The following is a 55891-nucleotide window of genomic DNA, read 5'->3' as shown; positions in this document are numbered from 1 at the left end:
TTAGCAATGAGAATGCAGTATGAGTTTGTATTTACAGACATAAAGGGATGTGGGTGTGTGTCTAAGATCAGTTACTCAGGTAATGGTGCACAACCCACTCACCCCGGGAATCCTTGTGGAGTCATTCCCTGTTCTCCAATACAGCTTTAGTGAAGTTGGCTTTAAGAATGCTAAACCAAGCTGTACCTTTGTCTTTCTAAAGGACAAGTTAAGTGTCAATAAAATAAAATAAGGTTCATTTGCCATGTTACAGAATTATGATATTACAGTAGAGTCCCTCAAATACATAATCATCAGTGAAAATGGCCCCAAAAACCTTAATTAACATTTAAGTGCAAATCCCGGCCGTCATGGAAAGTGAATCCACTCTAAAATCCTTGAATTGCCTGCCAGACCTACATTTAAATGTATTATCCTAGAATAAACCTTGTGGAAAATTCATAATGAAAAACAAGCCAACCACCCAGAGCAGGTGTGACCTGCAGACTGCTGAATACTGTGATTGCTTCCCATAGATTGTAATTTTAGCAACACCTGGGCTGAATGTGCTGTGCTGATGCAGCAGCCTCATGGGTCCTAATGAAATAATTATGGGATAAGAGCACAAAGAAACATTCAGAGCTTGCAAGAAAACAAACAGCTGTAATGCAGGAACAAAGATACTAGATGAGCTGGGGGACAAAAAGCTTTTGTATGGGTTTATTTATATTGCCTGCATAAATGAAATCTCTTCACACCTTTATGCAATATGTTAGATATAAGTGCAATCAATTAAAAATGTTAACTGCCTGGTCTGGGGAAATCACATCAGTTTTACAGGACAAGGCCTTACATAAAATAGCCTGGTCTTACAGGAAAGATGGGAAGGCAGAAGATGAGGTTTCTGCCACCTACATCTGCAAGTAGGAGCAATCCCAGACAAACCTAAGAAGTCAATGAGTTTTTCTTTTGGTAGGTGATAGAGGTCAGGTTGAAGGAAGATTGGTGAAATGTACCAAGAAATAAGTATGTTGAAAATAAAAATGCATGACAGTGTCTAAAAAATATCTGAAGATTAAAAATTGACACTGAACAGGTCTGAATCCTGGCAAAATTCAGTTCTGAGATTGTTTTGAGTGATGCAGTAGAACACCAGTGAAATGGGGGGTGCATGAGCTCTGCCTCTCAGCCATGTGTGACTCACTCAGGATCTCCCTGGACACCCAGAACCATCCATGGACTTGCTCCCTCACCCACTGCTAATGGATGAAATTCAAGGAAGATTTCCACTCTAATACTCTGACAGCCCTAAAAGTTACTCACATGTATAATCCCTGACTTCAAGATGTGACTTTGCGGGACTGGATCTAAAATATCTTAGCAATAATTATAAATATTTAAGTTTCTTAAAAAAATAAAAAGCTTTCTGAACAGTTCTCTTTTGTGTAACTTTTAATTAGAATTTATATCTCTCTGAAATATCTATTCTAGAGGCAATGAAGAGACAAAAATTAAGTTTATCTCTTACATGAGATTGTTGAATTCTTTACACAGAAAAACATGATTTACAATCTAAAATGACTGAAACCCTTTGTTTCAACAAACCAGTCATAATCTCTTAGATGCCAGCATACACAACTGGAAATGCTACAGTAAATTTCTTCAGCCAAATTCCTTTTTTAAAAATCTTAATTGATTTTCTTCCACCAATAGTGCTTGCGGTTTTACACTGGTTTTCAACAGGAGATTTTTTTTTGTCCCTTGGACCATATGATCTTCATATGAGTCTAAACACACTTGGAAAAATAGGAAGCCTGGGAATATAAATTGCACTTCTGTGCTTAGTCACAAATGGCTGAGCACAATGAGATTTTACAATAAACCAGAAATGTCTGTGTTTTGTTGTGTCAATAAATGTTCCAGGGATGCTCTTAAAGACAATAAATTACTGGTAATGGAACACTATCCTCAGCATGTAGAAGTCATTTTCCACTTCCAGACATTCTCAGATTAGGTTTAAATTGCTATTAGAAAATCCTAAATGTGTTTGGTTGAAGAAAATCTTTTTAAAGCCTAGAAATAATCTGGCAGTGGCTGGTTAGAGCAGAGTTAGCAAGAGTATTCCTGGGGAGAACAGTTTACACATATGGAAGGGAACTTGGCTCCAACAGATCCCTACCACTTGCAGGGGGAACAATACACAGAGATTTCAGGGCCTGTAATTTTTTGCAGCTGCTCAGCTGAAGGGTAAACATGTCAGTGCTAAGGAAATCATCTTGAGGGACTGAGTTTGTAACAGGGGTGTAAGTCCTGGTCCGGGCTGCCCTTGGCAGAAATGTCTTCATAAAGCTTGTTCTCAAAAGCCTTTGAAGGGGCAGAAATAAATGATGGACATGGGAAGCAGGGCAGGATAGAAGGCAAAAAGGGAAGGGAAGAATCATAAGTGAAGGAAACAGCAGAAAACAGGACTCTGGTGTACAGCCATTCACATTTTTGCAAATATAGCTGTTCATCTCCCTGAGGATCCACTGAAATCTGTGGTGTATTTATCACCAGTGTTTGTGTGCTTGTGGTGTCTGCAGCCCGGGCCTGAAGGTGCAGATCCTGGGGTTCTTACACACCCTCTTTTCTTCAGCACTGCCTTTAGCAATAGAAAATCAAAGCAGGAGAACCCCTCCTTTTTTTTTTTTTTTTTCCTTATTAATGTCTGCAATACTAAAGTCCAGAAAAATGTGTGCACTTACAAGTGTAACAACTGTGAACAATCTTCAAGACTGCCACACTTGTCCTGCTCCTACACTGAAAAATAAAGAGTTAACTAGAGATGCATAGCATTGAGAGGAACTTCTGTATTGACTTTCTAGGTTTTTCAGAAAGAAATCCACAAGGGATTCAGAAGGAGTTTCAGAGGGACTAATTAGTTTCGTGCTCTGTGAGAAATATTGCTGCTAAACTTAGATTCTGCTGGAGTGCACTGCACTGTCTCCCACACTAATGACCCCAAAAACAAGGGGCAAATTATTCATTCATGATCAATGCATTCAAATTCAAAATTGCATTTCACTTAGCATAAAGTCTGCTTTATTTCATATTTTATTTAGCTTTATAGAACCCTGAAATGAAAGGAGAATGAACTGTTGCTGTTAATGGCTACATTTCCATTAGCTATAGCAGGGCTTGCCCATACAGGTGATGTTTGGCCTGTGCTACGTAAGTGAAAAATAAAGGTTACTATTTATTGTCAGAAGCCATCAAAGCTGGCTGTGCTCCCTTCTGTCTTCTGTCAGTGTTTCAAACTTTTGTGAGTCCTGTGTGATCTTAATGTGTCAGATAATTTTGCCTATTATGTGCAGGGGTCCATGAGCATGGACTCATAATGCCAAGTTGATGTATAAACACATGTATTTATATGTAGGTTTGGATAAATTATATATGTAAAGTGAGCTCTGCAGTTTTGTTTTCAACCCTACTTAAAAAATTATGTGTATTTTATGCATTGCAACTGCCCATTTATATTGCAGCATGTCTGACTGAGCTTTTCCTGATGTCTTTATGGACATTTTCCAAGGTAACATGAAGAGTAAAAGCATTAATAAACTCTGATTCTATGAAGCTGTGTTAAATGCATTCAGAAAAAGAGGAAGCAAGTATGAGCCAGCAGGCTCCAAGCAGTGAAGAGAGTTCTGGTGAACCTGCTGCACACTGTCATGTGAGATTCCACTTTTAAGGACCAAAACTTTCCTGCTGTGTTAGGCCTGCTGACAGCAACAGTTCCTCTGGGCCACAGCAGTCCTAGATGAGCCCTCAATGGTACATGGGCTAGAGGATTTCCATGGATCTTCCAGGGCAAAGCAGTTCAATAAAATACCTCTTTACACTTGTACTTTCTCAAATGCCTTGATTTTTGCCATGGTATCCAAGTAACACAGCAGAGGAGCAAAGCTGGGATGGTGTCGGATGGTTAAAAAAACCCAGGAATTAACAGATACAGTGGCAAAAAATCTCAGCTGGTTGTGTCTGGCATGTAGAAGGGGAGGTGTGTACGTGTGAAGCATGTGGTATCAGCGAGCAAAATGCCATCAGCTTCACACAGGTGAGAAAAGAGGTCAGCAGGGGCCCTCCTGGAGATGGGAATTTGGAGCAGCTCTCAGGTGAGACTCCACTCAGTCATTGAGAGCCACTCAATCTTCCTCACAGGGTCCAGGGAGGGGGTGGCTCAGGCCTTTGGTGTTGAAAAGTTAACTACAAATAACAGAGCCAGTGCTGAATCAAAAGATGCATTTGCTCAAACTGAGAAGCCATGAACTGTAAAACCTAAGTTGAAGGAAGAGCTTTCCCTGAAAGCATTACAAAGGCTTAGTTTGGCAACCAGAGATTTTTTTTTCTTTAATGTAGCAGAATGCAACACAATGGATAAGACTGCAGAAGCCATGAAATGGAAAATTATGATTTGCTGAACACTGCATTTAAAAACCTTCGGTACCTCCATCTCTATCCATGGACCAGCCTGTGAGCAGGAGAGTATTTCTGCACAGGGAGTGAAGGGATTCCTCTATTCATGACATCAAAGGTTAAATTTTCGCTAGATAACACTTTTGCCTTTCTGAAAAGGAAGGAGAACTTACGTAAAATCAGGATTCTGTGACATGGAGTATCTTCTTTGTCATACAATCTTGGCTTAATATAGCTTGTTTTAACCTATATAGTTTTATACCATTTTTCCTTTAATTTCCCTGTGTGAACAAAGCCAATCACATATGAAATATCTGGGGACAACTTTTCCACAGTCAGAAATCTTTCTAGTTCCTCTGCTTTCCATGGCAGCTCACCACAACTGGTGTTTTGATCCAGGACAGGTCAGTTAATCCTTGTGAAGTTTAAACACTTTAGGGGAGGGAAGTTCCACAGTTAGATATTCAGACCTGGCAAATGTTCAGCATCCTACATGTGAGATGTGAGTGGAGGTGACCATCCTGCAGGTGCTGGGACACAGGCACTGGGGCTGAGTGGGGCCAGAGGGCCGAGGGGCTCGACCTCCACCTGCTGTGTGACGCTGCCTGGGCTCTCTATTAGATTAAACATCCTCATTTTCCAGTCACCAGATTTTTCCCTGCAGGAAGAGTCAGTCATTGTCAATATTTATAAAGCCCAATGAGACCTCTTCACTGTAGGGCGAAAAGTGTTTCATCATTATGAGTTTCCAACTCTTCAGTGACATTTGATGAAATCATATTAAGGGTAATTATATTTGAGGGGAGCACGTCTGAGTTCTAATGAGGCTTTATAGTTATTCATTCATTATCTAATTTCTTCATTTTCATTTTCCGAAGGTTTCTTTGCTTCATTCAGCTAAATTAAGGGAGAGCCATGTTCATAGCCTCTTCCCTTCAACTTTCAGGTCCTTTACTGAGTTTTATGACTCCACACTGGTGAATATTTGCACACAGTTTCTTGTTTTTTAGCTTCTAGGGGGTCCCATTATATGTGAGAAGTTATGGAGAAGAATAGCTTTATGAATAATACACTCCCAGGTTTACAGGCTGCATTTTGGGGGGGTTTATTAAAGGAAATTGTTACATAAAAGAGCGGGCTTTGTATTTTCAGAAATGACTGCAGTTAGTGGGATGAAAGCCAGGCACTACAGATGCTTCACATAAGAAGTATATGCAGATTTGAAGCATAAATCCCATTTTGGCCACATATTCTGGTCTGAAAGGGAAATGGACTGAGATTCACACTGAGTTGCACTAAAGATGAATATCTTCTCTGCCAGTCTGGTTTAGTTCATTATTTAAGTCCCTGACATGGGAAAAAAGTCTCTGGATTTTAACAGGAGAGCATATCATCATTATTTTTTCCATCTCTTTCTGTGCCTTTTCCATGAGGAATCCAGGTAAGATACATCCACTGAAAGCTGCAAATTATATCCATAACCATAATTATAATTATAATTAACTATCTAGATTGCCTGCAGTAAAGAAGGCGAAGAAGTGATAAAGGTGCCAGTTGGCTTGTGTGTAAGGATGTGTTTCCCAAAAACTTTTCCTGATTTTTGGTTAAAAATTCTTTTTCAGGGGATATGAAGTAAGTTTTTGGAATTGCACACTGTGACCAATCACCATAAGGATCAGCTTCTGATAAGAAATATGAAGCACCAAAATATCACAGATTATCACATATTAACAGAGCACAGTTTTTCAATATTGTGTATCTGTAACTGATTAATTTTCTAAAATAAATATTCCTAATTTCCTAAATTAAATAATGATTTTTAAAATGCAAAACCTTTTTCCTGTTTTTTCTTAGATTGTCCTGTAAGTATATAGTAGCAGATCCCTCATACTTTGAGATACAAACAACCCAAACCAAGGATCTGAGAATCAAGATCCTGTAAACTTCAGGAATTCTGGGAATTCAAAATTCGAATCTAGATATTTCTAGATAGCCATTTTGTTTTTATTAGCTGTACATCTGAATTCTGGGCTGTTCCCAGTCTCACTTTGAATCCAGTTGTGTCTTGAACATCTCTCGAATTTCACCTGCAATTAAATACTATGTTTTTCTTTCCATACGATTTCTCTTTGTCAAAAATAATCAGGTACTCCTTCTTCTTTGCAAAAAAATTACCTCTGATTTAGCTCTGCTAGAGCCTGCATCGACATGAAAGGAACTTTCAATAGGCTACCTCCACTGCCTCTATTTTCAAATCACAATATTTGCATAGACTGTCTCTTCACAAGAATAAATAAAAGAGAGAAAGCAAAGCAATAAAAGGAAAATTCGAGGATAAAAGAAATAATTTGCAATGCTCGTGAAGGCAAAGCATCGTGCTACATCTTTGTTTTTCAAACAACCCAAACCAGCTTCAAAGTTAGACTCTAAAGGCAGGATCAATATCCATAGCAACTAATTGCATTTACTGCACCTGCTGGAAAGTGCAGTGGCCGTGTGCACGAATACCAGAGTAACCTGGCTGCTGCAAATGACACAGAGCCAGGCTGAAGGTCTGTCCTTGGGCTCCTCTGTGCCATCTTCAGGATATTCTGTTGCTGATGCTCAGACTCTGTTATGTTTTTGAGAAATATATTGTCCTTCCTCTTCTGCTGATCTTGACACCAAAACATTCCAAAGAATTAAAGAAACTCTGTCATCTTCCCTCAGACCATGATGATTACAAAAATCTTGGCACAGGTGGCACATAGAAATTGCTGCCTGCTTGATCATTAGGAAGTGCCACTTCCCCCCTTGTTCCTGCATGCAGCTCTCCCTCTTCTGTTTGGAGTAATTGGATGCTGCTCAGGGCAGGCATTGCCTTCACATTATTTATTTACACAGTGCATAACATAAAGGACTTCCAGTCCTGGGCTGGGACTACAGTCTCCTTCCATACAGGAACTAACACATCAATAGGGGTTTATCAATACTCCTTGCAACACCCCTCTATCAGACAGCACTGAGCTGAGCAGTTTGTTCCATTGCAGACTGAGCATGACCACCTAAGCCCAAACAGCATTTCTATCAACCATCCAGCAGTGCTGTGTCTGAAATGTTCACAAAAGCAGAACAATATCCTGTAGCTGGAACTTCTCCTTGTGGATATTCCACAAGCAGAACACTCTTTTTTGGTGTTTATCAAATATTGTAATTCAGCTGAATTTCTTTATGAAACAATAATCCATTCAGTGTAAAAGGCTGACAATATTAGAAACTCTTCTGTGTGTGGTTTAGTCCTATTTGATTGCACAGATAACATGCTTCTCTTTGTCAGTTTTATATACGCAACTTGTAGAGTGAGAAAGAGACCAGGGTCTGAAATATATAGAGAAGATCAATAAACAGCAACAAAGACATCTTTTAAATGTTAATATTTCCTTTCTGGGTCCTGTAAGCCTTGCCAAGAATTGCCTATGGATATATGATCTCATTTAAAGCACATTGCTTTTGTGATAGGTGTTCAAAAGGTACCTTTATGAAACAGATCTTGCTCTTTTTAAAATTTGTTTGTCCCAAAACAAATTAATTGACAAGTGTTGATTAATACTCACCAAAATAATTTGCTTGCTCTGATATAACCCTTGAACTCTTTGTTAGTGCTTTCCAGCCAGTCCTTTCTAAGAAGAGAAGCAACATTCACTGGCCAGATAGTGAAATGAATGCTTGGGCTCATTTTCTGTGCATGTGCAGTCCCCCTCTCCCTGTGTGTGTGAGCAGTCCTTCTGTTTTGTCTTGCTCTTATCTGACAATAACCACTGCCTGGGAAAGCAGGGGCTGTTGCAGCCCCAAGTCACAGAGTCACAGCCATGGCGTGCACAAACAAGGACATTGACGAAGCCCAGAGTAATAAATCTGTGTCAGGAAGCTGGATTTGGGTCAGTTTTCACCTCTCTGTGCAGCCCTGGATCTGCAGAGAGGCCCAAGGGCCTCAGTGCTGATGCTGCCCCGGTCCCTCTCGAAGCCCTCATTGTAAATCCGTGCTGCTCTATGCAACAGTAATTTCTGCCCGGATTTCTGCCTGAACTGATGTGAGAATTGCCCTGGAGGAGGCGGGGGGAGAGGGAAGAGGGCAGACGTGGAGGACAGGGGAAGGGTATGGCGGCTGCTGTGTCTGTTCTGCATGCTCAGCCCCTGCCCTCTCTCCTCCTTGAAACGCAAACACGGAGAAATCCCTGCAAGGTGCAGCACTGGGGAACTGCAGGGACAGCAAAAGGGGCAGCACGAGGCCACCAGCAGGGATCTGCACCCATTCTCCCTCCTCCTCTCAGGAAGGTACCCACCTGGTCTCCTCCATGGCCCGGGAATGACACTCAGGAGCATGTCACCACTGGTTAACATCTCCTTTTCCTTCACACTTTCATCAGTGATCCCATTTGTGCTGATTGCCATTGCTGGCAGCCATTCTCTTTCCCTGTGCATTTTATTTCCTCCTGCATTCAGGGCAGGGAAAGTTCAGCATTCGGAGCAGCTTTTAGAGGGGTGGTGAGGTCGGTGTTATTCTGGGATGGGGCTGTGGTGCAGGGACTGACATTTTGTGTGTTTACATCAGATCTGCCTTGTGCAGTTATAATCAGCCATGCTACTGGGACTATAAACTGGAATGATTCAAGTGCTGTGGCCTCTACCGTTGCAACATAAATTCCACTAAAAATAGCAATAATAAGAGAAACTGGAGACATTTAAGCAGGAGTCTGGGCCAAGTGTAAACAAGGATGGAAAAGAACAAATAAAAGATTATCTGTCCTTTGAAACACCCACATTCCTGCCAATTCAAATATTGACTAGCTGCAGAATAGGAAAAATCACTGCTTGCAGTGGGATGGAAATGGCAGAGTTTGCTTCAAAATAACCCAGAAAGCAAAAATGATGTTTGGAGGCTTCCAACAAGGACCAGAGCTCCAAAGCAACAGAAAAAAAGGCACTGTGTGCATTGAGGAGGATATCTCAGGGATGCTTTTTCAGTGTGAAGTCTGAGTGGAGACATAAATCTCACACCCAGGATGCATTGTGGCATTTAGTGTTCATAGATTAGAATATCCTTGGTTGGAAAGGACTCACAAGGATCATCAAGTCCAACTCCTGGCACTGCACAGTGGTGACACCAGCTTTATAGAGTGGTTGTGAAAACACCCTCCTTGCTGGTTGTTTCCATGGGCATGGTGGGAAACGGATGTGGAACTGATCTGGCTGAAGAGAAGACTTGTGCATTCAGGGTATCCTTCAACCAGATCCATTTTCTTTCTCTGTTTGTAATCCTGAAATGGTAACAACTTCCCATTGAGTTCCTGAAGTGATTATCCATCTCACACCACCATGGGGTGTGCTTGGTGACATGACTTCCATGAACTCCCCTGTGTTCCATCACACCCTGAAGTCAGTACTGTTCTTGTTGTGTTAGGGTTTGTTTTGACCATTATTTTAATTGTAGTGTGATGGATGATGGTTTGGTTTGACTTTTTAAAATTTGTTGTGTGTGTCCAGTGATTTTTTTTCAACACAATAAACTTCAAAATAAATCTTTCAGGCTGAGATGTTCATTTTTTTACTGCAAGAAAGGCCTGTAGAGATCAATTATAGGAACAAAGAATTAAAATCTGGCCCCTCCTCTAGTATGAATTAAATCTTATATCCTATGGTGAGCAAACAGCATATTAGACTTTGCCACAGTCCTCAAAGGCATTATTACCACACTACAGTGGATGAAGGCAAATAAAGCCAAGAGAGCTGTAATTTGCTTTAAGTCATTCATCCAAACTGATACAAAATAAAAAGCAGAGCGTAAAATGTCCTGTTCTAGATCAGTTTCTCTTGCCATCAGCCAGTGCTTCCCCTGCTGGCATGCAGAGCAATGTGGGCAGTGGTTTTACCCTTCTTGGCCCTCCCTGCACACGGATTGCAAAGGTCTCAGTTTTCACTGGCTGCCTCCCACATGGGTTTGGGTGGGCCTGGCTTAGGAACTGACACTTTGTCACCTCCTCTGTCCCTGCTTTGGGCAGTGATCTCCAGGTTCCACTGCAGGAAACTCTTTTTCACCTCCTGAGGAACAGAAGAGGAATTGGAGAGAGGCAGGAGGAACAGCAGCACTGTGGAGTCAGCAGACCCAGCTGCTGGTTCTGGCTCTGGCCCTGAGCTGCTGTATGGCTCTAAATCTTCTGTGCCTCAGTTTGCCCATTCATATGGCCATGATTAAGAAATTTCAGATTTTTCAATACTTCCTATAATATTTTTTGTCTAAAAGGAATGTTAAAATAAGAACTGATCGAGGATCATCTTAAAATCTATGCTCTCTCTATGCAGAAAAATGTAGGGCTTCACATAGAATTATTTTTATGGCCTTTTTTGGTTTAAAACCAATAACAGATTGACTATTCTGCGTATTTTGTTATTCTTTCCTTCCTAATAACTTCATTCGTATGCTCCTTCTTTTAAAGTCTCCAACTGGCAATCCTACTGTTCCTGTGTAAAAAACTTGTTCCTAATGTTGCATAGAATTTTCTAAGTCATTCTCTGGTTACCAAGGCAGACGAACCCTAATGAACAAATGGGAAGATTTGACGCCACCTCAGCCGTGCCATCTGGTGGCACTGGGCCTCCCGAAGGAAGGAGGTCTGCTTGCACCATCTAGTGGCTTCAGGTAACCGAGCCGAAGGGATTTTCTATTCCCAGCCCACATCCCCAGCAAGCCTGAATAGTAAAAATACAGACGAGGCATTTGCAATTTCAGGTAACTCTAAGTGAACACAGGAAATGCAAAAAGCAAACTTACCTCCAGGAAAAAAAAAGAGAATTTTCTACTAATCAGTTCTTTTCCCCCACACCCATTTTCATTTACCATTACCGCCGTTCAAAGCACAAGAAAGCAGAATCCTTAAGAAGTAAAATAAGGAGGAGAGTTCTTCCACAACAATACAAAAGAAGGCATCTGTCCAATCTCACCTCCCAGGGTCGATATTTTGTGAAGGTCAGACTGTGATCATTATCACACATCCTTCCTTTAGCAGTTGCTTAAGAACAGCTTTGCTTTCCTCCAAAGAGAAGTAGAGCTGTGGAAGCAAATCTACAGAGAGTATCTCATCACTCTTTTTAAGTGAATGTAAAGAAAGACGTCTCCAAAGACTTTAGAAGTACAACTGGAACAACAGGAGCTGCGTTATTCAGGGATAGAGTCACATTAAAACTCTTTGGTTTTCCACTGAAGAAAATAAGAGTTTTGCAGTTGTTGTCAATCACTCTGAGATTGGGAATTTACCTGAGCTAAGCAAACAGCACCTTGCTCTCTCACCATGGAGACCCATGGACATGTTAGAGGATGGAAAGCCTCCAGGAAGAGAGAATCCCAGGTTGTGTTTAATGGATGCCTATAGACTTCTTCAAACACAAATGATTCATCCCTCAAGACAGCATAATAAATGTAGGAAGTAGAACACTTCATTATGAAACACATGACCTGCTAAACGACCTGGACAGAATTCTTTGTAAATGGTATCCTTCACTCAGAGTAGCCTTTGAGTCATGTTTGAACATAAATACACAGTGCCTTGGAAAGCCTTTCTAGGAATTTAAGCCCTTGCTGTTTGCCATAAAGTGTTTTTTGGGTCCTTCTGAAGAGAGAGGGCCCTACATCTTGCAGAGGCAACAGGAGCCTATTTGGTTTAAAAGGTTCTGGGACTTTAAGAGAACTTGAGCTCAACTGAACAATTTTTTTGTGCATATTGCTTTCCACTCGTAAATACAAATTTAACTTCCCTTCACTCACTGTGTTCTCTGGGACTAAAAATTACATTTAAAAAGGCAAATAGTCCAGAGAGGTTATCCCTATGTTAACCTTGCAGAAAGGAGCAGGTGCGTATTCTCCAGACTGCAAGGACCCAGAGACCTCTCTGTGGAGCTAAAAGAATGAAAGGATGCATCTTGCTTTGCTGTCACCAGAGATCCACACAGGCCTGCAGAAGTGAGGGGAGTGCCATCCTTTGCCCAAGGGTTCATCTCTCTCCCAGGTGTGACCATTATAACCTGTCAGACCATGTGTGCATTGCCCATCTCACTCTCAGACATTATAATCTGCTTTGCTTTGATTTTTCTTTCTTTTTCATTAAATCAGGTTGCTTCAAGCCCTTCTTGCTATGAAGTTCTCTTTCAGCTAAACTTCTTTCTGTACAATTTTTGACAAATATTTCAGGGAGTGAGCCAGGAAGGCTCTGAAATGAAGCATCTCCTTTAAGGGTCTATCAGTGTCTCAGTCCCTTCTCAACAATAACAAGCATTCAAGTGTGGTTGCTTTTCTGACTGATCTCTTTCCTGCACCTGTTCCAGCTTAGTTCTAAGGCAGCTGTTGCCTGTGAACAAGTGATGCTTGTGGACTCCTGAGTACAGATTTTCTTACCATAAATCACTTAACCTTGGCAATATAGTAATATGACTATAAACACTCCTATGTAAGTACTTCTCTGGCACACAGGCCTTCTAGTTCAGTCTCATAAACTGTGCCGATGATTTGCAATTTTGCAAATTTCTCACATCTTTCTTTCCCCACTCTACAGAGAGAAAAAGTGTTTTCCTCAATCTGTGCTTGTCAAATTCTTGCTGTGCTGGATTACACCACTCTTCCAGCTTTCCAGGTGGCTTCAAGCACCTTGAACGAGAGCTATCTATCATCATGAAAGCTAAATTAATGTCCAAAGGCTGACAAACTCATGCTTTCCTCAGTATTATCCAAGAGATTAATGTAGAGATCAGTAAAGATATTTCTAAACACTGAAACCCAAAGCCAATGCATTGGTTGGGCATTCACTGACTGACTGGCCAGGTCAAGTGTCCATGAGCTGGAAGTGAACTTCACCATGGGATGAGGTGGCACAGCTGGAGCAGGACAGATGGGCAATGCAGACACTTTCCGTGTCATGAAATTTCATGGTGTTGTGGGAGCCTTCTGCATTCACAGCTCCTATTTCACCGTGTTTCTTCTTTTTTGAAATTCACCGCAGCTGCTTCACAGATCTCCTCAGTCACCCAGTGACACATATTTGTGCACATGCCATGAGGAGTTTCTCTTTCTTGCTCAGCCAGCACAGGCAGGAAGTGAGAAGGGCTGCGTTAGTCTCAGAGATGCAGCCAGCAGCAGGCAGGCAGCAAGAAACTCTCAGATAAACAGTGATTTAAAGTCCTTATCTAAGATGCTCCAAGGAACTGCCATAACAAAAATAATAAACTCCAGAAATAATAATTATTAACAGAATTCAAGGAGCCTGACCCCGATCCCATGCTGGGTTTATAATTTCATGATTTTTTCTGACTTCGACAGAGCTGCTTCCCTCTGAAACTGCTGAAAGTGTAATCAGAGTCAGGGACCAAATCTTTCGGCCTCCTTATTTATAATTGAGCTGCTCTGAAAGGTTGTATAGCCCCTTGCTGATGCCATTCAGACTAAAAAGCAGGTGAGATTTTTAGATCAAAGCAGAATTTGCCAAAGTCAGCCACTTCAAATCCTTCTGTGTGAAGTGGTAGGCTGCAGAATTTTACAGGAACAGGCTCCCTCATGGCTTTTTATGGCACCTTTTCCAAACAGTAGAAATGCTGAGAACAGTTTCTAGTGTGGTTTCCTGTTCCCATCAGTAAGAGCTTATAATTGAACAAATAAAATACCTGACTTTAAAAACACTGGACTTCAATTAAGCTCAAGTCAAAGTTTTTATTGGAACATCATCTCTAAAATCTGTTTTAAGGACACCTGGAGACTGAGTTTAATGACTACCTTAGTTGCTGTGTTTACAGGGCTGTTATTATTGATGCTGCTGCTTTCCTGTTCCCTTTTCATGGAAAACAAGACCAACAGAGGGAATATATCCATGCTTCTCCAAGGAAGAAGTTAATCTCTGACCCGTGGCAGGGTGAGCCTTGGTGTCCTGGGGAACATGTCACACTTCTCAGGCTCTGCCAGAGTATCCAGGGACATGCTGGATCCAGATGGGAACTGAGACAGGGAGTTCTGTTCAAAGCCAGTGACAATGGCAAACATAGCCACAGAAAAAAATAATTAATAACCACATGACTGCTTAATGTAGGTACAAGACACATCTTAATGTTTGTCTGGTTTTGACCAAGAAGAACTTGGATTTATTGAGAAATTTCCCTGTCTCCACAGTCTGGACTCATGTCCTGATTTCAGGTCAGTGTTGCTGGCCTGGAGAAAACCCTTTATCTAGCCCTTTCAAGAGAAAAAAAAAGACAAGTAATCAGTAATTTAGGCAGTTTTGTGTAGGAAAAAACCTTCCCATGCTAGGACAGTTTAGGCATGAAATGGCTCTTCCAAAACCAGAATCCAAGTGATTAATGGCTAAACGTATTCAATTTGTCACTTCTCTCCAAACCTGACTTTTCTAAAGCGCTGTGAGCTTTGCCATGGATCTCAAGAAGATCAGAATTCAGCCCTCTCCTTCCTAAATAGCATGTATAAGTGGCTTTCTTAGAAAGCAAACACATGTACACATGCCAGTCCTTAACCTCTTCGAGCACAAGAAGTGTTCATTTCCTTGGCAGAGAAAATTGCTGTAAAAACCCTTTGGCACTGTAACTTTTCTTGCAGGGGAGATATAAAAGAGGTGCTGTTGGCTGTCAAATGTTAGTCCAAGCATTCACTATTTACAGACCCGTTCAGAAAGTGAGACTTCTTAGTCTGATTAGACAGAAAATTATGTCCTGCTCTTAAACTCCAAGGAAAATTCATGAGCCTCCCTTTGCTCTCTTATTTCCTCTTCCCAGGGAGTACAAGGCTACCTTACAATAAGAGTATTTAAACTGTTTGAGAAACGTTTTTTTATCAAGAACACCACCTATTTCTTTGTCTGAAGCAGATCACACCAGTGTTTGGTGTTCTCCTGGGAGATATGGAAAAGCTTGGAATGAGCCTTGGAGAAGCCAGTCGTCTTTCACCAGCAGTGTGACCGGACATGTCTCTGTGTGAGAAGTTGGAGTGGCAGTGACAGCATGGGAGGATCACAAAGAGCTTTGTATTTCAGGTCTTTGCCTTCTTACTCACATGAATGGCTCATCTCACCGAGTCATTCACAGGTGGAATTGTTGAAGCCTTTCCAGAAGCTCTCTGTTGACCATCAACACTTTGCGGTTCAGCCAAAAATCCCACTGTACACTCAGATTTGCTTTGAAAACACAACTTTTAGCTGGCAAGTGTATTTGGAAGACTGTCCATTAAGCATCAGTGAAATCTAGGTAGTCAGTGCTCTCCTGAGAGTTTTGATGGTTGTGTGAGAGAAAAAAAGCCTAAAACCATGTGTATTATCAAGCTGGTGAGCAGAAGGTTTAATACATAACTGAATTCCCCAAACTCCCCAATTCCTTTAGGAGCAACATCTTCTATTACTTGCCAAGAAAAGTATAAAGTGAGGAAAATATTAGAAAGTGAGTGTCTTATACCCACAGTCAGAACCCCAGCCTCCAGCTCTGGTAATGTTTCTCAAATCTTTTTGCCACGTGTGACAAAAGGGAGCAAACGGGTGGCTCTTCCCCACAGGGCACAGATCAGAGAGCACGATGACAGTCTGCAGTGCACAGCAGATCAAGGAACTCTCTTCCAGCAGCACATCAAGTACACTGGCAATTTTATATGCTGGTTTTGTGGTGTTCTCTCAGTCAGTTTCCCTGTTCACACAGGACTTTGTGGAAGCAGATAACGTAATGAATCAATGTTGTTAGACAGCATCATTACCCTGATTTCTCATCAGTAGATGCTTAACACAGCACTTCATTTTTCACTGTCAAATTTCTACTCTTTTCTTCTTGTTTTGCTTTCCCTTCTTGCCCATTGCTTTCCATTTCTTCTGGACTTTGGTGCACCCTGAAAATGCACAGACATAAAGTTTTATGCACAAAACCAGTGTTGGAAGGATTCTGTCTCCAGCCAGACACTGAGAGCTTCATCACTTTGAAAAAGCCTGAACTAACCTCAAAAGAACTACATTTTATCTACTCAGACACTGAATTTTTAACTCAAAGGGAAATAAAAAAAAAGAAGAAAAAAGCTCAGATTCATACGCAAACTCATAAGCACACAAGACAACTAACATTTGTTCAAGCACTTCCTAAGACTCTCTAACAAAAACCATGTGCAGAAAATTGGTTATTGGCACGTACAAGCAATACATTCATGGACTTCATTGCTCATGAAGGTTTGCACTTAGACCTCAGGCTGCTATCCTAAAAATAGTGGCTTCATATATGAGAGACCTGCTGTCTTCACATAGCTGGGATTTGCTGTATGAGTGCTGGAGCAAATCCCTCATATTCCTGCCACTATCTGTGCCTGTGTACTTTAACAATAAATTGAAATTTATCCTGAGCAAGCTGATCTCCCTTGCTCTGTGTGTAAACGCAGGCTGCCATGTTGGATGGCTTGAAAAATATTTATTCTACCTTATATGTGGTGCAAAAGGTAAGGAAGAAAGGGAAATACAGCCCAGCTAAATACTTTAAGTTGGTCTTAGAACATAGCATGTCCTGGCAGAACATGCTGAATACAGCCTGTGGAGTTGCTTAATAACAGTAATAATAACAAAAAAATAATAATAAAATATTGCTGTTACTTATATATAAGAAAAATACATTTTCAAAAAGTGTTTAGTTTATGAAAGCCAGGTAAAATGATAAGACCCATCCTTCTGGGTTCACAAAACATTCACATTGCATGCAACAGCCACACATGCTGCATTTGATGCTCCCTGTGGTCTGGAAATTAGGATCACAAGGTATGCTGGGAACCTGGAAGCAAAGAGCACTGCAGGGACTGCTCTCAGCTGGAGTCCCAGCCTTTGCCTCTGCTGAGCCCACCACCCCACATGCAATTAGCATTCATTATATGGCAGTGTTTTTATGATGTGGGTGCATCTCCAACTGGAACAAGTTGAAAAAGCATGAAAACCATCAAAGTGTTATCAGATGTTATTAGCACTGAGCCCACTAAAATCTGGAGTACATCTGAACTACTGGCACACAGATGACAAGTCCTACATCTCATTAAGAATTTCCTGAGTCCTCAGATGTTCTGCTCATGCAAAAGATGCTTGTGAATGAAATGTCATTCTTTGAATGACAAAGCAGAGTCTAAGAGGAATATTTTGGAGGGTTTCATTAATGGCTTTTCAGTCCAGACCCTCTATCTTCTTTCTGCCACTGTTTTATCTCTCAGGAGGATTTCTTGCACAGACTTTCTGCCCTCCTGTGGCTGCTGGTGGTGAGACCTGTGCTGGAGCCCCTCATCCAGCTGTGCTGGTTTAAGAAGGGCTCTCCAACCAGGCTGGCTGCACAAACCTTCCCAAGCCAGAGGCACCAGCCCTCACTATACTTTCAGTCTCAAGCATCTCTTCACCATATTTATGTCTACGCAGAAAACGGCTTTTTCCTCTGCTGCTGCTGTCATTTTCTCCCTCTAACCCTTCTGCCCAAAGATTATTTTCCCCTCCTTCCACTCATTCCTCCATGGTTCTCCCTGTGAGTCACACACCAGGAATACCCTCCTCTCTGCTCCTAAGTGCTCGTGACAGCTGCCATCTTGGCCCAATCAAGGGTGATTGATCCAGCATCCTTCAGCGTCAAGTGCATTTGATCTGTAAAGCTCTCCAGCTGGGGCTGTAATAACTCATATCCGCTGTGGGTTACACATCAAGCAGCTCTTTCCCCATCAGTCACGTCTTTCCTGATAGAAGAGTTCTTCAATGAAGCCCTTCACATCTAATCCACCATCTCATGCAGATCGTGATGGGAAAAATTTATGAAAAGCAATATTTTGTGCTGCTTTGAAGCAAACAAAGCTGAGCTCCATGTCAATTTTGCTGAATAAAAACTTCTGTGGACAGAGACTGTGAATTCTTCCAGGATTTAGTCCATGATAAGAACAGTCAAATCATAAATATTTATGCCTGGGGCTCACTAAATGAGCCATTACTCACTACTTTGTTTCATTTTCATTAACTCTGTGGCTATATTTACTGCATTTACATTCAGATCCTGCTATGCAGTGTGAACTGCTGCTGTCACTGTCAGCCCAAGGCTCTGACATCTGGAAACAGGCTCCCAGCTCAGAGAGTAAGAGAATCAGGGCCAGATATTCCTGTTTGTGGGGGATCACTATTTCAGTGCACCTGAACAGAAGACATAAATACCTTTTCATACCTGACAATGCAATGTGTTCCCACCTCCCCACCCTCCTTTAGTTTCACCACACAAGCAAAATGACCACATTACTTTTACTGCAGGCTGGTTGTGTTGTGCTGCCTAAATCACAATTTTGGGTGATACGTTTTGCACAATCAGACTGGACTGGTTTGTCTAGCTGGCTCACAAATATGAAACTAAATATCTACTCAGGCATTAGATTTGCTGAGTGTTTTTTATCTCTATAGCAATATGTTCTACACATAACAGGCATGGAAATAAGGCCAGAATAGGGTGGACAGAACACTTTCTGAGAGACAGCAGGTTGCAAAGGAAGAAAACAGGGGCAGCAAAGTCTGTAGAGAGGCACCTCCTCATCTCTCAATTCAGAACTCAGTGATTATTGAGCCAGAATTGTTATCTTTGGATTTAGTTGTTTTTAAAGCTTTTCTTTCATGGTTTTGTCTCATCTCTCATTGATCTAATGGGAACTTTTAATTGCCACGTCCTCCCATGACAAGAAGTATCTACGGCTTAATTACATGTTGTGTGAAGCACCATTTTCTCTTCTTTCTGTTTCTTTTCTTAAGCCTGTCACATGGGGGATGCATTTGGCAGCCCAAGCTCTCATAATGAGAGAGGTCTGAAAATCATTCCATCACTCCTTGTTTCCCTTCTCTGTGTCCTTGTAACATTACACATCTCTCCATCAGTCTCTCACCTCTTTCCAGGCTAGAGAGCTACTGTACGTGTCTTGTATGGAAGTTGTTCCCTATTTTGCTCATCCTTTACCCTGGGCTATAAAATTTTTTACAAATTTACATATCCTTTGGGAGGTGAAGAACCAGTGCTGTGCATTACATTCAACGGTCAGGGGCATTATTGGTTTAGAGAGGGTAATGGTGATGTGATTTGTTCCCTCTCCTTCAACAAAATCCGTTTTTATCCCCCTTAATTGACAGGTTCTATAGGAAAAAAAGCTGTTTATTGCCATCACTTGGCCATAACTAGAATGATTTGGTGCAGAATCCTTATTGCAAAACCAGCCAAAATTCCCTAAATCCATAAAATAAATGGCAACGTATTAAGGTACTGCGCCAATGAGAAATCTATAGGGCATAAATTCAGGATTAACTGCTCTCCACAAATGACATCCCACTGATATGAGAGAAACAAATTAAATTATACAAAGACCAGTTGTTAAAAATGCTGACATGTTTAGGATATCACAAGGAAAACCTTGGGAGACAGGAAGTGCAGTTATCTGATCCAAAGCCCATCATATCATCCAAGACCTTTCACTGATTTCTGAAAACTTTGACATGGTACCAAAGTTCTGCACCGATTTTAATCTGAAGACATAAAATTAAGTAATATGAGAGTAGCAATGCGAATGGAGGGACTTTCTATGTAAAACCAAAATCACAGCAAACATGACAGAGTTAACTGAAGTTTCTTCCAGCTTCTGTAGTTTTTATTTTTATTCTTATAAAACACTTTTCTGCATACTATCAGTCATTATATGTCTTGCATATCATCAATGCTTAATTGCATCTAATTATTAAGGACTGAATACATAGTGCCACATACTTGGAGTGCAACAGACATAAGGTGGCATGTAAATACTCTGAAAATCTCAGCTCCAACAGGTAAACTTGTTAATGGAAGGTATTTTACATTCTGTCATAATCAAGCATTTTTTTTTTATTTAGAGATGTTTGCATTTATTGGGCATGCATATCATCTATGAGTTAAAAGGTGGTTAATCAAAGTCAGTGGTTTCTTTTATACTAATTATGTATTTTTATTCTTAATTATTGTTTTTAATGAAAAGCTATTATTGACAGTTCAAATTATTAATAATACAAGCAAAATCTTGAAGAAACAACAATATTCTCATCTTAACATGCTCCACAGTTATATAACTACAGGATCCTCTCCACATCCCAGTGAAACAGCTGGGCTTTTCCTTCTACAGGCGGGTCAAGGAGCTCCCAGAAGTCCAGCAGTCTGTGCAGAGTGAGATGTGGATGAGGAGTGGGGACTTCTGGGGTCGGTGTTCAACACATGCTCCTTTAGCAGCAAAGACATGGAGTGTCACTCCAGGGCTGTAACCACCCCAGGTTTGCTCTTGCCTTCCCCAGATGCCACCAAGGAGCAGAACTTGCCATGAGCGCCTCAGTAGCTGGACACCATGGGACACACATTGACTCCAGGCTGAGTACAGACATGATAAATCATGATGGAACAGGAGTGGTTTCAGCCCTGAACAGACGAGGAGTTCTCTGATTGGTTTCTGGACAGGTGACAGAGGGAGATGGAAAAATGTGGAGTCCTTCCTTTCCACTGAAGCTTTCCCTAGCCTGTGCAAGGTGTGATGTTTGCCTTACACAGCAGCTGGATCCATGCCTCTCCTCCCCAGCTCTCTCTGATGATGAGCAGACGGCAGCAGCAAGGTGTCACAGATCAGGACAGACAGCCACAACCCTGGCTGCAGAGAAGGTGGCAGGACAGGACCTGCCAGGTGAGCTGGGCCTTGCTTGGACAACTACTGAAGGCAAAACTCCTGAATTTGCTTTCTGTGGGAGCAGGGGACAGAAAGGCTGCAGAAAGTCAGAACTTTGCAAAACATGTCAGGGAGAACTGGCAGGGAGAGCCTTCATCTTCTTCATCATGCAGCATCTTTGCTTATTTAGGAGAAGGGACCCCTTTGGAAAGTAGTCCCTGGAGATGACTTCACCATGTGCCTCCAGAGGCATCCAGCCATTTCACAGTCATTTCTCAGAGAAAATCAGATGGCACCTGGCAGCCCAAGGCAGAAATACACAGAAACAGTTTCATCTCATTGCAGTGGCCAGTGCGGACAAGTGAAGGAGAAATGACTGCTCTTATTTTGGATATATCTTCTTTGATGGCATCTTTTTCTCTGCACAAAATGAAATCACCTTTTTATACAGAACAATTAAGCGGTCCTGGCCCAGCTTAAAAGCAATGAAGACAATTTCCATGCCAATCATAATGTAGAGGGAAAAAAACAAGAAAAACTTGGGATGTTCTAGTTTTGTATCTCCAAATCCAATAGTGGTCAAAGTGATAAAGCAGAAATAAAAGGCTTCCTGAAAATCCATATTTCTTTCCCAGTTTGGAAGAATAGCAGCTGCACAGGAGATGTACACAAAGATAACAAGCACCATCAATACAATGGGCACATCTAATTTTTCTAACTCTTTCCCTATCTTGTCAAAATTCTCAATTACTCTGGACACCGTCTTTCCCCTGGCTAGTTCAGGACATGAACTCCATCTCTCCATGGTTTTATTTCTTGCTTGGTGTGTGTTTTCATTCTCCCTGGCAATTAACATCTCAAAAAGTTCCACGTTGCGATATTTGACCGGCCTCCGTTTCATACCTGACTGACTTCTCAGCACTTCCATAATCGTCTGAGGCTCATTGATGACTATTTTAGACTGTGCCCTGGATTTCAGTTCACTCCTTTCGCTACACGTGGATCCAGAACAGAATTTAGAGGCCTGAATTTTGGACTGTACTTTCCTGAACTCGTTGTAAGACTTGGATAAGACAGTGGCAAGGATGTCTCCCATGTCTGTCAGGACCAAGAACATCAGAGGGATCCCAAAAAAAGCATACAACATGCAGAGATATTTCCCAATCCGTGTCACAGGATAGGTATTTCCATAACCTTGAACAAGAACAAGAAGAGGAAGAGAAGGGAAAGAGAGAGAGATGTGATACATAAAATGGTAGCGGAAGATTTCCCTTAATCCAATTTGGGTATTTATATTTCCTTCCTCTAACATGTTGGATGTGAAACTTCAATTCTAAGTCAGTGCTTTTCCTTTATAGTGGGAGAAAACACTGGTGTTATAGTAACTGTATTAAATGTTAATAGCTGTTTTTCTCCTCATCCTTCAGAAGACATTGAGTATTTCTTCTCTCCCTTCAAAACTACTGCTCTTTTCTAGATGAGCTTCTAGGCCAAGTACTTAGCCTGTAAGATTATCAGCTCATATGCTGAGGTATGTTCTCCTTCATTGTCTTCATCCATTCATGTTTTCCACTTGTGGCTGCCACAGGCTTTGGTCTGAACCCAAGCTCAGTCCCTGCTTTGCTGTGAGGCACTGAAATACTACTTATTCTTGGTCACTGTTCCCCACAGGCTAACTGAGAATGCTAATCTTTACTGTTGAAGCAATTGGGAAAGATTACTGTAGTTAGTGCACAGAGTAATTTTATTTACTCTTTTTTAAATTGATTTCAGTAAAAATAACTTTTGCGGTTTCAAGGCTTAAAACTTATGCTGAGCTTAAATTTAGCTATCTAGAAATCTATCCTAGCTGGGCCACTAGGGAGCTTCCCTGGAGAGGGAAGAGATGGCAGTTCTGACCATCAAACTTCAGAGTAGATGCCTTAGTTCTCCCAGACAACTCAAGGTAGATAATTTGATTCTATCCTGAGGTGATTTATCGGTTCCTAATACTGCAAATAACAAATCCACTGCAATGGATATAGCCACCTACTCCATCTACAAGCTGCAAATATTCCAGGCTTTCTATTGATCCCAAAACTCAGGTCAAAACTGAAGAAGATGCGTTAATACTCAGTGCTCTGAAGGCAAAAAGTACTGGCAGTTTAGAAATAAATAAGTTGGGTCAGTGTGTATGGGGATATTTATCAAGTCCCATGTTAAAGGAGGTGGGTAAATACACCCAGGGAAGACATTTCCAACAATATGCTTTTTCATCGGTTTGCTGAAGTCAAAGCTTTCTGATAAAACATCCCCTTTCAAAAGATCCTGGCTGCTGTGTTTGTCCCAGGAAATATTCATAAGGCTGAGGATTCTGGTCACATCCCCAGTGTGTCTCTGACCACCCAGACTTCTCTCTTCAAACTGCAAGAAGCTGAGTTTGAACAGTCATCTAAGACATGAGAGTCTGAGGTTCGAGCTGTGACACAGCACACAAGAGCTCTGAGTACATCAGCTCTCACACTGTTCCTTGTATAGGATAAGCTCTTGTTTAAGATTCAGTTTTTCTTTTACTGTAAGATGCAGACCCATGCTGGGATCTTGAGCATATCCTAATGCAGTGAAGAACTGTTTTTGCAATTTGATACAATGCTGTGGGAATATTTCCCATCCAGCTTTGATTATGACAAATTTGGATAGACAGTCCCTGTACTTGCCAGCATTTGAGAAAGATTAACAAAGGGATAAAAGTAGCTTTGGGAATGAGCATGAGGAGTTGTATTTAGCAATGCAGAGGGAGCCAAAATCAGAGCAGATGTTTCTATTTGATCTAGGTCCTCCTTTGAAATATGAAGTCAGAATGAAAGATTTCAGAGGTGTGACTTAAACACTATCACGTGCTGTTAACCCAGAGAAATGTGAACACCACCGTGGTTAATTACAGAGCCACAGATTAACAAAGCTAAATTAGACATAAGTAACTGAGAAGCAATTGAAAAAACAATATATGCATTATGAATTACTTTTTCCAGAGAAGAAAACATTACCCAAGAGGACACACAACAATGAGAAGGATAAGGTTTGACTGAGTAATTGAGCTCTCTTTTTGGTCCAATAATTGTGTGCACATCATATGTGAATACATATTACAGTATATATGTAATGATGCAGTTAATTAGTGTGTACCATCACTAGTTACCAAATTATCACTTGTTTCTGTGACTCAGCTATGTCTCTGCAGTCTGTGTTTGCAGAACCGCTTGGAGACTCATCATCAATACTCAGGAGAAAAATTCAACGGGATTTGAGCTTTGGGTTTAGAAGGGGTGTGTTTGTTTGTTTGTTTGTTTGTTTAGGGTGGTTTTAATTCCATGGAAGAAATGCATTAGAGAAAGCAGCAATCGGAATTGATTCTGAAGGGTGTTACTTTACCTCCGTACTTACCCACAGTGGTGAATACTGTGCAGCAAAAAAAGAGAGACCCAAAGAAATTCCACCTGTCTTCTGGACTGATAAACCAGACTGGGTCAGCTGTGTTGAAAAGCTCACGGATGTCATTCTTATATATTTTCTCATTTTCCGTCACGTTATCTGTCACAGTCACAGCAGGAGGCATAGTGAGTGTCTGCAGACCACCACTCGGAGCAGTCAGCCTGTTACTCTAGTGAAATTTACTCCAGCTGAAGACTTCTTCATATTCTCTCAAAAGATAAAAATGCTCACCTTCTCACCCTCCCCTTTCAAGCCCCTCACCCCCACCTCTGAAGAAATCAGGTGGGTTCTGTGGCTTCAGTGAATAAAGAAACAAGGAACAAATAAACAGAATTATAAATAAGTAGGGCAAGAAAATTGAACAATCAGCTTCCAGCTTGAATGTCCTGTTTCATTTTAGACTTCCCAGGAGATTAGTCTTTTTTTGACCCAGAGACATTAAGAAATGTGGGGTCAACAGCAGGGAACCCACATGAACCACTTGCATCTCACTGCCCAGTGCCCTGCTGTGAATCCCAGAGCTGCAACCGTTATTCCTCCTCCCCATGGCTGAACCTTGCTTGAAAGGATATTATTTACAGGGTTAATTTCCCAAAACTGGTCATTGTGTCAGCACAGCTACCTGAGTGAAGCCTATGTACAAGCCCCATCACAAATCCAGGAGGATTTCTAGCCGTTCTCTTCTCCTCTACCCCCTCCATCAGCATCACTGGGTCTGGGGTGCAGAATGGCTCCTGTCCCCCTTCTGAGCATCCCATCACCAGAGGGCTGGTAGGGAAGCTCAGAGCAGGGAAGAGGGAGCTGGAGAAACTTTCTGAGAGAGGATTCAGCCCCCAGCAAACTGAAGGAAATACCACAGGAATCTCAGCTCCTTGTTAAGAACCTGAGGTAACCTGGGCAAAAGGGAGAACACAGGAAAGTCATTCCAGGCAGAAGCACAGGGGCTGGGGAAGCTTGCAGCCAAAAAATCACAGCTAAGGAAGAAAACAGCAGTCATTAGCTAGGCAGAGAGAAAATCCTGTTTGCAGGGTCAGCTGTTAGTATTTTGAAGAATGTCTTCAAAAGCAAAAAAAATCTCCTTCAAAAAGCAAGATAATGAGTAGCTCCCTGTATGGTTAAGACATTTTGAAATTCCAGTACATACCTGATAACTTTCTGGCGAGGTAGGTCAGATTCTGCAGAAATGTTATATATTCTTCACTTAAAGTCACCTCCCGGTTACCTTCAATGTGGGAAAACATGAGAGCCCCAAGAAAAGCATAGATGACAAGAGATAGAATAAAGCAGGCATGAGGAAACACTGCCCAAAATATCTTTTTACATGTCATTTTATGTCGCAGAGGCTGTGATGTTGTTGCCATCCTAAGTTCACTTTTTTGTTTTAATATATAATTTTGTGGAGAAGACACAGCTTTTAGAAAGAAGGATAAGGATGTAAAAGCTTTTGCAGCCAAGAAAAGCTTCTCCTGTGAAAACAAGGGTTGTTCTGCCTCAGGCTTTCAGATCACATGTCTTTATAAGTGAAGATTGCACTACAGTCCCCACGGAAAAGGAGCACAACTAATCAAGCCCTGAAATACTTCTCAGTTGACGCCATGCCACTCTATCCCTGAATTATTATTGATCAGCCAGCACTGTAATGCACATGGATTACCAGCTCTTATCAGCTTCCACTGGAGCCAACTCGTGCTTAAAGTTTCTTTTCCTGAACAACAGTTTCCCATTCATAGAGCAGAAACACTTCCAGCTCCCAGGAGGGAAAATGTGTACTGTAAGGGATGGAGTTCTTTAAAGATTTCTCCCAGAAACAAACGGGGAAATTTAAAATTAATCAAAAGAAGGAGATGGCACTAATTGTAACCCCTGGGAAGACTATAGAACAATTAATTTCTCCTTCAGAGGGCTTAAAGAATCTCTGTGAAATCTTTGCAGAGAAGGTCTTTTGAATTTTAAATTCTTTTTCTCCCAAGCAAAAATAAAATAAAAAAAGAAGGTTTTGCCTAATTCTTACTTGAATAAAATAAACTCTTCCCATATTAATGGAGGTTTCAATAATGAAATTTCCACTGACCTTAATAAGTAAGAACTAAGAGATTCTGTTCGGGGTTTGTGATCTTTGCAAACTATATCCAACTTTAAAAATACAGCCTTTCTTTTCATCCATCCCTCTAAAACACTCAGAGCAACAAGCAGTTTCACTGCCCTTTGCAATGTTTGTAGTGGTAGTAAGGGGAGTTGGACCTTACAGAAAGAGGCATTAAATATTTCATCTCCATCTTTCATTAAAAATTGAAACACTCTTGTGCAGCCAAGACCGACTGAGCTGTATATATGGAACATGTCCACATGTCCACACAGAAATCCTACATGGTTACAATGATTTCTTCTAGGTCAAACTCTCAGCAAATTGGATCAGAAGACAGTTTATGTTCAGCAGTGTGCGAGTCTCCACTATAAAAAAGAGGTTTTCAGGGCTAAGACAAAAATAAACCTGCTTGCTTGCTACTTTTCTGGTTATCTGCCTCCTTGGCTTAGTCTTGCTTTTTGGCAACAGATTTATAAATCCTCTTATTGCAGCCAATCTCTTTTATTTTTTTTCCCCCATTGACCTGAAACACAGGGTTAAAAACTGCTGCTGTTCATAATTAGTCAAAAGCAACACAACTTCCTGAGAGGTTGTACCTGGAGATAATGTACATAGGTTTGGCGTCCTTTGTGCTGGAATAGTTATGCTGGAGACTAAAACATTGGACAGCAATTTGCTACTGTCCAAATGCATGGGTTGCACACACCTGGAGGAGTCAATGTGGTTCTGCTACCCTGCTCTCAGTTAAAAACTGGGAAAATTTCAAAAGCAACAAGGATGGCTGAAGGTACGGCCAGATTTCAGACAAAGAATGACTGAGAAGTCGTTGGCCAGGGGGAAAAAATTGTGACTGAGGAACTATATAACAGCAATCTTCAATCTCCCAGGTGTTCTGGAGAGAGCAGGTGAGGCATCAGCTCTCTGTAGCCTCTTCTGGAAGCAGAGTTGAGGACCATCAAATTAAGAAAGTAGAAAGCTGCTTCAAAACAAATAAAACAGGATTGTTTCTCACATAGCTAGAAAAGTCTTTGCCAAAGGATTTCCATACATGAAAGAGAATGGAGAGGTGTTTAGAAGAACAGTCATTAATACTGACTACAAACCACACAGGGCTCAATAAACCCCCTGAACTGAAAATAGTTTGCAGTTGTAAAAATAAGATGGGGTACTGGGCCAAATGGGCTGCTGTCTGAGGCAACATATTCACACCAATGTTCTAAAACAGGTTTTCACTGACCAGTATGGTAATTCTGATACCGTTTGTCCTGCACAGTTTTTCATCTACAACTCAGATATAAACATCTTTCTTACAAAGTGCTTTAAAATCTTCTCAGCCTCCTCCTACACAGGGTACTGCAAAGTATTTAGCAATTCCCAGGAGCTTCTCAGCCATTTGCAGCATCAGGCTCTAAGCTTGTGACAACAAGAAAATTTAATAAAAATAAAACCAGAAATGATTTTTACATTATTTGCTTAATCTAAACCATTTCCCACTATTGCTGTATTACATATTTGAACTCAGTTGCTTAAAAGCAAATCCCACTAACCACAGGTTATTCCAAATTGAGTTACTGGTACTTGTATTGAGAGAGATTTTTGCAATATACATTTCCTATTCACATTAATGGGCAGCAAACCTGCACTTGTCCCAACTTCCATTTCTTTGATTAGGGCAAATGTGAGTGCTCTGTAAGGTGCTGCTTGAAAGGGAAGGTTTTGACCACAGCTGCAAGGTTAAATAATTCCAGTAAAAATATACTTACGATGAAATTGCTATTTTATCTGATATTTCTGGATTACATAGGTTAAACCTAGAAGGTCATTGTTTGGGCAGAGAGAAATATTTTTCAATAATCAGTAAAACTCTCCCTGCATTAAGTCATCTGCCACGTTGCCAAATACCTACCTCTTCTGTGAAACACCACTGGATTCTCCATTCTGTGCTGACAAAGAGTGTAATGTCATCCTTTCTTAGAGAAAATCAAAGGGACTTGAAGGATGACAGTGCTTTTTAAAAATAAATGGCAATGGACTAAATTGTTTGCTTTCATTTACACCTGGCATTGATTCTGATGGGAATAATTTTTGATAGAAGACTGAGACCTCAGCCTGGCAGCACTTCATGACAACGAGAATTAAAAACATTCCATTCAAGGTTGAATGTAAACAAGGATCATGGAAGATTTGATCTATTGTCCTATTATAGGCCCCTGGAAAGTATTTCCAGAATGCATTAGTATACCTAAGCTCCCCAAGAAAATGAATGTTTTGGTATAATGGTGATATCACCCCCAAAAACCCTTAAACAACAAAAACAAGTGGCAGCAGTAATTGCATCTAGAAAGCAATCTCAGGGCTGTGTAAGCATTAGATTTGATCCCAAGACATAATGACACACACTCGAGGTCAGCTGGGGGGTGGTGTCTGTGAGGTTTCACTTTTAGTGTCCTGAGCACTTTCAAAGGACTCCTCCCACCTCCCACCCGCGATGGTTATCCCAATACTTTCCATCCCTGGGTTTTTTTGAGGCCTGTCCTTGTGGGATTTCAGCCCACAGTGGGGCCCAGGAGCAGCACTGGCCCAAGTCCCACCCTAACACAGACACATGACATTTGTGCAGAGCAAATAAATCCTGCCAGATGAGCCACACAAGACTTTAAGGCACCCTGCAATTATTTTTCTCCTCACAACCCCATATTCCACATTTCCCTGGAATATGAATTCCCCTGACACCTCCTGTTCTTACCACTGCGCCCTTAACACCTCACACTGCTGGGAGGGAGAGAGAAATCCACTAAAACTGGCAGTGTAGGGTGTGTTGGATACCCCATGGAAGGTTTAGCTTTCTTTGAATGCATCTTTAAAAGTCTCTCTTTTGCTCGAGTCAAGTACTTGAGCTCGTAACCTCTGGGAATATTTGAGAGCACTCAGGGCTAACGTGCTGACACTACATAGAATGCTAAGTGGATTCAAAGATGTCCAGGACTCTCACCCTGAATAGGAGAATTTCCTGTTTCATTCTTTGTTCACACCAAAGCCAAGCCAAGTTCCATCACTTCACTTATAAGGGAAAAACACTTTCATACACCCCAGGACCAGCTAAGGCTTGGGTACTAGTTTCTGTTCCTCCTCTTTCTTTTTAAGAGGGATAAAATCACACAGTCAGAAAACACTTTTGATGGGAGCCTTTTTTACCTGGTAACTAAACACAGGACTGGTTTTTGTTCACTCACAGACTAACCAGCCCCTTGATCCCCTCTCCCCCACCCCCAAATCATTGCGGGGGTAGAAAGACTTCACTTTGCCTTCCTCTTCCCCAAACCTGAGCAACCACAACAGCCCAGAAGGAGTAGAGCTTCCCCCTCCATGAGGAAATATTACCCTTCCTCCCTTGGGAGCTGATGACATCTCTCTCCCAGAGCTTCAGCCAGTACCCAGGGGTTCACCTCATCTGGAGGGTTTGGTTGCTGCAAGGCTGAGGTTTCCAACACAGCAGAGCTCTGTGTCAGACACTTCTGCTCCTGCTGCTCTCTGAAAGATGTGCTAAGTCAGAATACACTTGGGGCTGGGAGGGGAAGCTGCTCTAGACAGACCACACTCTTCCAGACCCTTTCTAAAGGGCCACAAGCAAAATCAAACACTGGTGGTTAGAGGGCAACAGTTTTTAATCGTGGTGGGGACAGCTTTGCAAACAAAGCCACCTCGCTGCTCATTTCTTTGTGTGTCTCCTTTGAATGCTGTGACATCCCTTCAGGGTGTTATAACAAGCAGAAAGGTTGGTATCACCATGAGCCACCAGCATCAGACCCCACGGCACAGAAGCCTTGGTTTTCCAGATAAGCAAAGGGGATTACTGAGGTTCAGCTACAAGTCTTATGCCAAAGTCTTTACTGAGTTAATGTAGTGAACATAATGCTGGTATAGTGGAGACTATCTCAGCACAGTAGTTCATTTTAAGGCAAACAAGCTCCCTGTAGAGAGATCAGAAAGCTGCTTCTTAGGAATTTAATTAACATTAGAGTATGTGAGATTATATGCTTCATGAAAGCATCATGATTCATGTCAACAGAGCCATTCTGCACTTATTTGAACTGGCAAAAACCCACATAGATTCAAGATGACAAGTCTACTTTGCTCTTAAAAAATGTTTATTCTTCATTATTATTAATGTGGCAGCATATGTATATAAGCAATTTAAAAGAGGTGAATCTAAAACCTCAAATATGAGAACAAACTTTTAGCCACAAACATCCACCAGCATTCATGTGAGACTGTCTCTGTGACTGGCACAGACCCTCTCAACTCTCAGCATGCAAAACACTAATGAAAAAACAAGTCTGTTGATCTTATTTCCAATGTCACATACAAGTTCCGTCAAAGAGAGCACAGATAAAAAGTCATCCTTTGCAGGCTGCAGTATTGGCTAAGTATTAGGGATAAAACCGAGGTCAAATGTGTATCTGGAAGAGCTCTGAGGTCATTAAGGACTGTAAATCCCCAAAGTACCCTGCTTACAGTATTTTCTACCCTCAGTCATCCACGGCACTTTATAAACCACAGGCAGGAGTCTGCAAGATGCCCACAATCAGACACCTCTTTCTGCCTCCTCTCCCTGGCAATCAGACTGGGCACGGTTTCATGTCAGTGGCTCAGAGTTTCTTGAGTGTCAGGCTAAATTTTCCATCACTTGTTTTCATCCCGATTTTCCTAATGACACTAAGCGATTTCTCTTCCCCTTTTGTGTAAAGTAATCTTAGAAGAGTTTTAACTCCATTATCCTACCACTCATTAGTCATTGTGGATTTGAGGGGTGGAAGACACTTTCACAGATGGGTGTGCCTTGGGACAACATTGAGTGGACACTTGTCTTCAAATTTCTTTCAATTCTGCTGATTTCCTTTAGCTCTGAGCAGGAATATGTGAACTTTTCCAATCCTGTCCCACCCATTTCAGCTAATAAACCATTAATTACTTACCCTTTGTAATGCTGGCCCTTTAAATGTTTTGGCAGTCATGGGAATAGTTCTTAAATGCTTCTTAGTGAATCAGTAAACAACATTTTGCCACCTTAGTGGGGGACACTCTCAGGTTCTGGGCCCATGTAGCTTCACATATTTAATTATTTTAAGACACGATTTCTCAATGATGTGATCCTGCCTGGGCTGATAGGTAAAACTGCTCTATAAAAGCACCTTCTGCAAAATATTTGGAAAAAAATTAATGCAAAATTACCCATCTTTTCTGAGGAATGTCTAATAAAAATTGAGTGTGGAATGAGGTCTCTTCTTCCACTCTTCTCAATAACAAAGAAAAATACTGTAGCACTTCTGTATGAGCCATCTGGGCCACAGGCCCCAAGTGCTGTGAACCCCGCGGATTCACCCGGGGACTGCTTGGCTCTTCCCGAGACTGCCTGGCACCCAGACTGCCCACTGCTGCTCAGACTGCAGGAAAAAGCCATCTAAATGGCACTGGCCTTCTCCAGGGTCACTTGGGAATTCGAGATGTATGGGGGGAGCAGCTCAGCTCCAGGATGAATGTAAGTTCAGCCGGGGTGATTGTTTGAATCCCGCCAGGCAGCCAAACCAGCTGGTGGCATCATATTCAGAGAGATGGGGATTTAGGTTACAGCATTCAGGGATTTAGCTTTTGTCTAAACAGAAGGACATCAGAAACACATCAGAAATGAAATGTTGAGCAGCTGAGAGATAAGGGAGTTTTCAGATGAGCCCTGAAGGCTGTGCACACACTGAGGAGGAAGGAAGCAGGGCTGGAGGTGACTGCATGTCCCCATGAGGTAATGAGTGCTGGCAGTGCTGCTCATGAGGAGAAGCACAGCCTCCTGAGTCCTACAGCACCAAGAACCTTCACTCCATCACTGCTCTCCTAATGCAACAAGAGGGAAGGGGTGATGGCCCTGGCTGGAAAACAAGGGCCCCTAAACTGCTGTCAGCAGTCCTCAGCATGGAGCAAAATGAAGAGTCTTGACAAGATGCCTTATGGACACTGCTGCATTTCCTAATTTCTCCAGGCTAACTGCTGATGGAAGGAGAACTGCAATGGTAGCCACTCTATGCTGGCCTCTTACACGTTCTTCAAGAGTTATTGCTCAGCTCCTATCTCTACCCAACAGTCCCATGGCATCAGCTCACTTCTGCTGTTGGGTATCGCACCAAACCTGCCAGGATTTCTCAGTCTGTATGCCAGGACTTTCTTTTTCTTTCTTTCCAAAGGAATTATCTGGTCACAATGCTGAATAATTTGTTAGAAGGCCAACCCAGACAGCTGTGTGAAATGTTTGCCCCAAAAGAGACCCACATCACATTACATTTGCAGATCAGCTTCTCTGGCTGGTAACCACGTCAGAGGCATGGCACAGAGCAAAGGCACAAACCCCATCATCTCCTTTCAACAAGTCATGGAAACACACAGTAACTGCTTCAGCAGACTCTGTCAGACCAGGGTCCCCTCAACAAAATATTGCTGCCATAACTGCAAGATGTGCCCAGCCCAAATCTCCTGCTCTTTGTCAGCCATATCACTGCTCTAGAGCTCACCAAGCCAACAGATTGGCTTCAGTATTGTTGGTCAGATTGCTGCAGGCTGGATGAGGCATCTCAGATCCAGGAGCTCTGGACATAACTGAGGTTTGTTTCCAAATGCACAAGAGAGTTGCCAAAGGACAGAGAGGCCCTCCTTCCCGAAATTTTATTTCAACAGTACATAGAACCTCTATTCTTCCTTTCAGTCAGGTGTTTATATAAGCAAAAGTATCTTGGGAAGTGCCCTTCATAGATTTGGATCTTTCTGTCCCTTCTGAAATGACCAGAATTTTTGTTCATTAATTTGAAGCTGAGATTGTCTGCAGTCCAACACTAATAGCAGAAATGTGCCATTTACACCAATTAAGCATTCAACTTAATGTCTTTATATAGCTGATCTGTAGCAGAATTTGGTCAGATTCTGCTTTCTTTTAAACTCATGTAACACAGTTTAATGGATATGAAAGCAGAATTAGCTTTTCTTTTATTTTTTAGTAAGCCATTTTAGACATTCTAGCTGTAGACTCATCACTCACACCACATTTCTGTCTTCTGCTTGGCTTCTCTTTTACTTTTCCTGTCCCAGAACTTACTGTTCTCTACAAGGAGAAACACACAACACACACAATATGCAAAATTACAGAGGAAAATCCCAGGTCAGGGCAGAACCATATTTTAAAGACTTGTTTTAAGACGGCCACGTTGAGCACTCAGAAGTAAAAAGCTCTGTTAATGCTGCAACCTGGACACATCCCCTTATGCATTTGCATGGAGTCACAGTCTTTAATTTACATGAAGCCATCAAGTATCTTCATTCCCAGCCAAACTCTTTCCCAGAGCAACTCCACATAGGCTCAGCTGCCCATGTGTGCTGCAGAGCACATACCCAGGGTATTCAATGGATAACAATGAATAACTCAGCTGCATGGTCCTGCTGTGCTGGAGAAAGTTTCTGTGCAGTAAAACGTGGTTGAACTTCCCTATCACAGGGAGCAGAAAGCAGGTTCTTGTGAACAGGGAGAATAAGGGGACCCTGTGAGGAGTTGTAAGGATAGGAAAAGCAGCTGAGCCACTGAGCCTGTGGTGCTCACCTCTCTGCTTGAAGAGGAAGATTGGAGAAGAAATCCAGTTTAAGGCATTCTCACCTCTACACATGTGTTCACTTGTACATGTGTATTTGCTCAGGCTACAGCAGACTTCTGCACACAGTTGCACTGGATCCCAAAAGGAAGTGAATTGTGGCAGAGCCAGAGAGATGGATAAACAGCCACAAAAATATTGTGTGGAGATAGGATAAGGGAGAATGACTTTAAGCTAAAGGAGGGTAAGTTTAGGTCATATATTAGGATGAATTTTTTTACTGTGAGGGTAGTGAGGCACTGAAACAGGCTGCCCAGGGGAGCTGTGGATGCCCCATCCGTGGAAGTGTTCAAGACCAGGCTGGATTTGGCTTTGAGCAACCTGGTCTAGTGGAAAGGGTCTCTGCCCACAGCAGGAAGGTTGCAGAGATGATCTTTAAGGTCCTTTTCAACCCAAACCATTCTATGATTCTCTGAAGAGACACATCTTGGCAAAAAATACCTTTTTTTGCAGAATCCCATCGCAAAGCGATTCCCAAACAGCACATCTGCCAGTGCCCTCTGCCCTGCCACGGGGGCATGCAACAGCCACACCAGGGAGGAGCAGGATCCACCCAGTCCTACTCCTGCCCCTCACCTCTGCCTCCACCAGCAGCTGCTCAGGAAAGGGCAGGAGTGCAAGGCAAGCTGGAGTGGTATTTTCCCAGAATAGTGCTTTAGCCTCAAGCAATTTGCAGTTCATGGACTTCCTGAGCCGAAGACGGCATTTCTGTGGCAAGGAAAGTATTTCCAAGCCCTTGAAAAAACCAGGAGTTCATCAAGGGGTGGCACCTGCCGGGAAGCCTTCCCGCGGGCCGGGCTGGTGCGTGCCGGTTATCCAGCTCCAGTACGGTTTCTCAGGAGAGATGGTTGGAATTTGCCAAGGCAGCAGGAGAGGGGAGGGCGGAGGGATGCTCCCGCTCCGGCTCGGCCGCCAGTACCGCCGCGCTGCCGCCAGAGAGAGCTCGAAGCCCGCGGGCAGAGCAGCGCCGGGCGCTCCCGGGGCAGCGCCGAGCGCGTCCCGCGTCCCAGCGGGAGCTCAGGCAGCTCCAAAGGGTCTGGGACAGCGGCCGGGAGGGCTGAGGGACATCCAGCACCTCTGGCAGCTGATGCCCAGCCCGCTCAGCCTCTGTAGCATGTCTTCGCTGTGGTCCAAACGCCTTTGAAAAGCGAGGCAGGAAATGCAAGGAGGATGGAGAGGGATTTTTCGCAAGAGCGTGGAGTGACAGGACAAGGGGGAATGGCTTCAAACTGAAAGAGAGTAAGTTTAGGTTAGATACTTGGGGGGAAAATCGTTTCTGTGAGGGTCGTGATGCACAGGTTTCCCAGGAAAGTTGTGGATGCCCCATCCCGATAAGAATTCAAGGCTATGTTGGATAAAGCTCTGAGCAATCTAGTGTAGTGAAACGTGAGCCTGTCCATGGCAGGATTTTGGAACTTGCCAGTCTTTAAGGTCCCTTCCAAGCCAGGCCATGTTATGATTCTAAGATTCTGTGCTGTCAGTGAGCTCCTACGAATTGCTGGTGAATTCTTGGCACCAGGTACAAGCAAACAGAAACATAATCACTTGTGACCTCCCTTACACATTGCTTTATGGATTACCACTCAAAGATCTGTCAATGCGGGGTCAATTGGCCAGATGGATGTTCTGAGGGAGTTGATCTGCTGCAAACTGTAGCAAGAGAACAGGCAGCATCCTGGAATATCTGTGAGGGACAGCACTGCGCCACTTGTGTGCTCACCATTGCTCTCCTGGGCACCCTGGCCCCTTTTTTGAGAGCTCTTGTTTGCAGCGCACCAAAGAGCATCCCCTGGTTTTGCAGGCAATGGGAGAGAGAGCAAGAAAGGAAATCTCCAGGGTTTTGCAAGTATAGCTATGGTGAACAGCCTGCAGCTATCCAGCTAGTGTGAGGAGTGTCATTTTAATCATAAAAACCAAGAGTTGGTTATAACATTAGTCTCTTCCCTGAATCTCATCTGGATCTCACTCACTCCTGCCTGATCTCTAAACTAGTGTGAGATAAAAGGGGAACAGAGACACCAGGAGAGCCTACAAGTTCTACCTCCCTTGCCAAGCTTAAGAGCATCTCCTTTCACATCCTCCTCACCAGCTCCCCCCGCCGTCACACAGGACATTCCCCCAAGCTGCCTCCGTGTCCCACAGAGCTGGTGCCCGTAATGGAGAACCTCTCCACTCATGCTGCTGTTTCAGCAGAGAAAGAAGTGGCAGCTGCTGTACAGCTCTGCTGTGCCATGTCTTGCCTGGATACACATGAAAGTGAAGCCCAGGTCACCCCTGAGGGGGAAGGTTTCAGCTCTGCACATGCAGTGATGAGGAGCTCCAAGGAATCTGCATTGCAAGAACCCTAAATTGGAGCATGGCTCTCTCCCAAAAGACACACGAGAACTGGTGCAGCCCTCGCTGCCCCAGGAGGCAGGAGCTAAACAGACTCAGCTGGTCCCCTCAAACTACCACAGCCCCAACTAAAATGACAGCTCCTGTGCCTGTTTCAAAACTATGAATGTCCCAGGCACTTGCTGGGATAAGCAACACACCTGAATTCCTTCAGAAACACCCTCAACAGGGAGTCATCTCTTCACATCAGTATATTTTTACACATCTTCAAGGCAGCCCAGCAGACTGAAGGCTCATATCAGCACCCAGGGACAATTTGGGTGTTCCTGACACACCTGAAGGGCTCAGAGCCCTACTAATGGGTCACATTCATCCTCATCCTCATACTATGTCTGGTTTAGTCACCTCTAGCTCGCTGGATATGCATAATCTTTCACCTTGAAGTCTCTTTAAACACTTGACAATGTCATTACTTTCTTGGCAAACTTCAAGACCTTACAAGAAGACAAATATGAGTCAGGGAATGTAAAAAAACCAAGTAACCTTTTTAAAATAGGCTAGAGAATAAATATCCTTCCTGACAAGGGTCTCATTAGAGATTATCTGATCACATCCTCTCAACTGAATTTTTGACTTAGGGTATCCTTCCAATCACCTTCTGGCTGGGCCAGATCCTGTTTCTGATTATTCCTGTCCTATGGAAATGAAACCATGTAAAATGAAAGTTAATAATGCACAGTTTATTTTCAGACAGATGGAATATTTCATTAACTACTCTTGGGATTTTGGCATGAGTATTTAAAATAGGATTCTCAACCTAATCTAAACCAAATGGGAAAATATATTCATCATTGTGGCGGAAACTATGGAGGAGACAAACTTTTTCTAAGTAGCACTTTCCCTTCTGCAGTCCCTTCTCTTGCCCAGGGATCAGAGCTGCTTATACTCCCTTTCCCTTGAGCCACTTTTTCATTAATTTAGAAGAGATCCCAGATGCACTCAGGAAACCACAGATGTCACAGATGGCAGCACCACAGCACCTCCGTTGGGAAGCAGGACTGCCTTATTCCAGCTTGGCCAATGGCTGGAAAGAGGTCCTACCTTAATCCAGGTGGGTGATCCCTTTTGATGTCTTCTTAGCAAGCAAAGTGAGAGGGGAGGTCTCCTTTTAATATCTGGGACTGAAAACTGGCCTGAGCTGCAGCACCGAGCAGTCAGTCCCTGGCAGGAGCTTGGCCAGGGATCTGCTTTGTGCCCAAGCCCTGCCAGAGGCTGTTATCATACCAACACAGGCTGGGGACTGTCTCCATTTTGGCACACGTGTGTTAAGTCCCTTGGATTAACCTTTGCTTAATTACACACCTCAGGCTAAATACTTTGAATGTAATGTGAGGGGAATCTGGCTTACATGGGTCTTCTTTGTCCCATTTCTCATTTGTGCTGAGAGTCACCCCTGGCCCAGGTAGACTTTAGAAGTAAATGAAAAGACTGAATCTAATATTCATCAATGCACCTGATGGGATTGTCTGTAATGTATTTCCCAGCCTTAAAGTCTTTTCAAAAGTCCATAAAATACACCATTTCCTTGTGCATTTTTTCCCATAAGCATGCTAATTCGCTATCCCAGTTGTGCAGATTGTGCTGGGGCAAGAGGTGTTCTGATTATTTCCTTTGTTTATGGTATTAGACTTAAACTATTGTTGATCTTATTGTTCTTATTTGTAACGTGTTCACCTCACTAGGACAGTAATTGTGTCAAGCAAGTTGGAGTCCAATCTGCAGAGCTGAATATTCAGAACAGCAAAAGAAAGGCTCCAATTTTTCAAGCAGCGGGCATATTACTTCTCCATTTGGATTATTAAATTCTAATTATAGCCTGTTGATCCAGTTACAATGTTGTTTGTAAATCTAAATACAGTTCTCTAAAGCCTGCATTTTATTTCTTAACCTGTTGATGCTTAGTAAAAAAACACCAGTGTGCCTAATAGAGCAGGTGGAGCTCAGCTTGCTTGTGATCAAGCTCTTTTTCCCTCATCTGTATTCCTTTGGATATGTTTAGGAATGAGAGCTTAACACCAGGAAGAACCATGAAAAAGCATTTCACATAATACCTCAGTACCTGTGGACTCAACAGAGCTGGGGTCAGGAAGATATTTTCCCTTAGGTAGCATTAATGAGGATTCCCAGGCTTTTTGGGAGGAGGGCAAAGGCAGTTGGGTTTGGTGTCTCTGCTCCTCGGGCAGTTGCCCAAGCTCTTCTGGGAACAGCCCCTTAACAATTCCCTCTTACACAGACAATTCTTTTAGTCCCTTCTTTTCATCCAATGTTTTCTGCCCTTCCAAGACCTTTTCTTTCCTCTGTCTTCACGAATATTAAATGCAAGGAAAGCAGAGAAGCCCAAGCCAAGTGGTGTGAGCAGCAGTGGTTCCCAGGAAGTGCTGCATTTCAGATGGCTGAAAAGCCTCCCCAGCTCTAAGCTGGGAGTGTACCTGGAGCATCCTCCCTCACCTGTAAGTGGAGAGGCATTTTGAGTAAGAAATCACTGTGATGGATGATTGCCCGAGTCCATAAACCATACTCCCGTCACAAGCTTCTTTTTTCTTCCAAGCCTTCTTTAAAGCTCCAGCACCCTTGTGCGCTCGCAGTGCTCACAAGCCCCCAGCACAGGCTTTTAGCCAGGCTTCTCACATACCTGGTGAGGTGGCCCACTGTGGCTTGACTGCTGGGCATGGAAATCACCAGATGCACACTCATGATTGTCACTAAATCTTGGAGAGCTCCTCCCTGAGCTAGGCTCAGCTCCAGGCAATGAAGCATTGCAATGTCACAATAGTGGGAAGGGCTAGGAAGGGGTTTTTGATGTTTTGACAGGTGGTGTAGGGGAATTTGCTCAATTCCTCCTTTCATCCTTGTCACTCAGAATCCACTGGGGAAGGAAGGGAGGGAGGTGCCCTTCCTGATAGGAAATGAAGTGAAGTTCTCCTAGAGATTTTCTGCTGAGGTCTCTACCCAGGAGTGCTTTGACAGAAATTTGGGATACAAATGTCCAAGCAATGGACAGCTCCAACAGGTACCACTCTTGCTGTGGATCCTTTCCCATGGGTCCAACCGGGAAGGTCACTGGGATCCAGGTGGTGGGGGTGGAAGGTAGAACCTCCTTCCTCCCCTTCAAACAGCATCTGTGCTTGCAGTCTTGGCCTGGGCAAGCACGGAGCACAGAGTACAAGGATTGAAAGACATCAGGACACTCCAACAGCTGGGATGAGGATGGAATGGGGGACAGGGCAGGAGTTAGCTGGAGAGCTGAGTGCTCACACACACACATGTTTCCACGTGAGATGTGCAAGGCAGGCTGGTGCTCCCTCCTGGGAGGAAAAGTGCTGTTTCCTTGCAAAACCCAGTGGATCAGCTAAGAGGGCACAGTCTTCAAGCCATGGGAAAGGCCTGCCTGTGGCTCTGCTTGCATCTCTGTGTCCTCCTGGGTGGGGACAAGAGGGTTCCATCTCCTCCAAGCTGTCACCGAACCTTGACAGTGCTCCCATGAAGGTGCGAAGGAAACTTTTCTCTTCTCAGATAGCTGTGACCAACGGGGAAAAAAGTATTGAGCCCAGGGTCTCTGCCAGGGAAAAGACAAGCTGGGCTGGAGGAGAGCAAGGGGGCTGCTTCTACTGCAAGGAAACAAATCTATTTCTCTAGTTGGGCTGAGTGCAGCATGGTGCTCTCATTGCTGGGAGTGAGGGCTGGCTGGGGCAAAAAGCTCTGCTTGACCTTCTGCTGAATTCCTTGGCTTCATCCCTTCTGGAACAGCCTCCTTCCCCCACCCTCAGTGTGCATTTAATGGGGAGCAAGAGGCTTTTCCTGCATTTAGACGTTCCCAGCAGCCAGAGACCTGCAGAAGCTGACCTGAGAGGTGAGGGAAGGACCCTCGCTCTGCCCCGAGGAGAGGCACTTGTGCAGCTCAAGTGAAAACTCACTGCCATGCCCGAGCAAGCAGGTTTCTAAGGATCCCTGAAAGCCACAGGGAAAGGCTGTAATCCCGGGGATGTCGTGCTGCCTCTCGTCCCCTGCGCTCCCCGCTGCTCCGGCTGTGGGGTGACGGTGCTGTGCCGTCCCCAGACCGCAGCGTCCGCTGCCGTGGAGAGCCGAACGCCTCGGGCGAGCCGGGCTCGGGGGGGACGTCGAGGGATACGGAGAAGGAGAGCAAGGAGTAGCAACCAGAGTGTCACCCCTGCCTGGAGGGGGCACGGCGACGTGGGAACCGGAGAGGACGAAGGCGCCGACTCCGCAGCTCTCGTCCGGCATCCCCGCGGAGCCGGGGCGCCCGGGACGGGGCCGCTGCCCGGTCTGAGCGCACGGCGAGCTGGGGCCGCCTGAGCCCCGGCCGGTCGCGGCGGGGGGCAGAGGCTCTTCACCCTTCGGGGGCTCCGCGCCCGGGCGCCTGCCCGCTGTGCCGGCCGTGCTGCGGCTCCGAGCCGCCCCTGCCCCTCGCAAGGGCCGGGGCTCTCCGCTTTGGGTCCCCCAGCCTGAGTTTTCCAGCTCCGCGGGCTGGGAAAGGCCACAAGGGTGGGTTTGCTGCCTCGTGGCTTCGCTGCTGTTTGCACCGGGGAGTGTCCGAGGAGAGGCGCGGAGCCGCGGGCGGCTCTGGAGACACCGGCACCGGTTCCAAGGGATGCTCCCGCCCCCGCGCCGGGGCACCCGCGGCCCGGCCCCGATGTGCGCCCGGCCGGGCCAGGAGATGCGAGGGATGGATCTCCTCCCGAGCCTAGGGAGAAAATAAAGAAAATAAATGGAAGCCAAACACCCCGCTGAACCGCGCTCACCCCGCCGCCAGCCGCCGGCGGGGCAGCAGCGATTTCACCGCCGGCGGCGAGGGGAAGGGGGAGCGATGGAGCCGGGACAGGTCCTGCGTGGGGAGCTGCTGTGGCTGTCGGCTCGCGGGTTCTCTCCTTGTAACCACTGCCCTGCCCGTGGAAGGAGTCACGACATTGCATCTGGGGAGAGGCTGCGGTTCAGCGCCTCTCGGGAACGGAACTCTCTTTTTATTCTAGGTTTCCAAACCACCTGTAAAATAACAAAAAAAGGTGGACGAAGGTCCGGTCTAAAATCCTGGAAACAAAAGGCAGTTTCCAGGCATCAGCCGGTGCTGGAACCGGCCCGCTCAGGTGCCGGGGAAGCGTTCGGGCTGTGTGTCTGGGCTCTTGCTCAGCCCCGAGGCCGGCACCATCGAACTCTCGAACTGGCACAAATAAATTACCGGCAGGATTTGATAGCGCGATTCGGTTTGTTCTAGTTAAGTTTTCCTTCCTTTACAGGAAAGATATTCGGTTATTCCGTTCGGTTATCCCCCGCCACTCTCCCTGTGTTACTGCGGTACCCAAAGACTGTCGACGACAGAGAAGAAAACAAATTTACTGACAAAATGTGTGAGAAAAAAAATTACAGTATTTTTTGGTCTTCAGAAACCAGACCTGACACCGGCTATAAAAAAAAAAAAAAAAAAAAAAAAAAAAAAAAAAAAAAGGAGCAAATACAAATTTTTCAAAATCGTCTCTCATTTAAGGTAAAATTCGACCAACCATTACAAGGAAAGATTTTAAAGCAACCGGGAAACTGTCAAAAGTTTGTTAAAATAAATAAAAATCCGTTTAATTGTTCAGTGTGTTCAGTGATTCTAAGCAGTTTAATATCAAAGTGGGTTTTTAGATGAGAGGCAATACTTCCAAATAACAGACCACCACTACCTAAACTGATTTTAGTTGTGCTCCCACATGCGAGGCACATTACCGAATGAATAAAATGTGCCTTGGAGGTTCTCAAATCTCCTTAAAACTGTATTTGACTAAGATAAATTAATTCATTACAGTTGTCAAAGAGCACGTTAAAGCATCATTCCTCGTTTTCTATATTTGCCTCCATTCCCGCACTATTTTCTTTCTCTCTCTCTTTTCCTTTCCTTCTTCTCCTGACATGAAAAACATACTTAATATTCTTACACTACAACGAGATAAAGGAAAAATTACGAATTCAACCTGGCATATATCTCTTCTTTCCTAGTTTCACCTCAGCTGAGCAAAACGCAAGCCCACGATTTTCCCAGGGTGCTGTGAGATATGTTCCTCACTGTGCTCTGTTGCTCCCGGCCGCTACGGACCAGTAAGGGAACCGGGGCTGCCGGCGAGCCCGGCCGGGAAGAAGCAAGGAACCCATCCCCGCGTGTACAGGGAACTCGCAGCCCTAATCCCGCTCCATCTTGGGAGGTGGCACGCACGAAAAAAAAGGGGAAAAAAGGGTTTTGTTTCCCCATTGTGCCTCTGTCCTGAATAGAAACCTCTGCGGCTTCCGCCCGCCCGGGAGCGGCTGGCCCGGGGGAGGCTGGCGGAGGGGGGGGGCTCGCCCTGGTACCCCCCAGCTACCCCCAGGGAGCGGGGCTGGAAAATACCGGCGGCTGCGGCTGCCTCCGCCCGCGCCGGGGCAGGATCCGCCCGTCCCTTCCCGAGGGGCGAGAGCGCGGAGGGGCGGGCGGGACACGCGTGGGTCGGCGGCGGGTGGCCCCGGGAGCGGCGGGACGTGCGCGGGGATGCGCCGGGAAGCGCGGATGGGACGCGCGCGGGGGCGGGACGCGCGTGGGGAGCGCGGGATGGGAGGAGCGCGCGTGGGCGGTGCCGGGCCCGCGGGGCAGCCCCGTGGGGACGGACCCTGCGGCCGGGCCCGGCTGGCTCCCGGAACAGGCCTTCCCCGGGGCCGCGTGGGAGCGAGGGCAGGGCGGCCCTGGAGCGGGCCGGGCATGGGCGTGCGGGGCCGCTGTCGCTGGGGCCGGGCTCGGCTCTCTCCCGCCTCCCGCAGTCCCCTCTGCGGAGCCGGGAGCTGGCCGAGGCACGGCCGTCCGTGCGCGCAGGTGAAGCGTCCTGCCGAGGGCGTCCGGAGCGGCCCGGGCCCCGCCGCTCTCCCTTGGCCGGGGATGCCGGCCCGGCCCGGCCGCCCCTCGGAGCGGGGAGCGGGGCGGGGGCGAACCTGCCGGGCCGGCGGAGCTGCTGCGGGGACCGAGTGGGACGGGGGGAGCCCCCACCGCTGCCCCGCTCCCACCCCGCTCTGGGACCGGGGGTTTTCCCTGCCCCGAGAGCAGCCGGGCTGCAGCGGCGTCAGGCCGGGCGGCGGCATCGCCGACGCTGCAGAACAGGTTTTTGTTTGTCTAGCCCCCTTCTCTTTTTTTCTCACACAACAAATTTTCCTTTTTCTTTTTCCTTTTCTTTCCATTTTTCGTTTTCTTTTTCTTTTTTTCTTTTCCTATTTCTTTTCCTCCTTCTTTTCTTCTTTCTTTTTCATTTCTTTTTTCTTTCCCTTTTTCTTTTTATCTTTCTTTCTTTTTCTTTCCCTTTTTACTTTCCTTTTTCTCCTTTTTTTGTCTGTCTTTCTCTTTCTTTTTCTTTTCCATTTTCTTTTCCATTTTCTTTTCTATTTTCTCTTTCTTCCTCTTCCTCGTTTTTCCTTTTCATTTCCGTTTTCTTTTCCATTTCCTTTTTCTTTCTTCCGTAGTGCCAGTATCTTCACGCTTTTCTGAGCTATTTAAAACAAAGTTTAAAACAAGGTTTAAATGCAGTTTAAAACAAAGCTATAAACGCCCATCACCAAACGCCATTTTCCCAATGAATAACTTCCTTAAAGCATCCCCCTTACCTTCGGCTGGCGCCCGATGCAGCGGGATTCAGGGAAAGGAAGCGCTGTTCCTGCCGTACAGAGCAGGGAGCACCGCAATTAGGGAGCAGGTAAACTGGCGGGGCTTATGTGGCAGGTACTTGAGAGTATTACCTTAACAAGAGAAGTTATTTGAAAGCGCTAACTCTGCCCATCATCCCAAGGCTGTTAGTAATTTTAATTTACAGCCGTAATCTCTTTAACAGCAAATATGACACAGGTTTGTGAGCTAGCTGGCCCCTCGCCATCCGAGTCATACTGTGAGAGTTACGGTTCCCCAGGACTGGGGAACCCAACGGAGCCCTCTCAATTCCATTCTCTCCACCGTCGAGGTGGTGACGGTTTTGTGTAGTTAATTCTAAAATGCTTGGCAGCTTGCCCGTCAAACCATAAGCAACAGAAAAATGCAAACAAACTCTGTGTTTAATAGTCACTGGACAGTGCAACTAATCCACTGTAAACTGCTAATGGGGATCGATGTCAACAGGTACGCAGCGAGAGCCTGATACTCTACACTCAGAGGAAGACACTTCCCTTCTAAATGAGGATTATGTGCAAAATGCAACTTGGCAGAAGGATCCAAATTAAATTCATGCTTCAGTTAATTCAGATTAATTTTCCTGATTGCCCTAGCACACTAGAAAACCAAATCCCCGTGTATATTTGCTCCTTTTCTTGTAAAGAGTTGATACAAATCTCTTCTCCTGGGGAGTGTTGCAAGATGCATACGCTGAAGATTGTGATTCTCTCAGGCACTAATTAGAGTAATAAAATACCTGAGATGGATTTTTATATCACTGTTATTACTACAAACTTTAGTTTAGGATTCTGGATCCACTATATGACCGTGTTTCCAGTGTTTTTTCACTAATATGCTGCAAGCAACATTCCAGTTAATCACCTTAATGGAAATTAGAGAGGAAAATGGTCTATTAGGCTATTTAATCTATCCTCACTCAGTAGCATTTTCTTACAGTTTCCAGTCCAGCCTTAAATTTAAAAATAGCCCATAGGAATTATTCTGCAGTCTCCAGAGGTTGTAATACCAACAGGTAACTCGGAAAAGCGTGAAGATACACTAAAAAGAGGTTGCTAAGAAATGTTTTCTGATGGTCAGCTGTATTTTCTTTCTTTATGTTTCATTTTATCCCATTGCTATAAGTCACACATCCCTCTGGCAACCTAAATATGTGTTCTCTCTTCTTCATTTGTACTCCTGTCACCATGACCCTACCGTGTTTTTAATGTGGGGGTTTGGGGGTTTGTTGGGGTTTTTATCCCTACAGAAGGTTAATAAAAGAGTGTGGGTTTAGCTCGGGCTTCATTCCAGGCAGTACCTTGACTACTCATTCCCATCCAAATTCTAGCTCTTTTTCTTTTCCCTTATATGCCACCTTGATGGCAAACAGCATAATCTTTCTCGCAGATTTATTTTTCCTCTGAAATGATAGGAAAAGTTGGAAATTTGTTTGCTTTTGCCCCAAGCTGCTTTCTCTGCTGTTTCCTCTGTGAAACATTTACATAGAGCTGGTACCCCACAGAGAATAAATGTATGGTATGGCAGCATGTGGGAGCTTTCTGTGTCAGGGTAGTATATTTTATGTCAGAGTGTCAGTGTAATTTTACCCTCTTACTAAAGGTAGGGTGTCCCTTGCCTTCTCCCTGGCAGAATTACTCCTTACACCAGGATCTCCTGCCCCCTTCTCCATCTTCCCTGGAACCCCCTGTGCTTGTCCCTCCAGCACACCCCCCATTTGTGCAGCTGATACAACAGAGACACCGAGGACTCCAACTGGGGGAGACACAGCCGTTTTCCGGGTGTTGTTTTATTCCATCTGTTTCCTCGTGTTGTTACTTAGCTGGCACCACTGGGAGAAGCAGCTACAGCAGGATGGTGTGCAGGGGTGAGGTGCAGAAACTGCTTAACCAGGCTCTGCTGCCAATACGACGTCATGGTGCTGCAGTAAAACTTTCTGTCATCATGTGAAACTGCTTGTGGCGTCAGTCGATGTGAGTCAGCCTGGCCTGCTGCTTTTGGTGGTGGTCAGAGGCTTAGACACAAACCATGCCTCCTCCTTGCCTGCTTGCCCCCACAAGCTGCCTTCTGGTCAGATGATGAGCAATTCCCTCCCCTAGACTAGACTGAATGCAGTCCAGTAATTGCCTGAGGAACAATAAATCATACATGAGACAAAGCATTCATTTACACCACTTTATTTCTGTAACAATGAGAGAAACTGAAATGGACCATTGTTAAAGATCACTATTTCCTGCTCTGTAATAAAAGTCTCATCTTCCCTGATGCTTGTTTGTTTTATAAATGTCTCTGCTTTGGCTTTCATATTTAGCTGCCAGCAGGACACCATTATTCCCTGACAGCATTCTGTTCCTTCTCCATTGTCATTACTGCTGGAGTGATGTTGTATTGCTGTGCTTGGCCTAGATGGTAGGGCTTTCTTATCTTGCATTTCCCATTGCTTCTCCCATCCAGGCTTCTGACAAGGCACAGAGCAGAGGTGGCAACACTTAAAAAGCAATGTTTTCATGGAGTATTAGCAATTCTGGTTTTTACTTTAAAAAACCTCATCCACAAAACCCCCACTGACTACTGCTGTTTATTATTATGTTTTCAAAGCCAATTGAGAAGGACTGAGTCGAAGTGCATGGGTTGACCTGCACTGTAGTCCTGAGACCTAATGACCCAGCAGGTCTCCACTGTCCCTCTTGTGGAGACCACACCAAAGTGGCAGAGCCCCACAACCTGCAGTGGACTGGGAGGAAGTGAAAAAATGCAAAGACCCTGGGACACAAGTGCTGTTTGCACATTTTTTTCTCAAGTGGAGGGTTGTGTGTCAAGGTCAGGGGTAAGATCCCAACCCTGGTGCCGCTGCACCTTCCTATGGGATGTGTAGGGCTGACCTGTCCAGATGCACATATTTGAGTAGAGCAAAGTTTCTGTGTAGGGTGTGAGATGAGCAGTGCAGAGCTTGAAGTAAAGCTTCTTGGAGTCAATAGGAGCATTTCTACTGATTTCAAGGACTTAGTATTAAGCTCCTTAACATCTACAAATGGAAGATACTGCACTAGATACAACCTGTTTCTTAGGTCCACGTTGCCCTGCTGCCCATCTGTTTTGTTGTTCTCAGAGCATCACCAGCAAAACAGCAAAACCAACAGCAAAGTCCTATTATGTATCTCATTGCTTGTCCTTTCAAGAGCTGAAATGTAACAATTCCTCTAACTCTCCTGTCCTTCAGACATGCACACTGCATTCCCTTTAATAAGGCTATGTCTCACTTCTCTTTCTCCTTCTTTTCTTTCTTAAACAAAATTCCCAAGTGGACGTATCAAGGTTTTCCTACAGCTCTATTTCACTTAAAAATAATTGGATCGTTATTTTCTATAAGGACCAAACTTCAACAGTAAGTAATTTCTAGAGATGTCAAGTGGCTCAGCATAAAAGTTAATCTTGATCTATTGGTTTGTTAGGTGTGTTTACATCCAACCAGTTAGCTCTCCTTAAGCAAAAGTGATTTAAAGCCCTTTCTGGAGAGCATGAAAATGATTCCCCCAGCACTTAGATCCTCAGGGCCATAATCCAACAAAAGCAGGCTTATCTTTAAGCAAATGAGTAGCCCTGTCAAAGTCAATGGGGCTCCAGATCTGTTTAAAGATAAACACATACTTAAGTGCTTTTCTGTATTGGAACTCGTTGACTGTTTTATTTCCATTTCATTTCAATAGTAGACCTTAAATTTTGTATATAGAGGCAGTGGATTCTTGTTGGATGTTACATTAGAATATTATTTTCTAAGAGGTTGCATAGAGAAATCCCAACATCATGGAAATAATTTTTAATTATTCAGATGACTTATTTAAACTGTTATGAGTCTATATTGTTTGACTTATTTCACTTGGGGTTTCAGGACAGAAGTACTGCAAACATGGAATTGAGCCACAAAGCTCTGCAATGCTCCACTCCAGTGCTACAAATTCAATATCCCACTTTAGGGAAGTTGCTTCACCTGCTCAGGCTTCATCTCACCTCTGCAAAAATAAGGACTATTAACATTTCCTTTATCTCACTTCAGTTGCTTAGCAAATGCTTGGACAAGGATTTGATAACAGAAAATGCTGAAAGCTACTTCAGTTGAAAAAATAAAACTGGAAAAAAAAAATTGATTGCAAACCTGCTTGGGCAGAAAAACGGGTTTTTTTGAGTTTTCCACATGCTCTAGCGATCAAAATGACCAAACAGCAATTTTATTCAGCCTTTTCTTAATATTTCAGAGAATGAGCTCTGCTATTCTGGGTGACTGAGCTCCAGATGAAGGTGCAGCAGCAAAATCATCCCAGTGAATTAAACTGAGGAAGCTGAGCTTTATTGCCCACTGCATTGTAAGGGATGATCATCTCTACGGCCTTCTCTGTGAAATGCATTTGGGTTGGATGGTTTTGTTTGGACATTCTATCTGCTTAAAGGACTCCTTTGGCAGGGTCTGTGCTGCCTCCTATGCCTGGCCCACCTGCCCTGCTGCAGGCAGGGTTTCAAACCCAGCTGAAGAGCCCCCACCAAAGCAGAAGTGTCAGCACCCAGCCGTGCAGAGCAGCCGGGATGTGCCTGGGAGGCAGCAGGGTGGAAGGCAGTCAGGGAGGTGCATCGCATGCTGTGTTTCCAGATTCTCCTGAGATTCCTGCTGCAGGAAGAGACAGCCTTTGGGCTCATCTATATTTCAACTACTTCAGTGACTGCAGCTTATGCAGAGCCATGGCTGGTGGTCAGACACAGCAGCACTGCTCTGGCTTTTCCCTGCAGCTCCCACGAATCTTGAGCACAGGATGGGCAGGGTGCTGCATCTGTCCTTCTCCTGGCAGGGCCAGAGCTACATGGAAACATCCTGCTGCACAAGCTGTGGGTGTGTAAAGGGCTGCAAGGCAAGCACACGTCCCTTTTATTCCTGTCAGATCGCAGGCAACTGGATTGATCCCATTTAAAAGGAAGGGGATGGGAGGGAGGTACTCAAAGGGTAGGAACATAATGAAATGAAAAGAAATCCAGATGTGGTGCTCATTTGCCTGAAAGGACCGTTGCCTGGGCCTTCCCACACAGTGCAACAATTGCCACTCCATCTGCTAAGGAAACAGCTATTCACATGAGGCATCCTTCCCACGACACAGCACAGGGCTGCCCGTGACACCCAGGTTTGCAGCACAACTCCACAGCCACCTGCCAATGGGGCACTATCAACAAACTTGGGCAAGGGGTGATGTCCTTTTCCCCAGCTGGGAGGACTTTACAGGAACCAGTGTGACAACAAATGTGCCACCCAGCTTCTCCCCAACACGTCTCATGTCTTGAGAGACAGAAGCACAGACAGATAAGAAAGCAGAGAGAAAATTGATTCCACGTAAATGTCCACTGACCGGTGCTGTGTAATTCAAGTCTCGGCACTGGCTCATGTTTGGCAGGAGAGGGACTGAGTGGTTACTCTAGACTGAGGTTCTACAACATCTTTTTATTCTTTCCCAGCTGACATTTAGCACCTCTCAGTAGCTCAGCTTTCAATTTCCCCTTTGCCATGTCTATTCTGTCAGGAAACTTGCTGGCTGCTTTATTGCCTTGAATGTACAGCTCTTCTGCTATTCTTTTCACATCTGTACAGTCATTTTTCCTTTTCCTTCTGAATCAGAGTACCACTCCAAACAACCCTGTGATGTACAGTCTATTATCCCTTTTCTCCATATAACAGTTTTGATTTTTCATATGTAATGCACTATATAAAAAAAAACAAAAACCCTTGTATTGTCTTAATAGCCTAATTCTTAAACAGTTATGGCCTCATTCTCCTTCGAAGTACATAATTCCCATTGACAGCAGTGGGAACACTGCCAACACAATGGTGAATTAGTTCCCATGAAAAAAAGACACGACACCAAAAGGTCCAATTCTGCTCTTCATTAAAAGGAAATGAAGGTAGAGCAGACAAAAAAGATAAAACCAAGACACAAAATTGCATGAAACAGCTTCATGCTAACCAGGCAGTAGGTTGCTAACTAAGAAGTCATTGGAATTGACCCTAATATGGCAGGAGTGTGAATCAAGAGCGATTTTAATAACATCAGTAGAGCCTCATCCCTGTGGAAAAAATTGGAGCCAGTCCTCAGAGCTGTGCCTTCTCCTGAACTGGGAAAGGTTGGTACGGCTGGACCTTTGCCTGCCTCCTCTTATCTGGCATGTGGGGATCTGAGTAAGAGTTTCAAAAACATTCTGAAATCTTTCCCAACGTTTGTCCTTCACAGCCAGACATCACGTGGATGTTGTCTGTGCCATATTAAAGGGCAGGGACTGGGTGGCATCATTTCTACACCTGAGAACCCAACAATGGGGGCTTGGCAGTTACTCAGCTTCCCTGCTGTTTAATGCCTCTGTTTCCTGAATATTTTTTTCTTTTCTTGGTGGATGGCCTTGGAGTTGGAGCACTGCCCTGAAGATGTCACTCCCTTTCTCTGGCACAAAAGCGTAACATACTCTGGGTTTCTTTTTTTCCCTCTGTATAATAAAATAAAATAAAAAGATTGTAATTTCTTCCATCTATAAAAATAAAAGAAACCATATTTCTTCTCTTATCTAATTAGTCTGTTTCAGGTTGCTAACAACTTAAAGAATACTCAATCTTTTTGCATGGCATCTAATCCATCAAGAGGACAAACAGATATGGAGATTCCTGATGTTTTTAATGTAACATCATCTTTCTTGTGCTGTTCAATGGTAGAAACATCCTAGCAATAAAAATAGACAATCAGTATTCTAGTAATACCCAAGTCTTTAGAAACATATTATTATTTGAGATTTGTATCTCTGTTATTTAAATGAATAAGCAAAACTATAACAACACCTAAACTCCTTTATATTCCTAAATAGGAAACTGAGAGGTATGGTAAAAATTGCTGTACTTCTGACCAAAGTTTCTTCCTGACAATGAAACTGCTGTGTGTCCACTACTTCTCCTTCCACAGAAAAATGAGTCTTGGAATTGAGGCAGCATGATCTGGACTCCATGATATCTTAAAATCGTAGAATTGTTAAAGACCTTTAAGGTCTTCAACCATCAACCCAGCACCACCACAACGTCCATCATTAAACCACGTCCTCAAGTGCCACATCCACAGTTTTTTGAACACTTCCAGAGGTGGTGGAATCATCTCATCTTACTTAGATTATTTCCTTCTAGGAACTGGAGAACATAATAAATCATCCTTCTTGTGCACCCAAAAGGGGAAATGCACCTTCTGCCACAGAGATGCCCAAGGAGTTTGGTTTCCAAATTTTGCACGTCCCTTTGTCAAAGGAATCTGTGGGAGTGCACCAGTGCGAAAGATCTCTTCTTATCATTGCTCTACTCCTCCTTGTCCTCACCTGTGCTCTGCAGAAACGTGAAGCACACCTGACTTCAACAAGCTTGGCTTTACAGAACCTCACTTCTGAGCTGTCCTCCACATTCAGGATTAATGTTAACTGCTATCCCAAATGTACTACTTTAGTTTCTCCCTACACCATGCCACCAGTCTTTCTGGTATCTTACAGAATATCCCACTCTTGGTACTTCAATGAAGAACAAACTAAATCCCAAACTGATGCACTTCTGCATCACTCCCCAGTGTGAGCAGTGCCCAGCCCTGGGTGTAAGACTCAATCAGGCTGATCATTGTTTTCAGCCTTGTGTAATGGGTTAATCCTGGCGATGTCCAATTCACTTTAAAATCAGGCCAGGATATTTGCCTCAGTAACCTCCTGCATCAGCAGCTCCCATAGGTGATGAGACATGTCTGGGCATTTATTTTTCATTCTAAATTTGCTGGGTTTAAATGTAACCTGATGCTTATTCTCACGTGATGAAATAAAATGAGTTCTCTTATTCTCAAAATGTTTTGTGCTTGAGAATTTTGACTTCCACAATCAGCTCCATTTTCATCTTCTTCTCATCAAAATAATCCCAGTCTTTGCCACCTCTTGTGTATTAATCCTAGCAGCTCTGTAACTATTCTTTATTTGAATTTCTTGAACATTTTTTTGACTCTACTATGTACCTCAGGAGAGAAGAGGATAAAAAGAATAAACACAGATTTAATGTGTAATTATGGCATAATCCTGCTATATGGCATAAACCAGCAATCCTGATGTTTTTTGGGGTTTTTTTGGCATTCTGCTCTATCTTTATGTTATAAAACCAAATAGTCTCTTTTTTTGGTGGTTTTTTTGTTGTTGTTTTTTTCAAGCTGCTGCTATAGATTGGGGTAAACCAGACACTGATGACTTCTGGTACAGGTTCTTTTCCCTCAGAGATTGCAGGAAATTCAGGGCTTTCCAGATTATTCAAGTTATACAACTAATCACTGATGATTTACATTACTTTTCATTTAGCCACGTTCAGAGCTCTCTGCCATTGTGCTGCTCACCCTCCCAGTGTGTTTAAATCCATCAGGGAAAGTATTCACCACAAAGTGAAGTCATCCGCAGCCGACCTACAATCTCCAGTGGGTTTTAGCAAACCAAAGTGCACTGATTTTTTTGCCTACCTTTTCCATCATTTTCCATGACAAAGTGTTAGGATGTACATTGAGTCATTATTTCAGGGGTCCCTCTGAAATAGTGTTGTATTTCAGGTAACAAAATCTCACCAGTATTCAAGCTACATATTCAGTCCAAAAATTTCCTGTAAATGTGACCATGTTTCCCTTTACATTATGAGTGAACTTTCAAGATCCATAGTTTAACAATTTCCTGTTTAGGCTCTTATTTGTTGGATGTAACCAAAGATCCAAGTAGACAAACCTTTCCAGAAGAGATTTGATTTTGTTTGTAGTTTGTACTTGTGGTTGCTGTTGACATTTTCCATTTTCACATGGGGGATAAGGTAATCACATGATAGTAAAGTAAAAGCAGAAATAAAAAAAAATCAAACTTAAACCATTTCAGGAAAATTTTCACCAAGTCTACTGGATGCCTTCTAGGTGAGCTTTGGGGTGATGTCAGTTTATCTCACCCCAGAGTGAAGGAACAGTTTCCAATCTCTCACATCATTCCAGTTTCTAGCTGACACCTAAGGAACAGACTCAGGTCAACATGATTATCCTCTACAGCCTTCCCAGGATCTTTGGGACCATGCTTATGAGTTTTTGAGACACTCTTTGTGTTCAATCTGATCTGACTTAAGCTTTCAAAATCAAAGAACTAAAAGATTTTAACTCAAAGTCTGACTTAATTTTTTTTTTTCATTTGATGCAAAGATCTTCAGTATTAAAACTCCAAGTATTGGAAAGAGTACAGTTCACATCTACTACACGTCACCTTTGCAAACATCTCCTCTTGTTTAAACCTTCAAGCTTGCTTTTACTGGCTCTGTGAAAAAATACGATTGTGAGAGTTTTAGCACCAATAGTAAAGGCTCATGGTCTAACAGCTTTTGAGGTGGTAAATACTCATGAGTGCTCGAGCCAAGCTGGTAAAGCTCGCTCCCCTCTCAGGAGAGAGTGAAATGAAGGCAGAGGGAGTTTGAGTGCTCTGGTACTGGTGATTACAGAGGGAGTCTGTGACATGGGTGAGGCTGAAACCAAAGGCTCTCAATGTGCTGTCAGAGAACAAACAGTATTTCCTCTTAAATCACAGTTTTCTCTGGTGGGAAGAATCCTGTCTCAGCCCTGTTCAGATGGCTTGCATATGCCATGGGCATGATACAGGCAATAAAGCTTTGTATTAAGCTAGTGTCCAGATTGATAACTGTAAGGAGCATCTCATAATGACCACAACATGATTAGTCATGATACATGTGTGATACCCATGCTCATTATTACTGGCCTCCAGAACAGCACTGCTGAATCCTGCCAATATGCTCAGTTTAGTATCTGGAAGAGACAATACTGCAATTACTGCCAATGTATGCAGGAAGTTTTAGAAGCAGCTAGTTTGGGATTCTGCACCAGGCTGGCAATCAGGAGCACAGCAAAGCATGGGAAGGTAGCAGCTACAGGGACTAACATAGATTGTCTGGATCTGGTGCTTTCTTTTAAATAGATCTCTGGATGTGCTTATTTATTTTAAACAGTTTGTCTTTCAGAATGGAAGGAATACATGGGGCACTGGCATGAAGAACACAACACCTGTACGAGAGCTGATGAAGCCTATTTGAAAACAGCTACATCCCAATTTCATACCAATATTTGATTTTATTGCCCGCTTATAAGGCAGAGAGACATTTTCTTTGTCTTGGTGTTGTACCCATTGGATTTCTTGTGAGCCTGTGACATTTAATTTCACATAAAACACGTTGTGCGTGTTTTTTATGTCACGACCCAGAGATCCACGTGCCATTGAACAACACAAATGTACCTGAGCATCAGTCCTTGGAAAGTCCTGGGAAAGAGGAATTAGATCTGATTCTGGCCATGTAGACTACCACAAACATGACAGCCTTACCTTCCACTTCACACAGAGAGCTGAGCTGAGTCAAAGACCAGTCCTTTCCTTCAAAGACAAAGTTTCCAGATAGAGATACATTCCTGTTCTTCAAGGATACTGCTCCCGTGTGGGAAGAGTCCATTTTGCAGGCTCACTTGCAGGAGATGAAGCCAATTCACACTAGAACAAATCACTATTTGCAACAGAGGGCTTAGCACATGTCTCCTAAATGTCCCCCAAATACACAGTAGCATGTACATTTTGAAATTTCCAGAGTTCATCTTCAGTTGTAAGGAAATTTCCTCACGAGCAGTGAGTAACAGCAAGAGCAACAGAATTGTCAATTATGCTGTGCACTTTGTTTTGAGAAGGTGCTCAATGCTCCTATTGGTCAACACATCACTGAGACTTGTGGGAAAGAAGAACCTTCTGGTGGACCTTTGTCTTGATGAAGATGTTCTTCTTCTGCACTCACAGAGTGTCACTCACACTGGACAGGAATGCCCTGTCCAAGAGAAATGTAACATTGGTGCACACAATAATGAGGTTTTTCTGTGTCTTCGAAGCAATTCCTTGACATTACCACATATATCATAATGAGTAACCACCATGTTACTCTCTGTTAATTGGAAATAACCAGCAAGTTGTTCAGCCTCAAGGTACCAGTTCACATCCCCTGTGCTAAATAAGTATCAAAAAAAGGCCAAGCAGCTCCTTGCCAAATGCATCTGTAAATTCAAAAGCAAATAATGTGAATCAAAATAATCAGGAAAAATAATGGAAGAAAAACTTGCTTAGGGTTATTAAACCCTGAGATAAATCTTTGAGTCAGAAGATCTCTGAACCATGCTTTTTAGCTTGAAACCTTTACTTTCATCAACAAAGAAGAGCATAAGTAGTACCAATAATATATATAGAGATATATATATATCTTGTACACAAAATAGAGATTAAAAACAATATAAATAGTGGCAGTCAATGAGAAACAGATCTTTCAGTCTTCTACATGCTAATGCAAACTAATAAAA

The 55891-nt window shown here is 43.6% G+C and overlaps 1 protein-coding gene across 1 annotated transcript; it reads right to left on the bottom strand.

Annotated features, from left to right (window-relative positions):
• Positions 1–21524: 21524 nt before the first annotated feature.
• KCNK18 (potassium two pore domain channel subfamily K member 18) lies at positions 21525–24737 on the bottom strand (the record flags this gene model as incomplete). The annotated part of the gene is made up of 2 exons (XM_082286364.1): positions 21525–22336; positions 24566–24737. The coding sequence occupies 2 exons, from the start codon at positions 24735–24737 to the stop codon at positions 21525–21527; spliced, it is 984 nt and encodes a 327-aa protein (XP_082142490.1).
• Between the last annotated feature and the right edge of the window lie 31154 nt (positions 24738–55891).

This window comes from Coloeus monedula, assembly GCF_965178545.1.
Source record: "Coloeus monedula genome assembly, chromosome: 8".
Taxonomy (NCBI): Eukaryota; Metazoa; Chordata; class Aves; order Passeriformes; family Corvidae; genus Coloeus; species Coloeus monedula.
This window is presented reverse-complemented; position numbering and strand designations above follow the sequence as displayed.